The sequence below is a fragment of the Rhinolophus ferrumequinum genome, chromosome 10 (genome assembly GCF_004115265.2).
Source record: "Rhinolophus ferrumequinum isolate MPI-CBG mRhiFer1 chromosome 10, mRhiFer1_v1.p, whole genome shotgun sequence".
Taxonomy (NCBI): domain Eukaryota; kingdom Metazoa; phylum Chordata; class Mammalia; order Chiroptera; family Rhinolophidae; genus Rhinolophus; species Rhinolophus ferrumequinum.
Window position 1 is genome coordinate 8,044,912 of NC_046293.1, and position 54,876 is coordinate 8,099,787.

General features: G+C 51.3%; 1 protein-coding gene across 2 annotated transcripts; it reads right to left on the reverse strand.

Moving 5' to 3' along the window:
• Nucleotides 1–12,468: 12,468 nt before the first annotated feature.
• On the reverse strand, nt 12,469–36,122 carry TAB1 (TGF-beta activated kinase 1 (MAP3K7) binding protein 1). Of its 2 annotated transcripts, none has more exons than XM_033118029.1 (11): nt 36,034–36,122; nt 23,989–24,125; nt 23,458–23,611; nt 22,401–22,487; nt 21,790–21,928; nt 20,948–21,061; nt 20,209–20,320; nt 18,404–18,548; nt 16,683–16,905; nt 15,439–15,601; nt 12,469–13,867 (listed from the first exon to the last, which is right to left on the reverse strand). In XM_033118029.1, exons 1-11 carry the CDS (start codon nt 36,064–36,066, stop codon nt 13,660–13,662), a joined length of 1,515 nt encoding a protein of 504 aa, XP_032973920.1. In that variant the 5' UTR covers nt 36,067–36,122; the 3' UTR covers nt 12,469–13,659. The 2 variants fall into 2 exon arrangements, with proteins under 2 accessions (XP_032973920.1, XP_032973921.1); XM_033118030.1 differs by lacking the exon at nt 36,034–36,122 and adding an exon at nt 30,236–30,361.
• Between the last annotated feature and the right edge of the window lie 18,754 nt (nt 36,123–54,876).

Genomic DNA, 54,876 nt, shown 5'->3' on the forward strand with positions numbered 1-54,876 from the left:
GGCCTGGAAGGCGCTCTTTGGAACATCCAGTCTGTTTTCACCTGTCTGAGCGTTAAAATCATGGGCCCAGAGGCAGCCCGGTAGAGTTATCTGAGGTCCTCTGGGTCAGCAGGTTCTCTGGTCTTTGGATGACCAGAAATTTAATTAATAGGGCTGGGAACCCTGGCCAGGGGGCCAGGCTGTCTAGCTGGAGCCAGGCTAATGGATGGAACTGGAAGACAGTCACCCACGAAATGTGGGGTCAGCCACAGAAAAAGGCCACAGGCCTGGATGTCTGCATGGGGCCTGAGCTGGCAGCAGGAGCCTCAGCCACTGACCTTTAACCCATGGACACCCTGAGGCGACTGAACCTCACACCAGCGAACTGAAAGAGGGGGCTCAAGGTCATCTCTTTCGCCCCCACCCGACCATCCCATGCAGCTCTGATTACACACCTCTTGTGAAATGACAGTCTCTCCCACGGCAGCTCTTTATCATGGGACAGCTCTGGATGTTAGCAGTCCTAGCCCCCGCTGCCTGGAACTGGTCAAAGCAGGTCAGTTTCTGCACTGGCACCATGGTCCTTCAGAAATTTGGCAAGAGTCCCTCTACCACTTCTCCTTCCAGTTTCTTTAGTGGCTCCTCCTATGACAGGGTTTCTAGACCTTTCCATCCCAGCCACTGTCCCATGTGTCACCACCGTCCCCCAGACACAGCCTGAAAAGCACAGACACACGCACAGGGGCCCTTACTTCCCCTGACTGGCCCATCCTCCAATTCACGCAGCTTGCTTTTGCTGGAAGGTTTCTAGTCGCTATTGTATACTTCCAGCAAGCTGCTACATGAAGTACAGGGACTTGGCACTTGGAAAGGCTCAGGGGCTCAAACGAATTCTGGTTTCAAAAACCCTCAGCCATATTAGGGTATAGGATTGTGTATTAGAACAGGGGTTATGAAAGCAGTGTTTGACTTCTACCATCGTTGCGGTTTTGGGCCAGTCGTTTAACTTCTTTGTGCCTCAGTTTCCTCTTTAGTAAGATGGGAATAAGAACTGTACCTACTGCATTGAGTTGTTGCAAGAATTAAATAAGTCTGTACATCTTAAGAGCTTAGAACACAGGAGTGCTATTAGTGCTGCAACTTCTAGGTGGTTGTTGCCCAGAAACTCTGGCTACTCAGGAGTGACTTCTCTTCGCCTTCTGGAAGGTTAGGTTCATGGAATCTTCTAGTTGGGAGGGACTTTGAAGGCCATTGAATTCTAGCCTACCCCCATGATACCAGTGAGGAAGCTGGGCTCCGAGGGAAGCTGGGGCCTGCCCAGGACCACAGGACGCTGCTAGGATAAGCCCCCATAAACATGGCCTGTAACTCAGTCCTGAGGCCCAAACCATTTGCCCAGGTTCTGCACCACCACTCTTCCGGTTTGACCCCTGCCTCCAGCCAGGACTGGGGCTGGAGAGGTCAGGCCTTAGGATCTGAAGACCTAGTGAGTTGCAGGGCTGGCACTGAGCTCTAAGGCTTGTGCTGGATGGCCACCATGGCTGGATGGTTCCTGAGGTTTTCCGGGGGGTGGAGGTGGGGTGGGGGAAGGATTTGCCCTGTCTCCTCCTCTCCAATCCCGTGAAAGTCATCATCTGAGGACATTTTCTCAGAAGCTGGCGTGGAGCTAGGGTAACACTGCTAGGAGGAAGTTTCTCACTATCTGGGAGGCGCAGGGCAGGGCAGGGCAGGGCAGGGCAGGTAGGGCGCAACGGCCACAGCAGCGCTCCCTGCCAATGTGGCATCCTCAGCAAAGCCGAGGCAGGGCCCATAGAATTGTCACCAACAAGATGAGCAGGCCCGGTCTCATTCCCCACTGCTGCTCGGCCATCTTACCCTCAGAGGGCAGGGGGCTGGGTGGATGGGGACTAGGGCGGGAAAGACTGAGGCCTGATGAGAGAGGGCTCTGAGCCCTTTGGTGCCCCTGGGTTTGGCCAGAGCCAGCCTGTCCTTCTCATTCCACTGTAGCTGGGCTCCAGAGCTTCCTGGGCCCTCCCTCCTCCACATTTTCATGGGTCACCATCCACTCTTTCACCCCTTATCACATAGGAGCCTGTCAGCAGGCAATGGTTTACTCTAAGGGCAGGGATTTATGGGTAGAAGAGTGCCTGCCAAGATGGCTGCCAGTAATTCCTCCCCTCTGTCACTTGGGCCACACAGCCCACGATCTCCCCTCCCCTGGAGTCTGGGTGGCCGGTGTGTGACTTGCTTTGAGCAATAGGATGAGGTGGAAGTGACTAAGAGACTCCAGGCCTAGACCTAAAGAGGTCTTCCAGAGTCCATATTCTCTAGCTTGGAAGCTGGCAGCCATGAGAGGACATCAAATTACCTTGCTAGAGAGAAGCCACCCAGGAGAGAAGCCCTAGAGACCACGAAGAGAAGAGAGAGGCCCAGCCCCCAGCCACTGAACCACTCCCCCTAGAGCACCAGACATGTGAGGGAGGCCAGTCGGTCCACCCCAGCCAACATGGCACCAGCAGACGAGCGGTCCAGCGGTCCCTACCAGCTCTGCCTGAACTGCAGAACTGTGAGCAAATCCACGCTGGGGGTTGCTTGTTACTCAGCAATAGATAACTGATACACTTCAAGTCCTGAAATCTTCAGTCCTGAAATCTCAGACTCACAGCAGCATGACAAACCACTGGTGGCTTGGGCAAGTGACACCACCTCTCTGGGACTCGGTTTCCCCCAAACGGAGATCAGAACAGCACTGCGTGGCTTGGGGTGAGGGTGCAGAGTGAATAGTGTGGTCGCAGAGCACAGGCTGGCCCAGAGGTTGTGTTTAATAAATGTGATCAAGGTGTGGAGGCCCAGTTGCTCCGGCTCCCTGGAGGGTCCTTGGGTCACAGCCCTGCCCAACAGGACTATGGTCTCTCTCTTCCTGACAGACAGAACCAGCTGGGACTGCTCTTCCACCCAACCTGCTGAGGCGGAAGGAACGGGAGGCAAAGAGGGTCATTCTGCTCTCCCCTCTCAGGGGAGTCATCAGACTCCTGGAATTTGGGGTTTTTGAGTTAAAAAGTTCTCCGGGACTGAGTCAGGTGGACTCCTGCCCAGCTGGCCAAGGTCTCCAGGAACTTGGAAATACCAGTATCCTCTCAAGGGCGATTGCTTCAGGGACCTACCAGGCATCGTGTCTGCACAGCAATGACCTCACTTCTGAGCCTCTCTCCTTCCCTTGGCTATACCACGTAGTCCCAATCTACAGAAGAATAGGTTGAGGCTGAGAGACCAAGTGACTGACTTCTCTAGGGTCAGTGAGTTTGTGACACAACCCAGACTGTACTGGCAGCTCCACTCGTGTCTTCTGCCCCACCTGGTCCTTTCCTGGTCTGGGAAAGAGAGGGGTGACTCAGTGGCCACCAGTCAATTTGAGGGGTGGCAGAGGTCTTTGAGCACCCACCATACCTCTACCAGCCCACCAAGCCCTGCTGCCCACATGTCCCCACTGGAGCCACTTTTGTGAGGCAAAGTGTGGAAGGGCTCAGCTGAACCGGCCCTGGGAAAGGCCTGAGTCGCAGAATCCAGAGAAGCTAGCTGCTCTGGCCACACAGCTGGAGAGCCCGCTGCTGTCCCCTCTCACTGCATTCCTTCCCTTCTTTCCCCAGCTGGGGGTAGGGGTGGGGAATGTGGGGGCGGGGGCAGGCGGGGTGCAGCCTCCCCTCTCACATCAGGTCTGGGCCCGCCCTCCAGAAGCTGGCATGCATGGGGAGGCCTGGAGTTGATCTGAGAGTCCAGGGGTGTCACAAGGACACCTCCCTCTGATTCCTTTTGTTTTCCTCCTGGCTCGCTGCTGCTTGCTGTCAGATGATATTTGTATCATTTCCTTGTTTGTTGTAGGTCTCTCCACTGAATAGGGCTTTTGCTTTGTTCCTAATCAGTCCGATCCTAATCACGCATGCACTAGGCACTCAGCGCATACTTACTGAGCGAATGAGTGCCTGCTGGATGGAGTAGGTCAGATAGGGCCAGATAGCAGCAGGGTGGCCAGCCAGGCAGGCTCGTGATGTAGGGGAGAGGTGATGGTGGCTGGGCCAGCTAGGGTGGGGCTGGAGAACAGAGGTGAGACCAACAGGATTGGGTGCTGTCTGGGGTGTGAGGGAGGAAAAGGGGCTGTGGGGCTGACTCCCCAGTGGGGTATCTGATGGGGAAGCCTGACCCCTTGGTTGCCCGACCCCACAGCTGGGCTCAGGCTGGGTCCCAGGTGTGACATAGCAGGGCAGAGCCAGGCTCCATCTCTTTGTCCTCGACCCTCCCTGGGCAGGGGCTGGAGCCTCGCCCTAATAGACACCCCCGCACCCCATCTCCTGCTCCTCAGACTCCCTCTTCCAGGCCCAGGATGCACATCCCTCCCCCAAAGCCTTCCCTGATTCTCCTCCTCCACACCAACTCCCACAGTGAATGCCTCCTTGCTGTTCACTCATATTCATGTATTCACTCACTGGCACACTCAGGAAACAATTGTGAGACTGGCCCTAGTGCCAGCCCTGCGGGGACACAGAGATGACCGTGCCTTACGGGAGACAGTCCCAGAAGCCAAACCACAGCATTACTCAAAACCAACAACGCACGAGGAAGGGACCTCACCAGCTCTCACCACAGACAGGCGGTTGGTCGGCAATCAAGGGGCTCAGAGAGGGTCTGGCTCTCAAGGGCCGGGTGGCCTTGGCCAAGGGTGTGGGCCTCACTCCTTCCTCCGCTGTTCGCCTCCCACCTGCCCTGCGAGGCCCTGGCTGGGTCAGCACCTGGACTGCACATGGCCATCCTGGGCACCCTGGCCTCGGTGGGCACTCAGTATCCCCCATCTTCTCATTAGGCACCAGTGACTACAAAGTCTCGACAGCCCTGGTCAACACGAACCCAAACGCACTGGTGGCAGGACTTTCTTTTTTTTTTCCAATTGTAAAATATACAAAACATGAAATTTACCATTTTAACCATTTTTAAGTGTGCAGTGCAGTAGCGTTAAGTACATTTATGCTGTTGTGCAGCCATCGTCACCGTGCATCTCCTGAACTTTTCCATCTTTCCAAACTGAAACGCTGTCCCCACTAAACAACAAGTCCCTATTCCTCTCCCCCAGCCCCAGCAACCTCCATTCTACTTTCCATCTCTATGAATTTGACATCCTCAGGTACTGCACTCAAGTGAATCACACAGTATTTGTCTCTCTGTGACTGGCTTAGTTCACTTCGTATAATGTCCTCAAGGTTCACATGTTGTAGCGTGTGTCAGAATTTCCTTCCTCTTTAAGGCTGAGTAATAACCCAGTGTATACAGTATAGATCACATTTTCCTTCTCCATTCATGCATGATGGGCATTTCGTCCACCAATGGGTTGTTTCTGCCTTTTGGCTGTTGTGAATAGTGCTGCTATGAACATGTACAAATATCTGTTTGAGTCCCTGCTTTCAATTTTTGTGGGTATATGCTCAAAAGTGGAATTGCTGGATCCTGTAGCAACTCTACGTTTAATTTAGGACTTAATTTTAAGATGATTGTTCTGATGATCCTAAATAGGATGATAATTTGTTTTTAATTCAAAGACTCAAAACCCACTAAATTTTAAAGCCCTCACACTCTGCAGATTATGTCCTGAGATTCCAGTTTGAGACCCTCTAGAGCTGCACTGTCCAGTGTGGTGGCCACGAGCCACGAGTGGCTCTGAAGCGCAGGAAAGCGTCCAGCCCACGTGGAAGCGTCCTGGACAGGTAAAATACACCCATGGGGGGCCGGCCTGGTGGCTCAGGCGGTTGGAGCTCCATGCTCCTAATCCCGAAGGCTGCCGAGCGCGTCCTCTCAACCACAAGGTTGCCGGTTCAACTCCCGCAAGGGATGGTGGGCTGTGCCCCCTGCAACTAGCAATGGCAACTGGACCTGGAGCTGAGCTGCGCCCTCCACAACTAAGATTGAAAGGACAACAACTTGACTTGGAAAAAAGTCCTGGAAGTACACACTGTTCCCCAATAAAGTCCTGTTCCCCTTCCCCAATAAAATCTTAAAAAAAAAAAAATGCACCCGTGGTTCAAAGATTTAGTATCAAAGAGAGCTCATTGGTAGTTTTTATACTGATTACATGTTGAAATGATATTTTGGCTATACAGAGTTGAAGAAACTCTAGCATTAAAATCAATTTCACTTGCTGCTTTTTACTTTTTAAAATGTGACAACTGGAGAACCTAACATGGCACTTGTGGCTCACGTTACCTTCCCATTGAAGCTTAACCTGGGGGTTTCGTCCAGGTGCTCTCGGAGTGTAGAGGAGCCACCTGGACACCTCGGCAGGTGCTTTTACGTACTTGTTTTTAACAGAGGTGAAGTTCACATAACATACAATTAACCATTGTGAAGTGTACAATTCTAAGTGGTATTTAGGGCACTCACACTATTACACTGTGCATTCACGCTCTCTCTAGTTTCAGACTTTCTCATCACCCCAGAAAAACACCCCATAGCCATGAAGTAACCACTCCCCATTTTCTCCTGCCCTGACCCCTGACAAATGCTATTCTGCTTTCTATCTCAATGGATTTGCCTATTTGGGACATTTCATTGGAAAGAAACAATACAGCACGTGATCTTTTGTGTCTGGCTTCTTTCCCTGAGCAGAATGTCCTCGAGGCTCATCCCCGTTGTAGCAAATGTCAGAACTTCATCCCTCTTTCTGGCTGACTAATATTCCATTGTGTGGACGTACCACCGTTAGTTTACCCATTCATTCACTGATGGACATTTGGGTTGTCTCAGCCTTTTGGCTCTTCTTAGCAATGCTGCTATGAACATTTATGTATAATTTCTGTACAGACGTATCTTCAGTTCCTGGGAGTAGAACTGCTGAGTCCAAAGGTAGTGGCTGGTTCTCTTTGTCTTTTAAACATTTACCTTACTTATTTATCAAAGTTCAAGATAAACACTGTTACCGAGTCAACTGGTTCCTTGGAGTGTGTTAGGGCAGACCCTTGACCGCCACTGAAGGGAGGTTCTGGGGGTGCTGGTTGGGGATCCCCCATGTGAGCATTTTTAGGACTTTGTTCTTGGGAGGACCAGATTCTCCAGAGAGGATGCTTCAGTGTCCTGCCTGTGGGGTAAAGTCCCCACTGCTGGGAAGAACAGGGCAGGGGACAGGGCAGGGACCCCAGCACTCAGAAGTCTCAGGTACTCGGCTTCATTTTCAGTGTGATTCCCCTCTCCCTAGGCCAGGGACCCCTGGTTTACTATCACCGGAGAGTGACTCCTGTTTCCTGCCAGGGAGGGTGACTGCCTAGCAGTTCTGGGTCTGACTGATGGTTATTTTGTCCCCACCCATTACTCCCGCCTGGGGTTGCCAGCTCAGGCTGGTCCCTTGGTGCTTCTGCAGGGTAAATCACACTGGTGCTCAGCCACCACCCCTGCTCACTTGGCATGTGGCTTTTCTGAGATGTAGGGTGGCCAATTGCCACCCTACATCTACTTTCTAGATTCAAAAATGGTGCAGATGTGGTCTCCTGTTGTGCTTGCCCACCCTTGTGTGCTTATACCTTAAAAAAAAAAAAAAGGAAAAACCCCCTTTCTGTAGTCTTCATGGGGTTTTAGAAGGGGGAGAAATTTGGTGTGTGGGTTTAATCTGCCATCTTTTGCAAAGTTGTCAGGCAGTCCCAGGATGCCCCTACGCTTCAGAAATATTCTCGGGCCCAGAGCCAAGCCACCAGGCCTGCCCCCACTGCTCTGGGAAGCTTCCCAGAGCCCATTAGCCGGAAGGGCGACCCCTAGGCCTGGGTCTTAGGGCCCATTCTGGCTGGAACTCCAGGTGCTGATTCAACACCCGGGAGACTGGGAGCCCCTCCAGGGCAGGAGTCTTAATGATGCATTTCTGACGCCCTCCTCTCCCTTCACCCTCCTAACCACAGCCCCTAGCGGGGGCTGCACACAGGCGGGGCTCAGCCTGGCTTTGTTGCTAGACAGAGAAAAAAAGGGAAGGGCGCACCGAGAAGATACAACTTGGGCAAAGAACATTATCTCCGGATGTTCTTTTACCTGTTCTTAAAACTTTCTCGGATCGCGGCGCTCAGAAGTTCAGAAAGGCTGGGATGGGGACCTCAGTTGCAGGCCACCCCACTAAGGGACCTGGCTGAGGACCTGCTGGTCCCCACATGGCAGGCACAGCAGACGTGGAGCCTCGGACCCACCGGTCTTTTATGGATCCACAGAAATAGTTTACTCTCTTTTCAATCAGAAGGAAAAAATTAACTTCTAGCTCAAAGAAAATGTTTTAATATAAAATCATCAATATATTTATCTTTATACGAATTGTGAAATATGAGTTTTCATACCATTTTTGTGGAAGAAGAGGCCCTCGAAGGTCACTGTCATGCGGGGTCTCATGTGGGGTCTCTAGTCCCACTCCCCACACAAGAACGCAGGATATGGTGAGGCCGAAAAGGAACACCCACGGAGCCATAGGTAGGGGAGTCATACCACTGTATTCTCGCTGGCGGCTGGTTGGAGACACAAGAAGCAGGAGCCACATGATCTGCAACCTGCCGTCCGCTTCTCTGCCAACCAACCCTACTTGCTAACTGCATTCAGTGCTTGCTAGCTCAGCCATGGCAGTTATATCAGTGGCTAATGGCTAACCAGTAACAGCTGACGGCCAACTAGTCACAGCTGACAGCCATCTACTACCTGAGCCAGCACCTTTCCAGGTGAGGTCGAGAGCCTGGAAACTGCTCTCTGGGGCTCCGTCCCCACAGTCACACTGTGTCCTTGCCCCCTGCCCAGGGTCCAAGCGGGGTCATACTCCTTACCTCAGCACCGCTGGGCCCAGCTCAATTCAATGACACCAACACTGCCTGGGCTGGGCCCTGGGACCCAGAGACCAGATGTCCATGGGTCCTCACTTGGAGCTCCGAGCTCAGTGCAGCGCTGGGCCAGCAATGCCCTGTGCTCGGCGCCAAGGAGCCCAGGAGAAGGGTTGAGCAGGTAGTTAGGTCCTGAAGGATGAATAGTTCTCACCTGTGCAGAGGGAACGCCTCAGCAAAGACACAGCTGCACAGAAAGGGCTGGCCACTTCCCAGGAGGGTGGAGGGCCTGATCTGGCTCAAGGAGGGGGCGCACTGGGGGCTGGCAGGCTGCGGGCCGAAGGACCTGGTGATGAGCCCCACTGTGTAAAGGTGAAATTCGGCAAATCAATAACGTAACTAGACTTAACTAGTTCACAGTTTAACTCAACGCCTAGCTCGCTATCTAGCCACCTGTGATTAAACTTGGTTTGTGGTTAGATCCGCCCTGATATTCAGCTGTTTCCTCTTTGTGATCCCCTCACCGGTTAACTTAAGAACCCTGTTTTGTTCCCTTTCTCAAGGATACCCATACCTCCTTAATCCATTTAATTTGCTGAATCCTATGTAACCGGGAAAGGGCAACTTCTTAATCCTCAGACAATCGGACACTGGATCAGTTTTGCAATCCCTTTGCAGTTTTTTCTGGTGACACACCAAGCCCCAGCCGAAGTGGCCAGTCCGAGTTGAGAGAGGTGAGATGACCGAGGAGAGGGTCTCGGGTGGAAGGGGCTCGAAGGGGTGGTTCTCAGGGCTGGGGAAGAGGAATGAGCATGCATGCAAATGACTCCAGCACAGAGGTGCTGGGAGGGAGGCGGGAGGCTGGAGATGTGGAAGGTTCTTGAGCTTAGCACTGCCTTTGCTGAAGTGACAAATGTGGGAGCTTGATCATGGAGGATGTGGAAACAGCCAGGGGGCTCTTGTCTTGAGGCAATGGGGGGCTCTGAGGCCCACCCTGTCCCTGCCCTGACCCACTCTGTGATCTGGGAGAGCAAGGGGAAGAGGGGCTGCACTAGACAACTGGTCCACACAGCCTGGGGTCCTCTGACCCCTCTGGGGGGTCTCAAAGGCTGGAATAGAGTTTGTGAACTGGTGTCAATATCCCTCCAAGCTGGCTGCCAGACACTGTCTGTCCTCGAGGAGGCCGCCCAGGCTCATGGAAATGTCAAGTGCCTGTCTTTGCTCTGGGCTGACATCACCTCTGCTCCGCACGGGAACAAAGCGCGCGCTCATGCCGAGCCCGCTGGGAATGGCAGTGATCTGTGTTCTTGTTTGGTTTCAAAACAGGGGGCCCAGAGGGAAGAACCATGAAAGATGCCCTTGTTGGAAGAAATGTTCGGGGGCCCATTTGATAGCCTCCCTCTGGGCTTTGGCTGACGAGGCAAGAGCCACAACTCTTCAATGTCTGGGTTTCCAGGGGAAGCTGCAAGTAGCACCTGCTAGTGCGAAGCCCCAAGTGGAGCCTTCATTATACATTATAGTGTGTGTGTGTGTGCGTGCACGCGCAGTGGTGGGGGAGGGGCGGAGATCTCAGCTCATGCTTTTGTAACGTGTCCCAGTCAGTTTCCACATCTGTAGGGACAAGGCAATTCTTACCTCCGGCAGCTCAGACACGTCAGGCCATCTCATTAAAAAGTAGGTTGGGTCCTCATTTTACAAATGAAGAAACCGAGGCTCAGCATGGTCAAGTCACTTGCCCAAGGTCACACAGCTATTTACTTATTCATTCATTCCACACATATGTGAAGGGCAACTAGGTAGCTGGTACTGACCGTGGGGCCGGCCCAATGGATTAAGGTAGACAAAGTCCAGCTGTCATGGTGAGACAAACACAAATAAATGAGCAAGGAATGTCAGACAGCGAGTTTCTGTGAAGCAGATTAAAGGGAGATGGGGCAGTATGGCCGGGGTGGAACCAAGGAAGGACTCTCTCAGGAGGTGCCGAAGCCTAAGTGACAGGAGCCATCCAAGTAAAGAGCAAGATCAGGTGGTTTTCCCTATGACGTCAATGTCTCATTGCCAAAGCACTAATGATGGGGACGCCCCCCCAAAAGTGCAAGCGCTGGGTCATGAGAATTAGAGAACCAGACGAAGGCTGGGTCATGAGAATTAGAGAACCAGACGAAGGCTGGGTCGTGAGAATTAGAGAACCAGATGAGGGCTGGAAACACCAGCACAAACCCTAGTGAAGATGGCCCAAGGGTGTCCATGGAGCTCCTGGACTGCCAGGTGTCGCCACTCCTGCCCACCTGCCTCTGCCTGGGGACAAGCAGTGGCAACCGAAGGCCGGGCCCCATCTACTCTGACTCAGGCCAGGGCCTCAATCAAGCCTGTGACTGAGTCCTGTTCTGTGAGGGAAGCAAATGTCTTCAGGGGACAAGCGGACACTGCAGCAGGCAGGTGGCTTCTCAGTTCTATTTGATCCAGCCTCAGGGAAACTGGGCGCCCTCCCCACTGACACCGTGGGGCAGGGACCAAAGGCTGGAAAGGGGCTGCATCTGGCTCCTGGCTGGGTGGTGGCAATCTGCCACCTTGTGTGTCACAGAGGGGCGGTGACTGGCCCGCAGCTGTGCAGCTTTGCCTGGTTGCTTTGGTTCTTTTCCTTGTCCTGACCCTTTTCACTTAAATCCTAAAACAGATTCCTAAGCTCCCTCTCTGTTCCACATCTTACTCCGCGGGCCACAGGGAACCTGGAGGCTGAAACAGTGCCCCTCTCACCTCCAGGAGGCAGGCTCAAATGGAGCTGAATAACACGAAGGTCGGGGACAGGGGACACAGGGCAAGCAGGGCAGTGCTCTGCCCCCACACCTAGGGTAACACGGGTGCTGGGAGAGGTCCTTGGGCCTAGGGGTGAGGGCCATTTGTGCCGGGGACGACACCCCCCCACGCATCTGTGCTTCAGTCACTCATCTGAGCTATGGTACATGCACCACCTCCCTCTGGGGTGCTGGGCGGACACCGTGATTCCAGAAGGGCTCAGGCTAGCAGTGGTCATCCGGACTTTGTGGGAGGACAGACCCTGAAAGGCAGTTCTGCCGGGGGAGCCCCCTTAGAGGTCCTTCCCAGCAGAGGGCAGGGAGGTGTCTCGGAGCCCACCACCCAAATGCTGAGCTTGGCTTTGTTCCTAAGCCATGGGGAGTTTCCGCTTTAGTCGCTCTCTGCTCTCTCGGGAGAGGACAAGTTAAATCCCAAAGAGCAGGAAGCGGCACTTTATGGACTGCTATTTATAGAATATACTCCACCCAAACAAAACCCAAATAAAGCAAAGAGCCCCCTGAATGGCCGCTAACTAGGGAGAGCTCTGTCCTGGTGACCAGAAGCTCTGATGGCCCCACCACGTCATTACTCGCAGTCAGGAAAAGTAGGGGCGGCACCACAGCCCCGCCACTGCCCAAGGGGCCTGGACAACCTGGCCTGCACCGGGAATTGTCACGTCTCCACACGTGTGGGGACCTGGAGGGAAGCCAGATGACGTAGGACTCTCCCGTGGGCTGAGGGCGGAATCCCCGGGGGGCCAGTCAGGAGGCGGGTTCACATCCCAGCCTGGGGAGCTGGAGGGCAGGAGGCGCATCCACCGATATGGGCCTCCTCGTGTTACTGAGACATGAATAAAAGCGCTATTAACACCTTCACATTTAATACCACCACTTATTGTTTATTTATTGCGGTAAAAAAGTGATTCTATTTCTAGAGATGAAACAGCATCACTGAGACATTCTTAGAAGAGAATTCCCTTTGTTCCCTAGCCTTTGTGACTAATTTTAAATCCATCACCTGAAGAACAGACATGGCTTCGTAGTGCAGGGGGAGTGAGGGCTCTGCTGAGACTCGCATTTCTGCTGCTTGTGCCGCACGTGCACTTCCGTAGGGAACTGTGTTCTGGGGCCACAGAGCGAGCAGGGCCTTGGAACCCGCCTTGACTTTTCGGACGGAGTCCAAGCACAGCGGAGGCTGCCTCGTGGGGCAGGAGGCGGGGAACTGGGGAGGGGCCCGCAGAATCCGGGAGGCCTTGGGGCCTAACAGGAGGTCTGTTCTGCTCCACCACGGACCGACCGTGGGACTTGGGCAAGCTGTGTCTCCTGGGCCTGCTTCTCCTCTGAAAATAGGAACACAAGCCTACCGACCGACGGCAGCCCGGCCCATGGAAGGCAGAGAACACGTGTAAGACGTTCTAGCTCAGGGCCCAGGCCAGCCTGGCCCTCTGCAGCCCTCCCAGGCCAACACCTCCCTGGTCTTCCTGACCATTTACCGCTGACAAGTGGGCGGACCCAGGAACGGGCCCAGGGGCGGCTACAGGCTTCGAAGGGTCACACACCAGCCCGGAGTCCACTCTGGAGGCTGGAGAAGGGGAATCACTGCCTGGTGGGGAGGGGGCACTAACAGTGGCCACAGGCTCTTCCAGGGGAGGTTGGCTAGAGGGGCGTGGCGTGGAGAAAGCAGTGGCTGCTTGGCCTGTGGCATGAGGGTCACAGGAGAACCTCCTCCCTTTCTGCCCCACACGTGGGCTTCAGGGCCAGCTCAGCTTCCACACCTGCGCCTATGTTCTGAGAAACGGAGACGGTCCTGGCTGCCTGAGGGGTGGCCTCCAGCCCCTGTGCAGCGACAAGGTATACCCAAGGGGTCCAGTCTGCACTGGCGCTCTCTGAGAGGATATTCGTACAGCACCAAGAGCTGGGGGCTGAGAGTTTGGTGCCAACAGAGGGCCGACTGGCACCCACTGGCCCCCACGGCACAGGTAACGGGCAGGACAAAAGCCGTCCTGCCCCAGAGGTGAGCCCCTCGTCCCCATGCAGGATCCTGTGCAGGCTGCACTCCCTGGCCCGGGCTACGGTGCTGTCATCACGCTCTGCTCCCCATGGTCCACGCTCCAGAGGCGGTAAAACTCAGCAAAGTCCACGTAGGGCTCCACACGGCCGTCCTCTCCCGGCGGCAGCGAATGGGCGGGCCGGGAGCGGAACAGCCCCCCGTCGGAGCTGGAGCTGCTGCTCTGGGTGTGCGTGTTGGTGGACTGCAAGGTCAGGGTCGGGCTCTGGCTGCGGAGGACAGGGGACAGAGTCAGTCGGGGGTCCTGCCTTCTAGCCTGGGGACAGAGCGGCCCCTGCCTCAGGCCATAGGCCTCTCTGACAAAGGAGCCAGCCCAGCCACACGTCCTTCCTTCGGAAGAGATGAAAAGCTATATGTGGCTATTTACACGAACCAGAATTAAAATGGGTCACTCAGCTCCAGCGCTCAACCACCCTGTGTGGCTGGTGGCTACTGCACAGGACCCAGAACAGCTCCCCGTCGGAGCAGCGCTGCGAGCACTCGCGTATTCCAACCTCCGGATCCAAACCCCATGGATCACAGGTGGCAAGAGCTCTTCTCCCAGAAAACCCTCCTTGCTCCATCCTTCTCATTCCCCCTTGACCAGCTGGGTGGGGACGGGTCCCCCATGTTCCCAGAGCTCCCTGGGCACCCACCCTGTGTCACAGAACACGGAACAGCTGGGAATTAGCGGCTGGCCCACCATCCTGCAACTCCCAGCACTGCCAGCACCCAGCACCAGGCCCGCCCACAGCGGGGCCCGTCCTGCTCAGACGCGGGACGGGGGGCAGGGCGTTAGAGGCGCAGGAGGATGGCGGGTTCTCCCGCTTGGCCTGGACCACGGCTAGCACCTCTGCCTCTGTGGACACAGCTGGTGGCTCCCTCTGGCAGCCCTGCAGGCATGGGAGGACCACCCTACTGCTCTCACTAGGGATGCCCATCACTCAACGGCCTGGCAGGTCCCTCCAGCCCACGGTGGTGGTGGCAGCAGCAGCAGCATGGGGGCAGGGAGAAGGGATGGCCCCCCCTCTAGGCGGAAGGAAACAGAGCCACTCCCTTCCTGATGACCTTTCCAATCGGCCACTTCTTCTGAGTGGGCTGGGTGTGGCATCTCTACTATTCCTGCAGGGCTGGAATGTGGAAACCAGACCCTGATCTCCTGGTGTGGTGGGGAGGTGGGGGACACATTCCACAGGAGTGAAGGGGGTGGGGTGGACAGCAGACCTGCAGCAGGTCTCAGTGAGGAGGGAGCCTGCCTGCCCCCTCCAGGCTCCAGACCCCCTGCCGCTCACCGACCCCCCCCCCCAGCCTTAAACTAGAGAACTCACTTCAAAGCTAAAATTGGCTCTGACGAGCCAATACAGGCCGAACAACGTCCCCTAAGACTGGATGCCATTGGGGAGGCCACCCTACATCACACACTTCAAGACAGGAGAGGAGAACCTTCCCATTCAACGAAAACTAACACATGAGACCTGACAGTAAATGGTCCGGAAGGCTGTCAGCACCAGCGGCCTGTCCCCTCTCTTCCTGCCTCACCACGCGGCCTCAGGAAACCTGCACCTCTCCTAGGTTCAGCTTCAGTGAGCTGCTGGAACCTGCAGTGCCGCCCTTTCCTGTCCCAGCCTCTAGGGAGGCTTCCCCAGGGAGGGATGGGGGGGATCTAGGGGTCCAGGACCCCAGGGCATCTCATCCACGATCTCTCAGCCACAGGACTTGGCCCCATGGCATTCCTGTTCAGTAAAAGGGCCGTCCCCAGGTAGCAGGCCCGGGAGTGGCTGGGCTGGGGGTGAGGGCTCACTTGGTGAGGGTGGGGGTGGCTTCGTCCAGGGTGGAAGCGCTGTGGGCTCCATTGACCAGCTGGCCCTGCGAGGGCATGACGAGGGAGAGGGTCACGCTGGTCTTGCTGGTGCTCTGGCTGCTCGAGTAAGGCACGGACACGGGGTACACACGTCCTCCTGCGGCTTTGGGAAGAAGAGAGTGGTGGGCCACAGCAAGTGGCGGCGGTGGGGGGACAGGGCTGCTGCAGGGCCTGATGGGGGCACTGTCAGAGGGCTGTGAGGGGAGGCGGTGGCCTAGCCTGGCTCCCCAAGCTGCAGCCTGGCCCTCTGCCCCTTGGGACAGATAAGGAGGGTCCCATGGCAGAGACTCTTCCAGGCCCGGCAGCATAGCACCACAGGTGCTCAAAGCAGGAGGAGAATCCAGTGCTGAGCTGTGGGGACAAAAGGGTTACTGCCTGGCTTCCCGTAACAAAGCTTTAATCCGAGGGGATGAGCGTGCTCCTAGGTGAGGCTGGCCCAACAAAAATATGGCTGCACGAACAATAAGCTAGAGCACTTCCTAACCTGGCCCGCGGGCGAACAAAGCCATCTGGGCATGCCTGAGTGCTAAGGCTTGTTTGAAAACAGAAGGAAGAAATGCAGCCCCAGGAACGGAGGGTCTGGACGCTGAGCGGCGCGGGGAGGGAGTGCAGACAGAGTGACTGTGTCGCTTCCCGAGCAACTTGATCCAGAACTAAAACAGCAGAAGTAAAGCATCTCGCGCTTGCCCTGACATGGCCCAGGGACAGAACCAGGCTTTGGGGACCTTTTGTCCACATGCCTAGCCTCGTGTAGGTAGGTCTCTTCCCTCTAGAGTCTCGGTTTCCTGTTCTGTAGAAAGGGGTGCCATCTTCTTCAGGGTAGTTAATAAGGACTACAGGAAACGTGTGGCCGAGTGCCGGGCACAGAGTGGGCCCTCAGCCAGTGGGAGCCACGGTCCCTATCGTGTGGCCTGCGGCTCTGCAAGCACTTTGCACTGAGGTCCTTCGGGACGTAGCCAGGGCAGATGGCATTTCCTCATTTCACAGACAAAAGGGAAAAGAAACAAAGGCAGCTCAGAGACCTTGAAAGTCAGAGCTCAGATCAGCACTTGCAAACCAGGCCTCTGACTCACCTCCATTCCAGGCGGCACGGCCCCCGGCACGGCCCCCGGCCTCATCCGCTGCGCACCCACCTCTGCCCCAGTGGCCTCCCAGGCGGCTTCCGGTCCGCACTGCACACTCACCTGAGGCCTGGGATGCTGTGGGCTGGCTCATTTCACCCAGCGGGTAGCCGAAGTTCCTGACCAGGAGGGTCATGTCCTCGTGCCGCGGGCAGAACTTGGCACGCTCCCCGCCACTGGCGAAGGTGTCACCGTGGATACGCTTTACCCGGTCCACCACAGCCTGGGCCACTGCATCCAGGGAAGTCTGCTTGGCAAACTCAGTGTCAATCATGGCAGCGATCTCCTGGGAGGGGGGCAAAAACCTGGTGAGAAACAAGGGGTCCCAGGACGGTGCCAGCAGCCTAATCAGGACGCTTAGGAGTCACCGGCCAAGAAGGTGAGGGAAGGCCCCACCAGCCACGCCTACAATCTGAGCTTTTCAAGGTAATCCTTCTGGAACGTTCTCATTAGAATACGTGTGATCTTGTGACCTCTCTGATTGTTGGCTTCCACACCAATAAAACGGGGATAACATCCACCTACCACAAAGGATATGAAGGCACTTTGGGGACCAGCATAAATGATCACTATTACTAAGTTTTCTTTTCTAGAGCCAACTTATCGTAGGCTATGATAGGCCAATTTTGTCAGAAAATGAGAATACAAAATGAGGGCAGGGTCCCTTCCCTCAGAGAAGTCCACTGTCCAGTGCATTCTAGAACCCAGCGGAAGTCAGTATATAATTCTATCGTAAAGACCAAAGAAAAGAAAAGAAAAAACAAATCACACTGACAATAAGATCAAAAACACAAACACAAAATTCTCCACGTGCTGGCTGACTGGAGTCCCTTGGAGGTGGGGGCGCAGGCGCAGGCAACAGGAAATGGCCTGGGCCCGTCACAGTGGGCTCAGCTCCCTCACTGACCCGCTTTGTCACCTCAGACATGACCCCGAACTCGGAGAGGCCCAGCTCTAATTGCTGCCCCGTCTAGGAGGTTACAAAGCTACTGGAAGGAATGATAAGACAAAATAGGCGAAAACCCTTGAACACAGGTATCAGGAGATAGTTAGGCACAGAAAACTTTTTCCTCGTAATTTTTCATTAGGAGGACAAAGCAGAAAAGGTTACCTTCTTACAAGAATCACACATGTAAAGAGAGACATGACCTGAACTTTTCTGACGAACCAAGCAATCAGGGTCAGGGGAAGGCAACTTCCCTTGAAAACCCTCCCTGAAGTGACCGCGTTAGTGACGACTGTCTGACATGTCCTCCACGGAGGCTGAGGACCTACGTCTATCACACAGAGCCCTCACCACAATCCCACAAAGGCAGATGATATCCTCCTCATCTTGGAGACGAGAACAGACTGCAAACTATCCACAGCTGAGAGGGCCGAGAAGGACCGTGGCTGGCGCGACTGCTTGGCCAGTGTCCTGCGTGGCGCCACAACATTCCTGCACCCCTTCCACAGCCCAGGGCACCTCAACAAGTCTCCCAAGCAACGCGGCCCGTGGGAATTCACGTCCATCTCACCCTCTTCCCTTCAGGCTTTGCTCAGGGCCCTGGGGACCGACACTGCCTCAAGGCCAGGAGCAAAGCTTTGGGGGGGGGTGTTCTTGGAGCTCTGGGCTTTCACTTCCCCAGCTTTGAACCCGGAGAAGATGTCTGGAGATGGCATTTCAGAATCAAAGCTCTGGGTCCCTGAGCACTCGGGCGCTGAGCGGAAGGGCTGGCTGGGTTCCCAGGGGAGCACAACACCCTGCAGTCTGGCCAGCCACGCTCTGCCAGGGCCCGACTCACCTGGTTGGCCTGCCCAGGCCCATGGGCTGCCTCCAGGGCCTTGTACAGCCCCTCAGACATCAGCACCAGGAAGCCAGTCACCCCGTCCAGGGGCTGTGCACCGTGGATTTCGGGCTCTGCGATGATTGGCTTGGACTTGGCGGCGCTGGGGGAAGAGAGTGGGGGGGAGAGCTGTGCTTGGAATGGCCCCTGGGGACATTTATTCTGCTAAGGGGCAGAATCTATCCCAGAATGTAAAATAAAACACATCTGACAAGAGAAAAAGAGAGCAAAGAGAAAACCAGAAAAACAGACCTATCTTCTGAGGGCAGCTACTAAAATCAAGCCCTCAGGGCCAGAAAAGCCAGAGGGCAGCTGGGGTCAGCAGGGCAAAGGTCAAGTGCCCAAGTGGGCCCCACACCGCATCTCCTGTCCACAGAGCCTGGGCAGTGGCAGGGAGGGGGGACAGCGAGAGAGTAGGGTTCTCTTTTAAAAGCCCACTCCTCGTGGGCTCCCCCAAAACAAAGGTCAGTCCAACGCAGACCCCACCTACATGTTCTACCTGCACTGAGGTCATTTTCTGATGCCCTGTCAGGGCTACAAGTGTCAAAAAGTTCCCGCAGGTGTGGGCACACAGGCAAAAGGATCAGACGATACTGGCAACGGTATTTGGAAGAGCCAGGTCTGGAAACAGCCTGATGGTCCATCAGTAGGGCCCTGTGAGTGCTGACACAGCCACAACTGGACTGCTAGCAGCCGTTACCAGGAATGCCCCAGCCTGCATGGGAGTATGCAGAAATGGAGGAATGGGCACCTCGTGGAGAAAGAGTGGGCAGGACACTGGGAGGGGAAGGCCAGCGCCTGTGTGTTTTGAAAAGGATGCCCACCCCCGCCCCACCAAACACACACACTGGTGCAAGCGCACCGAGACTCTGCACAGCTTCTGGGGAAGGTGTCCCGGCTTGGGGTGGGGAGAAGATGGACTTTGCATGGTACATCCTTGGCAATGTTTGCATTGTTTTAAACCACATGTGCACTTTCCAATAAGGCAACAGTACCCCACACATGAGAGACAAAAGTTTCCAAACTCAACTGCAACTCCTGTGAGTGAGGAGTTCTTCCTAAGGCATGACGGTCTGGCATCTACTGCAGGGGTCTTTGGCACGATTTCTGCACAGCTCTGGCTGTGACACTAAATGTCCTGGTGGGTCTCTCGGTCTCTCTCTCTCTCTCTCTCTCTCTCTCTCTCTCTCTCTCTCTCTCTCTCGTGCTCAGAATTCAGGCTGCCTGGGTTTAAGTGCTGCCGCAGTGCACAGCTAGCCCTGTGACCAGGCAGGCTACCTGATGTCACCATGTCTCAGTTTCTCATATGAAAATACCTTGAGGCAATACCACCACCTACCTCCTAGGGCCGAGTGCAGACTGAACAAGAGAACGCAGGTACAGAGCTGTGCATGGGCTGGCACAACACACCCTCCCAGTTATTATCGCTGCCCATGTGCTGCTTTGAGCACAGGGTGGCAGCCGGAAGGGCAGTGTCCTTGGAGGGAAACGCACAATTCGTCTCGCGCCTCCGCCCTGGCTCCAGCCATGGACAGCACGGACCAACAGGCCTTTGGTCTGTCCCTATCCACGCCAGGCAGCTCAGGCCCTCACTGCCCTCTCCCGCCAGGCCCTATGGCACAGTTGCTGCCCTTGGCTAGACCCCCTGCCCGCCTAGCTCTACTAACCTGGACTCCCAGCCTGCTGGTCTAGATCCCACACCCACCCATTCTGCCCCTAGCGCCGCCTGCTCTGCCCAGACGGGGGCAGCGGCCCGGCCCCACCTGAGCAGGTCGATGTCAGTGTAGCCGTACTTGACCTTGTAGTCCCCAATGCGCCTGGTGCTCTCCTGCCCGCAGAGGATCCCCACTTGCTTGATCTTTCCTGCGTCCAAACCTACCAGGGGGAGAATGACGACAACTCCAGACCTTGTTTATACTATAGGACAAAAGAAAGGGGCCACAGACACGTCCACGAAACGAGGCACCGAGGACCCACTGAACAGGAAATGAAGTCACACCAGGTGCCTTGGAGAGAGGCTAAACCAACGTCCCCGTGTCTTGGGGCCTCATCCCATCAGGATGCCCCCTCACTTGGAGCCCCTCCTCCATGCTCAGTCAGAGCCCATCTGGCACTGCCCCGCACAGATGCCCGGACAGGGACGGAGTGACTATGGCAGCGGCCGATCTCAGGACTTCTTTGGTCCCTCAGTCTCCACCAACACCAAGTACCCTTGGAAGCATTTTACACGCTTTAACTCTTTTAGTCCTCACCCACCCTGAGGTCGGTGTTACTATTATCTCATTACAGAGATGGGGAAACTGAGGCACAGAAAACTTGAGTCAGTCCCAAACATCACCAAGTAGTAAGCGACAGAGCTGGGGCTCAACCCCGGCAGGCTGGTCCCAAGCCCAGAGTCACAGCCCATCCACTTCATGCCTTTGTACATGACTGCCAAGAGGGAAAGGGTGAGCCACGGAGGTCCCCTCCCACCGCTGACCCTTGCCCGTGTCCCCCAGTCACCCAGCTGTGAGAGGCGGAAGAGCTCATCCTCGTTCTCCGTGGTGTGGTCCACGTTCAGCTGTGTCACCTGTAGCCCGTCCACCGTGGATTTGCATAAAAGTGCACGGTTTGTACCTGCAGCAGAATTTGAGCAGCTGAGCAAAGACTGAGCACAGGAAGAAAAGGCCATGATTTGAAGACAGAGAGAGAAGGCAAGCACCTCACATGTGGGACTCCTTGAAACAAGCAAAGAAAATGGGCTCAGCCCCCTGGTGAGTCAGCAGCCAAGGAGCGCGGACGATATTAAGGAATTAGGTTAAACGTTCCCAGTGCCGTCCTAGGATGACTGTGAAGTTAGTAGGAGGCCTCTTCTCTAGGGGGACGCACTGAAATATTTACAGATACCAGGCCACGATGTCTGGGGTTTGCTTCACAGCAATGTGGGGACAAAGGGCTACAGACTAAACGAGCCTGGCCACGAGGAGAGAGCTCCCTGTTGGGGTGGGGGCCAGGCACGCGACGGTTCACTGAATCTAGTCACTCTATTTTTTCACATTTTTGAATTTTTTCCATAATGAAATCTTAAGGAGAGGAAGAAGAGAAGAGGGAAATTATCAGTGGGGTCTCTACAGAGCTCCTACAGTAATCTGTGCCCTGGGGGTGCGGCTTTCTCGGGTTCCCAGAGGGCCCCTTCTTTGCCCACAAATCCCCCAAAATGTCCCGGTGGCCCCTCACCTGTGGCCCCCACCCAGCCCATCTCACAGCCCTTCCTGGGATGCCGCGCGGGTATCTCTTCTGAAAGAGGAAGCCACTGAGGAGACCCAGACAGGCCCTCCCTACCCCGGAAGAGACAAGCGGCTCACCGACATTGGCGACGTAAAGCTTGTTGTTGAGAAGGACCGCCACCACGGCCATGGCCCCGCCGGAAATCTCCCTCTCCAACACCTTGAGTCTTTCGAGGATCTTCTGATATTGAGGAGGCAGCTGGTGCTGGGGGACCCCCTATAAGCCATCACTGGGGGTGAGAGCAGGCCGGGACTTCAGAGACCACCTCACCAACCCGCCCCTCCCTCAGAGCAGGGGTGTGAGGGCCTGGCCAGGACGGGAGCTGCTCTGCAGCTCCAGGCAGGCTTCTCCAGGAAAGCCAGAGATGACCCAACGTATCCCATCGGCTCTGAAAGTGCTGGTGGGTGACGTGTGACAAGGCTGTGGCCAGCTTCAGGGCAAGGACTGACCTGAAGGGCCTCTCCTCACACCCTTCACGGCCCACCCCATGGTGAGCCTGAGTAAAGCTGCCGACAGCAGGCCAGGGAGGCCCCTTGGAGGGGACCCCACTGTCAAGAACTGTCCCCCTAACTCCTGCTGCTCTGGCCCAACAGTATCCATGGCCTGAGAAGGACATGGCAGATGAATCCTTGCTCCTAGAAAAGCTGGCTTTGAGGTGCTTCTCCCCGGGTGCAGGCTGGGAGGTCACCTCTGGCAGCTGGGACTGGAGGCTGGCCTTCTCAGCTAAAGCATCATCAATGGACTCCAGGAAGCTCCTCTCCACCACGTCGAAGGCCTGGAGGCACAGAGAGGACAGGGGCAAGGGCGGGGCCAAGGCCGGCTCAAAACACCACCGCCACCTGATGCCGAAACACCCCTCAGTAGCCGAACGGGATCACGTGCAGGCCACCATGTGACGGGGCTTTGCACGCAGCCCTGCGGAGCAACCGAGAGCTTAAGGTTACGAGCGTGCAGTCAGGCCACCTGAGGGTGAGTTCCAGCTCTGCCACTTGCCAGGTGGCAGTCTCGGTCTCTTCAGCTATGAACAGAGACAGAGGTACGTGCTGTTCTGAGGGTGACCGAGCACTCAGTACCTGGCTCAGAGTAAGCCTAGGTCAGTGACAGCTGGTGTCATGACTACAGCCTGTGGGCCTCCCGACACTGGGCACGCTGCTGCCTTTCCTGGGGAACCAGCTGAGAGTCCCTGGCACAGGGCCCTGCGGCCGGGCAGGCTGCTCTGGCCCTCGGTGCTGAGGCAGGAAAACGGCTGAGAACAGTCTTCAAGGCATAGGAATCCATCCTCCTCATCCTAAGTGCCTCCCGACATGCTTCCAAAAGGAGGTGCAGGGGAGAAAATCTCCCAACAGCAGCGAGCAAAAAGGCAGAGCTGGCGAAGGAGCACCAGCCGACCGGAAGTGAGCAGGTAAGGCCCAGGGTGCCGCAGCGGCTGGAGGCGAGCACCTGAGCCAGGCCTGAAGGAAAGGGACCATCCTGAGCCACCCTCAACCAGCCCCCCAGTACACCCTTTGTCCCTAATTCCTCGTTGCCCGGGACTATCTCCTCCGGAGCCAAGCAAGTTGTGAGGAAAGGTCGCTGCTGACTGCCTGCTCCTGGACTTCAGGAAGTGGGGCGCCCCTGCCGCGGGGCGAGGCTCCCAGAGCTGGGTCCTCAAAGCAGCCCTGGCTAACCCCACACTTTACAGGTGCAGGGCCCAGTTCTGGGAACATGACCCACCGGGGCTGGGTCTGCCGGCCCAGCACCAGTACCTGCAGCAGCACACGCCGCACGTCGGCCTCTGTGTGCTCAGCATTGAGCTGGCCCAGCAGGAGCTCCGCGGACAGACGCTGGGCCACGAAGTTGGTCACCCGGTTGCCATCGTAGCCGTTGAAGACCCCATACAGGAAGCAGTTGTTCTCACTCCTGACAGAAAGAGGCAGGAGGCAGCCTGAGACCAGGCACTCAGAGAAGAGTGACACCAGTTCCAGAGAGGATGGGGAGAAGGGAAAGGAATTAGGGGAGAGCAAAGATACAGCAGCTGTGGCTTCAGGTGCCCACGTGGGTGCCCTCACTTTGACCATCATTTCACTCTGGCCATGACCTTTGGGGATGCTCCCCATCCCACTGTCGCAGGCCCTAAACTGGCTGAGGTCTACATGTGGAAGGGACAGCAGCGGATATCACCTCCCACGGGCCACACCTCACTGGCAAGCCCCATGCAAAACAGTTGCAGAACTGCTGCCTTTTCTTGCTTGCAAACCTACTGCCAACGCCCAGGACAGCACCCCTGGCACTCTCACCTGAACTTGAGCCAGTTGTCCTCCAGCGGGTGGCTCTCAGTGCCCTTGCCATCGGCAGAGTAGCTGCGGTTGGAGGCTGAGCCCACTCCAGAGAGGTGGCAGAGCGGCAGGTCATCTGTCCAGCTTGGCTGCTGCTCCTGGGGAAGACACCAGAAAATCATGAAGTGTCACCTCCTCCTCCAGGGCAGAGCCCACCTCACCCTCCTTTTCTTCCCCAACAAGAACCCAGCATGCCCAGAGCACCCCTCAGAGGGTTCTGCGTCCTTCTGGAAAACAATTGACACTTGTATGAACAGACATCTGCCGAGGGTTTGCAAAGCAAATGAGACACACACACAATGAAGCAAACTCTTGGCCGAAAACTCTTTGGTGGCTCTGACTCCAATCCTTTGGGCACTGGTTAAAAGTGCAGATTTCCAGGCCCCACCCCCAGAATGCCTGATCCTGGCGGGGCTCAGGGTATCTGCACTGGAGGCCGCTCCTCCCAGGTGACACTGACTCGGGCAGCCCAGGAGCTGAGAAACGAATTTATAAGCTGCTATCAGTCACAGTCACTCCCCCTGGCACTGGGGGCCCCTGGCCCCCACTCCACCAGCTCCCTGCCACAACTTCTCCAGCAGTGCCAAATGCTGGCGGTGCCCTGCTCACACCCCCCTCTTTCCCTATACGTGGAACACCCTCCTTGTCAAGCAATTCTCCACGTCCTTCGGGACTCTGGCACCGAGTCACCACCTCCAGGAAGTCTTCCTTCAGGAAGATGCTCCCCAGGCTTGGTGGGCAGCCTTCTTGTGTACGCCCCCTCCCCTGGCTCCCTCACTCCTGCCTGTCTGTGTCGGACTCCTATCTGACCCCACGGATCTCAAACGAGGCCACTCAGTACAATTACGACAACAGACCTCTACACACACACCCCCCACCCCCACCTCCGTCCAGGCCCCAGCCCAGATTCTGAATTTCCTAAATCTCCTTAGGGTGCACTCTGAGCACCTGCACTTTTTGAAGCCCCAGAAACGACCGTGACGCAAGGCCCAGGTACGACCGACCCACTGCCTTAGTGAAAGCCTCCCACACCTGGCCGCCACACGACGCCCACCTGAGGACTGGGCTTGGCTCGCAAGGGCGTTCCCTGGACCACCATGCTGAACCGGGGTTAATGAAAACAACTGGGAGAATCAGAGTTCAATTGCAAGAATAAAATGTGGATTGAAAGCTTTATTGAAATATTAAATACGCACGAGTGCTGTGCACAACTTCTTACAAATTACTAGTAAGTCTTCAAAAAGGATGTGAAAACCACTTCACCGGGCTTCTGCAATCACATATGTAAAAAGCCTGTGGTTAGCTTTCGTGGCAAATTTCCTCTTGTGTTTATTTACATACTGACGGGGAGTGACTTTATGGCTGTCCTTTTTTTCCCAATTGCTTCAACACTGCATCTCTTCTAGCACTTCAGTTCTGTGCTTTGCACCTTGGTGCATCTTCACGGGGCGTGGGAGTTGGTTTTTATTTTTAAATTCACATACATAGTAGCAAAATGGACGTTTTTTAGCGTGCAGGTCTATGAATTTTAAACACACAGAGGTTTCTGTAACTACCACCACAATCAAGATACAGGGCAGCCCCAACACCCCAAACACACCTGCCTGTTGTCCCTTTGCAGCCACGCCCTCTGGATCCCTGGCAACAACCGACCTGCCCTCCGTCACCATACTCTTTATAAGAATGTCATAAATGAATTAGGCAGTGCAGAACCTTGCTTTTTTCTTTTTATTGGGATAAAACACACCTGACATTTACCACCTTAAGTGTACAGTTCCATGGTATTGAATACATTCATTTACATTGGTGGGCAACCATCACCATCTATCCCGTCACTCTTTTCATCATCCCAAACTGAAATTCGGTCCCCATTAAACCCTGCCTCCCCGTGCCCTCGCCCCAGCCCCTGGCAACCACCACCACACTCTCCGCATCCACAGCCTGTCCCTCTCCACCGCAGAGCAGTATTCCACCGGATGGATACAGCACACCTTATCCATTCCTCCACAGAAGGACATCTGGACTTTCCAGGTGGGGGCAATTATGAAGAGAGCCGCTACCGAGATTCACGGGCAGGTTTTTGTGTGAACAGTTTTCATTTCTCTAAGGTAAATACCTAGGAGTGACGCTGCTGTGTAAACTTTGTTAGAAGCTGCCAAACTGAGTGGTGCACCATTTGCGTTCCCACCAGCAATGCACAAGAATTCCAGTTGCTCCATCTCCTGACCACACGGTTTCTTTCTTATTTTTTATTTCGTTTAGACATTCTAAAAGGTATCTGGTGTCTCACTGTGGCTTTCATTTGTACTTCCCCAATGACAAATATAGATGTGCTTATCAGCCATCCACATACCTTCTTTGATGAAGTGTCTAAGTCTTATGCCCATTTTTAAATTGGGTTGTTTGTTTTCTTAACTGTTTTGAGAGTTCTTTATGTATTTTGGATAAAAGTCCTGTGTTGGAAATGTGATTTGCAAATATTTCCTCCAGTCTGCAGCTTGTCATTTCAGCCACTTAATAGTGTCCTCTGCAGAGTGAAAGAATTTAGTTTTAATGGACTTAGTTTTACCAATTTTCTTCTTTCCTGGTTCATGTGTTTGGTGCCATGTCCAAGAACTCTTTGCACAGCTCCAGGTCACAGAGATCTTCTCCTATGTTTCTTCTAAAAGTTTTAGAGTTTTACATTTCGTCCTGTGACACATTCTGAGTTAATTTCTCTATAAGGTAGGAGGTTTAGATCAATTATTATTATTTTTTGGCATATGGATGTCCAATTGTTCCAACACTATTTGTTGAAAAGACTATTTCTCCATTGAATTACCTTTGCACCTTTGTCAAAAACAAACTGGCCATACTTGTGTGGCTCTATTTCTGGTCTCTATTCTGTTCCGTTGACCCATGGATCCCATGCTCTTGATTATTGAGGCTGTATAGGGTAAGCCTGAAAATCGAGTAGTGTGATTCCTCTAACTTTATTCTTTTTCAAAATTGTTCTGGCCATTCTAGTTCCTTTGTTTTTCTGTATAAATTTAAAAATCAGTTTGTCTGTATCCACAAGAAAATCTTGCTGCGATTTTCATTGGAACTTTTAAATTTATAGATAAATTTGAGGAGAGTTCTGAGTTCTTTACTATGTTCAATCTTGCAATCCATCAACATGGTATGTCTCTAAACTTATTTATGTCTTCTTTACAGGACTTTTTTTTTTCAATTCTCACAAAGGCTAAAAGCTACTAATGCCTACTAGTAGCCACTGGAAAAAAAAAAAAAACAAGACTGAAGCATACTAAGGGAAAAGAAATGGCAAAAAGAGCTGAAATTCTGTTCGGCTCCTGAATGTTGGGCATTTAAACTTGCAGGTGAAGCTCCAGCAAAAGAAAAGCTGCCTCTCAGTAACACAAAATTGTCTCCAGCTCTAATCTTGACCTGTCTCATTTTAAAAGCAATATAAATGGCTCCCTTAATATAAGTGTGCATTTAAGCCTTTGGAACCCACATGTAACATTATGCAATTAGAGTACATTCAATTAAAACACACATTCATTCAACAAACAGTAACTCCACATTTACAAGAGGCTGGCATTATTCCAGGCACTGGGGACGGAGGAAACAAGAGTCCTTGTTTGAAGACTTCTTCCTAGGGAGAGACTTCACACATGTAATACAATAAACAAGGCAATTTTAGACAGCGATATGTGCTACGGAGGAACGACGTCAGGGTAATGGGACAGCGAGAGGCAGGGAGGGCTCTTTTAGATGAGGGGGTCAGAAGAGGCCTCTCTGGGGCGGTGGCCTCTGAGCCAGACCTGAATCATGATGGAGCAGTGGCCATTCCGGAAAGAGCCTTCCAGGCAGAGGGAACTGCATATGCAAAGACTCTGAGGTAGAAAATAAAGTGTGTCAGGGTTAAGAAAGTGCAAGAAGGCCGGCGTGGCCTCTGCAGCGAACTGAGTCTTGCTGTGTTCGTGGACATGTGTCTAGGTGGAGACAGTGTGAGACCTTCTGAGCCACGGAAGAAGTTCACTGCCAAGGAATTAATGATTTTTCAAGGAACTGGTTTGTTGCCGACCACGCCCTAGGTCTTAGAGCTCATTAGGACCTCACAGTCCATCACCAAGGACCTCACGATGTCTCAGACAACATGGCAAAATAAATTTCCCAAAGAAGCTCCTTTTTCTAGGACCTGTCTCCTGCTCCAACTGGAAGGAAATCAAGCATAAGACTCAGCAGAAGCACAAAAGCATCTCCCTAGTCAGACGCACCCTGTGTCCTCCTCCTGAAAACATGCGCCAAGAAACCAATACCGGCACCCCGAAGTGCCTCAGCTGTTTTAAAGCACGGGAGAAGACATTTCCACTTTCTAGACTCCTGTCTGAGATTAACACTGAGCTGCAGATGGACTGAACCCACCCTCTGCGCTGACTACCACAAACGTGTTGCCCAGGATGTAAACCCTGTCATCCGTGCAGCAGCCAGCGTGCCTCCTCTGCCATTATCTAACTCCCCCAAGCGTCACAGAAAGGCTTCCAGGGACTTGACTATTTCCAACCAAGTCATACCTTCCAGCAAAATATAAGTATTACCCGAGCAACGTACAGGCCCACTCAACATGAAGGGATACACATAAAAGCCTGTGAATTCGTCATTCACAAGGAAGGAAACAAACTCAGACAGATGGCTGAGGAACGTGCCACGTCATTGCGTGGGGGCACAGGAACAATTCATCGAAAAGCATTTCACGATGGGAGCCACAACTTTGCTGTCAGGAGTGGGCTGACGTACTGACTGCTGCTGCCATACTCAGGTGGCCTGAGAAGAACAAGCCCTCCCAAATCAGAAAAACTCTGTATATGGCAATGGCCAATCCCTTTCACAAGTGCCTTGTTCTTCAGAAGGTACTTATGGCTAGTGTCTGGATACTTCTACAATGTTAAGTGCTTTTTTTGACATCTGATTTTCACAATGTTGAGCTACCAAAATTTGGGAAATATGTTATTTTATTAACTGGCAATTGGTGTCCGGGTTAGTGTGTATGGACGGACTCCAGTGTCACTGTTTATTTAAGGACAGCCTTTGTCCATTCCTGATAAAAAAAAATACTCAAGAAAACAGTAATTGATGGATACTTCTTAACATGTCACTTGTATGTATACGTCAGTCAGTCCTAAAGCCAGCACCTTAGTTAGAGGGGAAGCACAGGAGGCATTCTCGTTAAGGTCAAGAACACGGCAAGAAGGCCCACTGTCTCCATTACGTAACATATGCTCTCCTTTTCCCTAATTGCTAGCCCATGCAATTAGACAGGAAAAAAGGAGAGCATATTGGGAAAGTACAGTTATCTCTATGTGTGGTTGATATGCTAGTACCTGGAAACCCTACAGAATTGATGATAAAATTAACTCAAATAAATCAGTAAGCTGGCGGGATAGGAAATTAATACACACAAATCAACAGCCTTCACATACTTAAAGAGAAGATGGGCATATAGCCTCCACGTGACAATTCCTCCTTGCTGTCAACTAAAACAACAAGGTCTTTTTCCTGTGAAGTTCTAGAGCGTTAGTCTCCCCCAGCCACACTCCTGTACAGGAGTTTTTAAAACCTGAATTTGTCTCGGTTGGATTATCTCTTCATTGCTTTCATCCCAATCCTCCGGCTTGTTGACTTGGTTTGGAATCTCACCCTTTGATAAATTAACAATCTCACTCAGCTGTCTATCTTGTATAGATAAGCACTTCCAGACAGTGTTCCAAATGCTTTCTAAAAAACTGTGACCAGAACAAAAAGCTTTACACTTCTCTGGCAGGAAGGTGTAAACACAGGATGGAAGTAACACCTCCACCAAAGGTTTGCTCTGCTTGAAAGGCCAGATGTATTTTGGGGCTGCAAATGAAGAGGCCACTGACCCTGGAGGTACAGTCACAGAAGCAAGCACACACTTTAAAAAAACCCAACTATTTATATACATGAATCTTGCTGAGCAAAGCTCTACTTATTTCACATTGGCACTCTTTAAACATTAAGCTCCTAACCAAGTTGACGTGGTGTGCTATCAAAATAAAGAAAATTTGTTTTAAAAGTACCCAAAGAACATATTAAAAAGTATCCATGGTGAGGCAAGGCTTCTCCCTTTTCTGTCTTTCCAAGTCCTATCCATCCCCAAAGGCCCTGCTCAAATCTGACTGAGGCCAGAGGCCTGTCCACTCACCATCTTCAAGAAATTATCCACTTCGCATTTTCCTTTTAGACAGCCACATTTTCTTTTACTCAAATGACTTCATTTTGAATGTAAATCTTTTCCGTATTATAAGTGGAAAAGCAATATTTGTCACATCTTGAAGATAATAAAAAACAAAAACAAAACAAGTTTATTAAATTCTAGTTGAACCTATGGCCTGCTGTAGACTTTGAGCTGGAGCCTGGTTCTCTCTGTCAACAAAAAGGAGATTAGCAAGAATCAGAAAGGCGTTACGGACATACTAGCACCAAACCAGTTCTTTCTCTTGATATCAGAGAGTTTGAAAGAGAACTGAAAAGCAAGTGACCTCCTCCATATGTCATGATGCGTTTTATACCATCACACACCAAACCACCTCACTGGATGTGGCCCAGACTCTGGGCAAATACTGCCGGAGGCCGTGGAGCCCCTCCCAGAAACCCATCCCTGGGGCCTCGCCGTGGCACTGGCCCTTCCTACTGGCCTCTGGCAGCTCTCACATACAGCCCGATGCTAATTAGCTGCCTTCTTTCACTGGTCCAAACACGCGTACTTTTAACCTTTTAATATCTCTGACGTTGGTGTGTTGCAAGTTATTTAGCCTGTGTTTTCGTAGTACGTAAAATAATGATGTGTCCTTACTATTCATGGTGTCTTAGATCCGACGACATATGGGCAACGTCTCAGCTACGTACTTACCAGTACTCTTTCAGTGCAAGGCCCTGCCTAGAATGCGGTCCCAACGCCCCTCAAACAGTCAGTAACGGGTCAGAGAATTCCAGGAGGTTCTTCTACCCGTGTGGGAATGGGAGTATGTGGTCCTCCCCGGTGTCAGCGGGGCCCCGATGTTACTGTTGAAGCAGGGCCCAGTTAGGACCCCATAGTAGAGGCCTGACCACACCCCCGGCTTCACCTTTCCCTGACCTGCAGCTTAGTAATAGATTGTTGCCCTGCGGCTTGAGCTCGGAATGTCCCCTGTCCCAGTTCCCTGCTTTAGAAAATGACCCTGAAACTTTTGATTAATATCCTTACACTTATTATCACAATCTCTGTAGCCGCGCTTTACAGGCTGCTCCCGTTGTTGTTCCTGGGTTGCTGATGCCACCGGAGAACCACGGTGCCAGAGGGAGGGCTCCGTGCACCCCTGAAACCATCACGTAGCCTCTGGAGGAACGCCCAGGTTTTCCCTTAAATACCCCCAGCCGGGCTGAGAATGTGAGGCGGTTTTGGAGGTGTTCACCCGCTGCCTTGTCAGGCCACCGGTGCTCTGATGATAAACGCTTATTCTACGACCCACTCCTGGGCCGGTCTGTTGGCTGAGCGGGGCAGGCCCCCGGGACTCGGCCGCCCTGTGGCTTCCCTCTCACACTGCTGCGACCACGCTCCCCCACTTCTCCACCTCCATGGGGACTATCCACACCAAGCAGCCCCTGCTGATTCTATTATAACCCACCAGACTGCCACGCCTCTTGCTTCCTTCCCCCGTATTTCTGAACAATTTTCAGAAAGGTCATGGATTTTCTGTTCACACAAACCACCCACCCCTCCACCCCTGCACACACTGATGCATACTTTCTCCCACGCCCCAAATGCCAGCCTGCCAGCACCAACCAGCAGCAAGTGGCGCTTCAACACCCAGGACGTGAGTCGGCCAGGAAGCTGAGAAGGGGGCGTCTCACGCTCACACAGGCTCGTCACCAGCCGAGTCTACGCGTACAATACTGAGCACGGCCCACCTTCACTCCTGGATGGCTTACAAATTAGTTGTGTCAAAAAGCCTAATTCCTACTTGACTGTGTGACAGAGTTCCAAACGTCGTATTTTGCTATGAAAAGTTTCTAGAGTGATCTAACTGCATCGAGCCTGTCAAGGGCGCCACAAACACCTCGTGCACATACATTGAAGCATTAGCCCCTCATACACATATGTGATCACGTCACATAAAAATAGTCCAGTCAAGTCCCCACAGAGACTCACCTCAAACCCCTGGGCAGCAGAAGTAGACAAAGCCTGGTTCCAAGTTCAGGGCACAGCTTGAATATCAAATTATAGTATGAAAAGGCTGAGTGTTTTGTGGTGAAAGCACCCAAATTCCTTAGAGGCAAAAAGGAAGCTCAGAAAGGGAGAATAATGCCCCCAGGAAGGTGGCTGAGGGTGGGGGCTGCAGTTCTGGCTCCCCAAAAAGCTTAACACATCCCCTGACTGCTGCCTTCTCTCTCTCTCTGAATGACCCCCTTTTCCTTCCGTGCTTCTCCGGGACAGACTCCACTCTAGGGCCCCTACCTCTCTCACTAGGGTTGTCATCAAAGGTTCTCTATGTTTTCATGACAAATATAGTCCAAATACATTCTTAAAGGGGCGACGAATGATTGCGGAGCGCTGTGTGCTAGAGCAGCTGGACCACATTCTGCCAACATATGAGACAGATGTAGGTGATGGATGGCCCAATGGGTGTTTACATTTTAACGGGTAACATTTACTTTAATGTACATTAGAAAAAATATATAGCCAGCACCTGTAATTTTATAGACAGAATTGCTCAGGATACGTCTAAGTTAAAAAAATTTGATTTCAAGTTTATTATTTTTTAAAAATAATTAAGTAAATAATAGGACAGGCAAAATCAAACTCTTGTTTCTCCCTGCCCTCAGTGCACCCCTCTTCCAGGATGCCCCACCTCAGTAAAGGGCGCGGCTGTTGCTCCAACTGAAACCTTGTAGTCCTTCTTGACTCTTCTTCCTCTGTCACGCACCCCACATCGGAGCCGCCAGCAAATCATATCAGTTCTCCCTCCGAAATACAGCCAGAAGCCAGTACTTCTCACCACTCCCCTGCCACTGCTCTGGCCCAGCCTGTCAGCTCACATCCGGACAAGCGTGAGTGCCACTCAGAAGGTTCCAGGCTTCTACTCTTGCCACGCAAGCGCTTTTCCACGAAGGGCTTTCTCCGATCACAAATCAGATCACATCAGGCCTCTACTCAAAACCAGCCGAGAGGCTCACATCGCACTCAGAACGGAATCCACATGGCGCCCTCGGACCTGGGTGACACGCACTTCTTCCCAGCAATCCACTCCAGCCACACGGGTCCCCTCCATGCTTCCTAAGGCAGGCCTTAGCATCCCTGTTCCCTCGGGCAGGAACACTCCCTCCCGAACCCCACTGCACCGCATCAAACGTTGGGGTCTTCCCCTGCCATGCGGCCTGAAATGGCTCCTCGACCACTGTGTGTGCCGACGATTCCCCACCGCACCACCTGACGTGATGTGATAATCATCACATAGCATCTGTATTTCTGCATTGTTTACTCCTGTCTCCCTTCCTAGAGTGAGGGTCGTGTCCCCTGAACCTTCCCGGCACCTGCCACACAGTGAGTGCTCAGTGCCATTTGACATTTGAGAGAATGAACCATAGGTAGCAGAACTGAAGGTGGAACTTCACAACTGGAGTGTGACCGTGCCAGGCTAGGAGCGTGGCATGTCAGTTCATTTACTACTAACAACACTTCTGGAAGTCTTCTCGGTTGGGGAAACCAAGGTTCAGGAATGTTGCGTGACTTACCCAAGGCCATACAAGCAAGATTCATACTCTGTTTTATCTGGCTGCAAAGGGCCTAGGTTCTTTTGAACACATCAAACTATCTTCAAAAGCTCTTCTTTTCTTCAAAAGATCTTTTAAAGTACCACACTGCCTGGGGACGAAAGTTGCAACTTCTCAGGATGTCATCCCACGAAGCGCGCTGCCCGCTGGCCCCAGCACTCCCTTCCAGCACCACGTCAGCGAGTCCCAGCGCTTCCTGCAAGCCTCCACTGGCCCAGTCAAAGCGAGCCATCCACAGCCCCTCTACGCACTGCCACCAGAGGCCTCACACATTGTGTTAGCGGTATGTGGCTCCTCCTCCCAAGCTCAACTGCAAATGGAGCAAGAGTGTGTACATGCCTTATTCACTTTCACATCCCCAGGTCCAGTAACCACAGACTAGCAGTCCTCAAAGCCATCTGCTGAATGAGTGTCTGCGCTGCTCTCCCCAGACTCAGAACAGCACAGGGCAGGACAGCAAGCCCCACACACTGACACCCTCTGAGCAGAAATGTCCTGAGCATCATTAGGGTGGGAGGGGCCTTGTGTAGACATCCGTCATCCCTTTGCTTTCGTCAAGATGCTACATGCTTAAAGCTAACTAACCTGTATTTCAAAGATTCCCCCACCACCCAGGAACACATTCTGGAGCTAGTAAAGCTCACCTTCTGTCTAACCCAAGTTCCTTGGGCTCCATCGCACCTACAGGGGAGGGAAGCTGGCAGCCAGTCTCCAAGCCAAGCTAGCCGACAGCAGTTATCACTTTTATCATTTGCCACACATTGCAGCCAGTGTTTCTGGAATGTTTACAATGGGGACATTTACACAGGGGCCCTGACGTCTGGGAGCTTACAAAGCAAGAGGCCAGGTCTACCTAACCAACCCAATGACAAGGCCGACCTATCAAGTAGTTAAATAAAGGGGGGCAGCCAAAGGTGTAGGAAGAGAGCTACTCCCTCCCTCCCACTGGGAGTTGCTGTCCTGGAAGAGCAATTTCAGAGTCTACACAAAGCCTGTCATTCATACGCAGCAGTGAAGGTCATCCCACACACACACATTCTGTTGCTTCAAGACCCTCAAGGGCAGGACGGCCACTGTTGAGCACTAGACCTGGCTACAAATGCTTTCCTCATTATTTTACAAATATTTACTGAATGCCTGGCACCTAGTGGTGGTAGGTGCTGATGGCACTATTCATTGTACAGGTAGATCACAAGTCCCTGTCTTAAAGGACTTCACCTTCCAGTACAGGAGGCAGACATGTCCACAGGCAATTACAACAGACTGTGTCTGTTGTGTGCCTGCTGTGTCTGGGGAGGACCCATGGGACCGGCACCCAATCCTGGCAGGTCAGAATAGGCCCACGGTGCCAACGTGTGTGCATCTATGTACATGTGTCAGGAGGACCCAGGGGCTGGAAGACATCAGCTACCAGCCCATGAGAGTCCAGACTGGGAGTCGGGGTGGGTCTCATGACAATCCTCCCACTGCCTGCGCTCACCTTACAGATAAGGAAATGGAGGCAGAGGCGGATGGAGGCATAGTGAGATACAGCCAGGACCAGAAGCCAGGCTGCCTGACTGCGGTCATTCCTTTGGTATAGGTTACAGGTTAAGAGGGTTTCTGGAATGACTGCCTGATTTTCATTCTGCCTCTGCCACTTACCAGCTCTGTGGCCTTGGGCAAATGACACCGCTCTGTGCCTCAGTTTCCTCATCTGTAAAACAGGAATCACAGTACCTATCTCATAACGCTGTTAGGAAAATGAAACTTACAATGTAAAGCCACTGGCACAAAGCCTGGGATAAAAGTGGCTGAGGCCGCTACGATTATCATCCCACGACTGCCTGCTCAGTGCCGGGTGGGCTCACCACCCTTGCTCCCTCCGCTGCCGCGAGGCCATACTCCCTTCTGGCTCCAAAATGCTTCCACCCTCGACGCGCCCTGGACGCTACAGGGGACTCCAGGACCGGAATCCGAGCCCCCGACGGCCGGGCACACCGCGCTCCTGCGCAGGGCTCGCGGGGCCGCGCGCGCCCAGACCTAGGGAACGAGGGGGGCCGGCCCTGGAGAGGGGAGGGCGGCGGTCACATCCCGCCAGGGACAGGTAGGCGGCCCACGGCAAAGTGGCAGCGGCGCCTGCACCCGACAGGCCTCCCCGCTCCCTCCCGGTTCCCAAACCCCAGCCCGGAGAGCGGGTCTCTTCCTCACACTCTGTAGCAGGCTCCTCCTCTGCGCCGCCATCTTGAAGGGACCCGGCGGGCGCGCCCGCCTCCCGGCAGAGCAGACGAGAAGGGCGGCTAGAGCGGCCTGATGCCGGCCCGGAGGCCGGCGCTACCGGGGAGCAGGCGCCCAGCGCCACCCCATGGCCGAGTGGGATGGGGCCGCACCGGGGCGTGGACGCGGTCGCGCTCTTCCACCTTTTTCTCTAGTGGGAGATAAAGGGAAGGCTTCCGTAGGTTTGCCCCTCGCCCATTTTTATTTGCACACTTTCCCCAGGATGCCTTTCAGGTGAGGCTCCCAAACCCGGGGTTAGGTTCTGCAGGAACACGATGGGGAAGGCGGAAGGTGGGTTATTCGTTCACGCAACACATATTCATTGGGTGACCGTGCCTGGGCCTTTAGGGGTGAAGCAGCAAGCAAAACAGGCCTTCAAAAAGCTAACGTTTTAATTGGGGAGGACGTTTATATACATACGTCTTTCACGTGGTGATACTGGGTTTTCTGGAAAATAAGACCTACCCTGAAAATAAGCCCCAGTTAGGATCAGCCAGACGGCCGCATTTTGGTACGTTATGATGATGTTCCAGAAGAAAATGACATGACTGTACTTGAATAAATGTAGATTGTGGTACGTGAAAAAATAAGACATCCCCTGAAAATACGCCCTAATGCGTCTTTTGGAGCAAAAATTAATCTGAGACCCGGTCTTATTTTCGGGGAAACACGGTAAATGCTAGGAAGAGAAGTTTATGGATGAAGCATGGTAGTGCAGTGTTAACTGGTAACAGGGAAGGGAAGGGCCAGCGAGTGCAGGAAGCCTGAGGGAAGGGAGCATGTGGGTTCAAGAAGCACGCGTGTTACAGAAGGCTGATGTGGTTGGAAAAAAGATGGAGGGGGAGTGAGATGAAGGGCGCGTAGGGCAGACTCTGACCTTGTGAGCCCCAGGCAGGAGTTGGGCTATTCACCTGGAGGACAAAGGGAAGCTGTGCACATCCCAGCAAGTCACTGACACGATCTCAGGTAGAAAGATCCCTGTGACTACTGTGTACAAAACAGATTTTTAAGGGGATTGGAGTGGAGACAGGAAGACCGATTAGGGGACTGTTGTACTAGTTCTAGGTGAGAGATGATAGTGGTTTGATTTGGCTGATGGCAGTGAGTGGACTTTATTTAGGAGATGAAATCTGCGATGCTGGAGCAAGGATTGGTTGTGGGTGGTGATGTGTCAACGATTCTTCCAGATTTCTGGCAAGAACGGCTAGGTTTGGGAGAGGGAGAAGGTAATGACCAGGAGTTCAGTCTGGCCGTGTTGAGTTTGAGGGCTTTTGAAACATTCAAGAAAAGAAATCAAGTCAGTCTTTAGATGGAGAAGGCTGGAGCTCAGAGCAGAGGCTAAACTGGCAAAGATGACAGAATGAGCAGCTGGAAAGGCAAGGGGAGCAGAGGCAGCACAACCCAAGGTGAGGAGTGTCTAAGGAGGGCTGGGGCAACAATGTGAGATGCTTTTGAGAGGTCTAGTTAGAAGGTAACTCTCTGGAGAAAGTCTATTAGATGTAGCCATCTTTAATTGCGCAGGCAGTTCAGGTAGAATGGTAGGACCAAACTCCATTTGCAGTGAATTGAAGAATAGCTGGGAAATGGAGACCTTGAGAATAGGCGGACTTCCCAATTGGTGGACTGGGAAGAGGAAGAGAAGGGAACGTGGGGTTGAGAGAGGGTTTTTCCTGTTAGGCTGGGGAAACTTGAGCCTGTTTAAATGCCAAAGGAAAGGTTTAATAGAGAAGAGCTGATGATTTAGAAGGGGGAAGTGGGTGTCAGTCTAGGATGGTGACTCACCATCTTGCTCTCCTCTCAACACAGCTCCACATGACTCAAGATGACTGCTTGAGCTCCAGCCATTTGTCTGAGTTCAGCCAGCTGGAAGGCAAGAGGAAGATAGGAAGATGATACCTCTTTCTTTCTTTCTTTCTTCTTTCTTTCTTTCTTTCTTGTTTCTTTCTTTGTTTCTTTCTTTCTTTCTTCTTTCTTTCTTTCTTTTCTTTCTTTCTTTCTTCTTTCTTTGTTTCTTTCTTTCTTTGTTTCTTTCTTTCTTTGTTTCTTTCTTTCTTTGTTTCTTTGTTCTTTCTTTCTTTCTTTGTTCTTTCTTTCTTTCTTTCTTTATTTGTTTCTTTCTTTCTTTCTTTGTTTCTTTCTTTCTTTCTTTGTTCTTTCTTCTTCTTTCTTTCTTTCTTTCTTCTTTCTTTCTTTCTTTCTTTCTTTCTTCTTCTTTCTTTCTTTCTTTCTTTCTTTCTTTCTTTCTTTTTACATTATTAATAACAAAATTTACTCGCAGGCAATCTCCCTTCCCTTTTAAGGGACCTCAGAGGTTCCGCATGATGCTTCCCCTACATCTCTTTGGCTGTCACTTAACTCATGCCACATGGAGCTAAAAGAGAGGTGAGGAAATGTAAGCTTTGGACTGAGCTACAATGTGCCCAAGTACAGTTCCTGTACTAAAGAAGGATTGGATAACGGACACCAGGAGGCTATGAGCAGTCTTCTCTGCCAGGAAGGGGTTTGGGAGGGGCCAGGTGGTTTTTCCTGTTGAAGAAGAGTCTGGAAAGAATCAGGATTTGGAGCCCAACCCACTCCATTCTAATCGCTGCCCCATATCCTGTCACCTGTGTGACCCTGAATAAGTCACCTCCCCTGTCTGAGCCTCAGGACCCTTCTTATAATGGGAGTAAGGCTACCTGGCCGAATGACTGCGAGGATTAGATGAGGTGCCATGGAAAGACCTGGCTTGTGGTAGGCCCTGATTACAATTTAATGTTTTTAAAGATAATAAACACACATTGAGCACCTACTGTATGCCAAAGCACTTGCTGGATGCTTTCTCATCATACACTTATTCATTCTCACACCTGCCTTGTGAGATAAAGATTGTAGTCATCTTTAGTTTATAATGTAGGAAACTCCAGTTCAGCAAGTTACCCAATAAATAAATGTCGGGATTTGAACCTAGGTCTTCTGACTCTGTGATGTGATGTAATAAGAAATACATATTTTGGACTGGGTCCCACAGTCCTGGCACAGAGCTTCTTTTTTTTTCTTTCCCCTTTCTTCTGCCTCCCCCCACCCCCCCCCAATTCCAGTTCAAGCCGTTGTTTCTTAGTCTAGTTGTGTAGGACACAGCTCCCTGGCTCATGCTGGTATTATGAGCCTTGTGCTCCCCGGCTGAGGCAGTCGGTTTGCTGGTCATCGGTCGGCCGCTCACAGCAGCTCTCGCCGGCTGCCGGCCACTCACGCTGGCTGGCGGCAGCACACAGCAGCACTCAGCAGCTCCTGACAACCTCCGGCTGCTCACAGCAGCCCAGCTCCAGGAAGACGCGTTGTTCAACCAATCTTAGCTATAGAGGGCGCAGCTCACTGGCCCATGTGGGAATCAAACCGGCAACCTCAGCATTAGGAGACAGCGCTCCAACCACCTGAGCCACCAGGCTGGTCCCCACAGAGCTTCTAAAAGGGTTTTGAAATTTCCCTGAGTGATAGAGATGGTAGGAGCATCATTTGTTACTGATAACAAGCACTTTCAACTATCTTGCAGGTTTATGTAATGAGATGACAGGTGGCTGGAAGCCCCTGGATGACTTTAGGCTGGAGCTGGTTGCCAGAGCAACCACCCACGTGATTAGAGGTTTGGAGCTTTGAGCCCTGCCACTCCCATCTCAGGAGGGGAGAGGAGCTAAGAATTGAGTAAGCACTAGCGGCCAGTGATTTAAGCAACCGTCCTATGTAATGGAACCTCCATAAAAATCCTAAAGGAAGGAGTTTGGAGAACTTCTGCGTTGGTGAACCCACATCTGCGTGCTGGGAGTGTGGCACAACCCAACTCCAGGGGGACCAGAAACTCCTGCACGCTGTGGACCTTTCCAGATCTTACCCTATCACCTCTTCACTTGTATCCTTTGTTAATAACTCGGCAACAGCAAGTCACGTGTTTCCCTGAGTTCTTGAGCTGTCATAGCATTTTATGGAATTTGAGGAGGGGGTCATGGGAACCTCCGATTTGTAGCCAAATTGGACATTAGTGTAGATAACCTGAGGACCCACTACTTGGGACTCATGTCTGAGGAGGGGGCAGTCTGTGGGAATCCACCCTTAACCTGTGGGGTCTGTACTAACTCTGGGTAGTTAGTGTTAGACTGACTTAGATTACAGGACACCCAGTTGGTGTCTGCAGAGAGCTGGAGAATTGCTTACTGTGGGAAACCCACACATCTGACGTCAGAAGTGTTCTGCTGTTGTAGGTAAAAACCCCTCGGTCGAAGACTCCAGGGCCTTTCCCTGCAACCCTGTGAGAGAAGCAGACCCTCCAAGGCCCTTCACAGCTCAGCCTCACTGTAATTGCTGGAAGTTTTCCACACAACCACACTGTTTCCGGCCTCCATCTTTGTACCTGTTGTTCCCACATTTGACTACCTGGTGGACTTTTATTCAATTGTCCAGGCTCTTAGCAAATGAAAGCCCCTCCTCAGAAATTTCTCTTGATTCCCACCCTAAGGATACTCCCTCGGTCATTTTCGATCATGGAAAACTCTAGTTATTGGTTGCAGTGACCTTCCAGAGGGCAAGAACTCTGGCCGTTCAGCTCTGGGTCTCCTCACAGGCTCCAGGAAAGCTGCTCAGCAAATGTGTGTTCGCAAATTGGTTGAAGAGTCCGGGGGACAGGCAGTCCCAAGGTCTCCAAGTGTCTTAGAGGAGAACTGGGACTATAACTTGGGGCTTCCAGGCCCCCCAACCCTCTTCCATACCTCAGCCCCTAAACAGTACACTATGGCAAGTCCTCCTTCCAAAATGTCTCGGATCTGGTTTTCGAGGGAGAAAGGAGGCACTGGGCTCAACACAGCACTTGGAAGAACAAGCATTAAAGTTGGCACCTGCTGTTTGCAGGGCGCTGAGCTCCCAGGGGGTGGGGGTGGATACAAGAAACTCCTTCTCCTCTGGGAATCGCATGCCTGGAAACCAAGCTGTGACGTGGGTCCTGTTTTCCCCAGGACAGCCCTGGTGGTCACACGGGTTTGCCATCAATCCAAGACAGGCTTCTGCCAGCGGAACAAAGATACCACAACTGCTGACCTTGGAAAAACCGTTTCAACAGCCTGAGCGAGCTCGGGCCCTATCATGGGCGCCCAGGTGGGTGGGCCATCTGGCGGGGACAAGGGCCCCAACACACTATGACGTGCACACGTGGGCCCAAACATCAGATAACTTTGTGCCACCATCCCGTGATCTTTCCAAACTCCAGACCCCAGAAGAATAAACAGCCACACAGTGTGTTAGCCACCTTTGGGAACTGAGGAGGGCTGTGCACGGGGGTTGGAACCGCCCCCTTATCATAAGGTCTGCCGCCAGGCTTTCCATGCCTCCAGCCAGCTCGCCCCAGAGCCAGCAGATTCCATCGATCCTTTGTTCGGCCTCGCAGACAGGCTGCTGCAGCAATGCTGGTCGGCAGATAACAGCTTGGGAAGATGACATAAAGAACACTGAAGAGTATTTTGAAGGGAAAATAACACATTTGCCCATCACCCACCATCGTCATCCCACCTTCCTTTTCGTCTTCTCCATTCTGGCTGGAAACCCAGGCAGGTCTTTTGGCTGGCTGCCAAATGAAAGTGCAGAGGCCACTTGGACCAGGCCCTTTGCCTTTCTGGATTTTTCTTGGTCACACGTGGTTTCCGACATGGCTGTGTGGTCTTCGTATTGATCGTCATAATGCCTGCAGGATAGTCCTTTGACTGATACACCCTCACTTTCAAATTTTGGCTACTAAGCTTGTTTTCAGTTGGGGCTATTATACACAGCCCTGCAACGAACAGTCATTCATGGGTATAAAAACCATTTATTGAATTTCTTCAATAAGCAGCAAATGAAATAGATAGGGGAAATGACGTGCCTTACAGTACTTTAGCAAAGGAAGAAATAAAAGGGAGAGATGGAACCAATGGGACAAATTCTGTATAATCTGGGGTGGTGGACATATGGCGTCTCATGGTGCGTTTCTCTCCCTATTTCTGTATATGTTTGAAATGTTTTATAATAGAAAATAAAAAATTGAAATGTAAACACAGTCCCTGCCCTCAGGAAGCTCACAGTCCAGCAGGAAAACAGAACAGACAGGCACTTAGCGCAGGCAGAGCAGTGTGACAAGTACTGGGTTGGGGCTAAGTGCATAAAAGTGTATATAACAATAGACACCAATTATATTGAAACACATTCATCGAAACATATTTTTAAATTGGGCTATCGTGGTCCAAAGAAGGTGTGAGACGTGGAGCAGAGCAGCCCCAACCTTGGGGACTACAGCCCCCAGCCCCACTCAGCCACAGTCAGCTGAACCTCACAACACCCACAGATGTGTGATCGTTGCTTTAAGCTCCTGAGTTTTGGAATAGCCTGCTTCGTGGGAAAGGCTCTCTGATGCAATAGGGGAGGGGAGTGTGTCTGCCTACAGAAAACATCATCTAAGCTAGTAGTTAAACCTGGAGCAGAAATGGCTAATAAGCCAAAAGATGTCCCATGTCCTATGTCATTAGGGAATTGCCAATTTAACAAAAATGAGATACTTACACTACACACTTACTAGAATGGCTAAAATCCCAAACACTGACAACACCAAATGCGGGCAAGGATGTGGAGCTACAGGCATTTTCCTTCATTGCTGGTGGGAACGCAAAATGGTACGGCCACTTTGGAAGACAGTGTGCCGGTTTTTTTAAAAAGCTAAACATAGTCTTACTGTATGATCCAGCAACTGTGCTTCTTAATATTTATCCAAACGAGTTGAAAATTACACCCACACAAAAACCTGCACACACATGTCTATAGCAACTTTATTCATCATTGCCGACCCTGAAGCAACCAAGGTGTCCTTCAATAGGTGAGTGGATAAACAACTGGGGTCCATCCAGACACCGGAATATTATCAGAGATAAAAAGAAATGAGCTGTCAAGCCATGAAAAGACATGAGGGAAACTTAAATGCGTATTGCTAAGTAAAGATGATCTGAAAAGTCTACATACTGTATGATTCCAACTAAATGACATTCTGGAAAAGGCAAAACTAGAGACGGTAAAAAGTCAGTGGTTCCAGGGGTTCAGGAAGAGAGGGGAAAGGATGAACAGGTGGAATATGGGGGATTTTTAGGGCAGTGTAAATACTCTGTATATGTATAGTGCTGTACGTAATTGTAGATACATGACATTATGCATTTGTCCAGATCCGTAGACAACAATATAAAGAGTGGACCCTGGACTTTAGTTAAGAACGTATTGTTATTGGTTTATCCATGGGAACAAATGTACCACATTACCATTGGGTTTTAATAATAAAGTAAACTCTGGGGACAGAGAGATAGGAAGTATATGGAACTCTCTGTATTTCCTGCTTAATTTTTATGTAAACCTAAAACTATTCTAAAAAATAAAGTCTATTTCAAAACAAAATAAAATTGGGCTATAGTTACAGATGCATTTCTTCTTAATGCATTTAATAACGAGGTCTCCTAGCAGGGCTAATAAGCACAGAACTTGGACGTGGTGATGAGTGTTCCAGAGCTCAGCTATGCCACGGGTACTGCTAATTCTACTGTGGTGTGCTGCCCTCATTCATAAGTGAAGGAAGTGCTACATTTCATGTAGAGGTCCCCGAAAATAAAGGTGTAATATTTGTGTCCCCCATGCAGGTTCACAGATCCTTGTTATACAGTAAACTTTCTTTGACCGTAGGATACACTCCTAGAAATGGTTTTGTTGGGTCATAGAGTATGCACACTTTTAAGGGTTTTGTTAGCAGTTGGAAGGTTGTCTAGTTTGAAGTTGTCATTTCCACTCACCCAGCACACAAAAGGGCATGTTTTCCTGCCTCCTGCCTGTACCCAGGAGTCCTCAAATTTCTCCATCCCCTGGACCCTTCGGCTTTTTCTTTAATACAGAAATGAAAACAGCCTGAGTGTCAGCCCATGAGACTAAGCCTTTGCAGGTTTGCTCCTCCAGGTGACTTCCAAGAAATGCTTCCTCTGCCCTGCTCTGACCTGATGTCACTCATTACCTCAGCCACCTCCTTTCCTCTGGACCACTGCCTTACGCCTCACAAATGAGTCACCTCCTGCCATCTGGTGACATCTCCAGGCTTCAGCTCCCCGGATGGCTTCTCTGGGCTCAGCGCCTTCCCTAAAACATGGCTACCACTAGCCTGACCAAACTTTACACAGGTTTGGGGAGAACAGAAGGTAAATGTGAAACTGGGCACTGCTGCCAGAGTCCGCAGTCTGAGATTCTCCATTGGGCCCATGCTGGCTGCTTTCTACTTAGGTCTCATTGGCCTCAGTGCAGCGAGTGCCCAGAGTCCCCACCCCGTGGGGAGAAGAAATCCTGGCCTCCTGTCCAAAGCCTGCTTCAGCTTCTGCTCCTGCAGCATTGACAGTGGGAATATTCCTTCTCTTGGGGGAACCTCTACTCTCATTATGGGGCCTGGTCAGGCCAGACCATCACAACATCTGGCTACATATCCCAAGGTCAGACTGGCTCACTGCCTACAGCCCAGGCCAACAGCCCAGGCCAGTGGTTCCTGGTTAAAGCTGGGCAGCCTCCCTCTGGTGGCCTGCCTCCCTCAGCCATCCTCCTTTGCAGATAGTGGGACCAACTCACTCGCGTGCGATTTTCTTGCATAGAGCGGTCCAAGCTCCAGATTAGGAAAAAAAGTTCTTTAACAGATCCAATTTGTATAACTGAATAGAATACTTGACATCTTAGTCTAAAGCAGTTGGCTTTAGGCTTCCGGAAGAGCAACAGGAGGCTTTTACTTCACAGCTGCCTAACCATGAGGTCCTTGAAGGTGGTCTTTCCAGAACAATCCAGAGCAAGAGAATGGTCTTTGTAAACAGATTCTCTCTCCTGCCCAAGAATGCAAAAGCTGTTTATAACCTTTACAATGGCAGTTTCTAGCAGGGGCAGTTTTAAGATATATTTTCCCATGGCACCCTATGACACTATCATTTTATTAAAACAAATGTGTGATAACTTGGCAGATGAAAAATGATACCTCAATTTGATTTAATTTGTATTTCTAGGATTACTAGGAAAATCGCAATTTCTTTCTATGTGAATTGTCTATTTAGATCACAAACCTATATTTCTGCCTGCTAACATGTAAGAAATATCTTTCCTAGTTTTTCATTTTACTTATTTACTTATTTTTGACATGCTAAACATTCACATTTTTACAAAGCCAAATCTCTCAGTATTTTCCTTTATAGTCTCCGCTTTCTGTGTTATGCAGAGAAAGACCTTCCCAACCCCAAATCCTTATAAATATTCACCTTCAGGTTTACTCCATTTGGAGTTTTAACACACTATAAGGGATCCGTCTTGACTGTTTTCATATACATAGCCAAGTTCGTATTAAAGTCTTTTATTGAATAATCTCTTCTTTCCCCTACTGCTTTGAAATGCTACCTTTATTAGTTTTGTAAATCTGATACACCGGGTCCTTTGTTTTTAAAATCCTTAGTTCCCAGGCTGTTCTGACGATTAAATAAAGTTAGTATCTTTAAAGCTGGGAATAGCACGAGAATATAGAATCTGCTGCAGACATGTTGGTTCTCTCCCCTTCTCCTTCTCTTTTCCAGACCCATTTGCACCTCCTCATGCCATATGCGTCTACCATTGACCTTGGAATTCTGGGAACAGATCCAGATACACAGAAGGTGCTTACTAAGGCTGTACTTTTGGGCCCTCAAACGGCTTTTTTATCTGTTGTTGCCACAGCCAAGGTGAGCCCCCCTCCACCCCCTGCAAAATGGTAATTACACGGTGCTGGGGAAAGGGGGTAGGGAGGTGTTCAGGGAAGACTTCACAGGGGAGGTGTCCTTGGCGCTCATCTAGGAGGGAAGAGGAATTGGGAAGGCAGAAAGGGGAGAAAGGACACCCCAGGCCAAGGGAACAGCATGATTAGAGTGTGCCTATGTGTTTGGGGGCGGGGGGCTGTTGAGCAATAGCAGAAATGGAGTGTGGCAGGCAGCTGGGGATGACACACCAGACAGGGTGTGGGTGTAGGAAAAAGGATAGAGATTCATTTAAGTGGGAGAGTCGTGATCATACTTAAGTTTTAGGAAGATCACCCAGGGCGAGGCAGCAGGCAGGGAGACTAGTACAAGGGGGCTGCAGAAATAGCCCAGATAAGATGGGTGGTAGCCTGGACTAGGGTGGTGGCCACGAGGATGAAAAGGATGAAAGGTAATGGGCCATTTTCAGGAATAACCAGGTAGGTAATATAGGAAGACCGGCTGGATTGGAGATAGAAGAAAGGGGAGTTGAGAATGACTCCCAAGTGCCTGGCTTAGGCAGCCAGGTTGATATGGGTGGAATTACAGAAACGCGAGCACTAGAGAAGAAGCAGATTTGGACCTGGTCTGGGAGGACTTGGGATTAATGGAGTGGGGTGGGGCTGGAGAGAACATTTAAAACTTCAAAATGTGCAAACTCTGTATTATTGTATGCAGTTGAGACATCTGTTATAGAAGGGCAGAACCAAGGAAATGGCAGAGGGGTGACGGGAAGTGGATGGTTTGAAAAATATTTAGGAAGTTGAGTCAACAAGATCTGGCAATGCTTGGATTTTTGAAGAGAGGGACAAATCTCGGATAATACCCCCACGGGGTAACTCGGGGATGCTGGTACCTTTTTCTGAGATGATGAACCCAGGGAAGGGAGGAGGTTTGGCGGGGAGATTAACTCATTAACTCAACAATTCTAGATTAAGTACCTACTATGTATATGCAAGGTACTTTTGTATTTTGGATAGGGCAATGACAAAATCCTTGCCCTCATGATACTTACATTCAGTGAGGAGAGTCAGACAATAAAGAAATAAACACATGTCAAGTGGTAGAAGGTGGTATGGAGGAAAAGAAAGTGGGGATGAGGACTCATTTTTAAAAGGCATGACCTGGGATGGTCCATTGAAATGGTGTCATGTGGGCAGAAATCTGGAGGTGGGAAGAACATCACAGGCTGAGGAAACAGCTCATGCAAAGGCCCTGAGGCAGAAACATACTAGATGTGTTCTAGGAATAGCAGGGAGGCCAATGTGGCTGGAGCGAGGAGAGGGACAGAACATGGGATGGAGAAGTAGCAGAGGCACATCCTGTGGGGCCATGTAGGTCTTTGTAAAAACTGGAATTTATGCTGAGAAAGGAAAACTTTCTGGAGAGTTTTGAGCAGATGACTGTGATCTGAATTGTATTTTAAAAGCTCAGTGTCTAAGAATTCCTTAGTCTTTAGATCCCAATTCCACCACTTTCTAGCTTGATGACCTTGGATAAGTTATTTAATTTCTCTGTGCCTCAGTTTCATTATCTGTAAAGTGGGGATAATAATAGTACTCACTTTGTATGGTTATTGTGAGGATTAAATAAAGTTAATGTAAGGAAAGCACATACAACAGTATCTGGCACCTTCTAAGCACAGTACAGAGGGAGCAGTTATTGTGATAATAATGAATATCATGGCTGCTGGTGTCGAGGACACACTGGAGGGGGCCAGGGTGGACGCAGGGATGCCATCTGGGCAACTCCTGCGCTGGTCCAGGAGAACAAGGAGAGTTGCTGGGATGAGATTAGCCGCAGTGGGGGGAGAGAGAGAACTGGTCAGAATTAGGAAGAGCTGGCAGGAGTTGCCAATGGATCAGATGTAAAATAGGAGAGAGAGGAGCTGAGGCTGGCTCCAAGGATTTTGCCTGGAGCACTTGGCAGATGAAGTTGCCCTTTACTGAGATGGGGAGACTGGGAGGAGCAATTTGAACCTCGGGAGTCAGGCTTTGAGCATGTGAGTGGGAGACATCGACTAGGTATCTCAGTGTGAAGGCAGTTGGATATACAAGTGGCCCCACCTTGGGGTTGGACACTTGGGCGTGGTCAGTATGCAGTGGGTGTTTAAAGCCATGAGACCAGATGGACTCACCAAGATGGGCCTGGGCGTCTGCCACAGTGACAGTGAGATGCCAGTGGGATGCCACTGCCCAATGGATGTCACTTTTGAAAAGCCTGCAGACTTTTGAAAGAGCTTGAAGTAAAAAAGGCTTTTGGTTTTGTCAGAGCCCTCTCAAATGTTTGAAGTAGCATTTCTAGAACATGTAATTGGGACAGGCTCGGGACAACACAAAGATGGGTAAGCAGGGAGGATGGATAGGTAACCAAAGCTGAAGTCTTTTGCTGATCTAGAAACATGCAGAGCCAGGGGTATTTTTGCATAAAGCAGGCTTGAAGGATACGTGTGTTACTGAAAATGTATAGAGATAATTTCACCAAAGGCGGCGAAGTGGGTAAGAGCATGGGTTTTGAAGGTGGATGCACCAGGCTCTGCCTGGTGTGACCCTGGGGGTGCCACTCCTCGCTGGCCCAGCTCCTCATCTGTATAATGGGCTCAGCTTGGTGCCTCAGTCACAGGTGTTGAAAAAAGTGCAACAGATAATGCTAACAAAATGCTTAGCATATCCCTAGCCCGAAGAGAAAAACAGTTTTCTTCTCTACTTCTATTCCCGCCAACACTTCTAACATTGGATGTGTGACACCGATTCTGTGACACCAGCTGGGTGTCCTACAGTTCACTTCTGTTGACACTGTACCTGGAGTTAGTGGCTGATCCCACAGGTCAAGTCCCACCATAGTGCCCTCACCTCAGATGCTAATCGTAAGTCCTCATTGACCTACCAACTATAAATCAGGGGTTCCCACGGCCCCCTTCTCAGGCTCAATAACTTGCTAGAATGGGTCGCAGAACTCAGGAAAGTGCTTTACTTACTGCTACTTGTTTATTTTAAAAGGATGAAATGCATGGGGCAAGGTACGTGGAGAGGAATGCACAGCTCCCCTGCCCTCTCTGGTCACACACCTCACCCAGCACCTTGACGGGTTCACCAACCTAGCAGTTCTGTGAACCCCTTTGGTTAGGATTTTTATGGAGGGCCTCACTATGTAGGCATGATTGATAAATTGTTGGCTGTTGGCGACTGACCCATTTCCAGCCTCTCTCCCCTCCCCAGAGGCTGAAAGTTCCAAACCTCTAATCATAGGGTTGGTTCCCCTGGCAACCAACGCCCCCCCCGCCCCCATTCTTAGGGGTTTCCAAAAGTCACCTCATTAAAGTGCGGTCAGGTGTGGTTGAAAGGGGCTTGTAGAGAATAACAAAAGATGCTCCTCTTAACCCTCTCATTCAGAAATTCCGAGGATTTCAGGAGCTCTGTGTCAGGCACTGGGCTGGATGAAAATCAAATATGTTTCTTACTATAGCACAATACCAGCGGTGCCAAAAATATATATACAAGTGGACACCTTGGTCAACGTTGCTCAAGCAGTAGTTTGCTGTAATCAGAAGTGTCTGAACGCTGATGGGAACCACTCGAGCACCTCTTGTAATTTGCAGAAGTCAAATGTGACTTGTATATCATCTTTTGTTATTGGTATATGTTGAGAATTACAATTTTACTAGTTTTTTTCCTTTCTTAAAATGTGTATACATTTTTTGGCACACCTCCATATTGTAGGCCATTGTCCTGCAGGGTGTCATGCGGGGGTCTCCATTCTGGCTGCCCACATAAGAACACATGACATGGTGAGGCCAAAAAGGAACACCCACGGAGCCATATATAGGGGAGTCATACCACTGTAGTCTCGCTGGCGGCTGGGTTGGAGACACAGGAAGCAGGAGCCACATGATCCGCAACCGCCGCTGCTTCTCTGCAATCCACAACCCGCGCTTTTAGCTCAGCCACGGCAGTTATATCAGTGGCTAATAGCTAACCGGTAACAGCTGATGGCCAACTAGTCACAGCTGATGACCACCTACTACCCGAGCCAGCACCTGTCCACGTGAGGCCGAGAGCCTGGAAACTGCTCTCGGGGACTCTGTCCCCACACCCACAAACAAGTTAGCTGTTTAATTGACAAGGAGACTAAAAGAAGAAGAAAAAGAAGATTGATCAGGATAGGATAAAGGGGCAACAGAGGGGACTAGAATCAGTATTCTGGGCACGGCCGAACTCATGGGCCTGTGACCTGTGCCGTCACACACGGCACCACTCTCAGAATGGACTCAGTTCTGGGTTTCATGCTCTACTTTTGCCGTCTTGAAATTTTTAATATTTTCTCTTTGACCTTGCGTGTTTTAAGGGAAGCCCATGGCATAATGAAGCATATGTGTGAGCACAGAAGATACACCAGGTGGCAGCAAGCAGACTCCGGCCAGCAAGAACGGGGTGGGCAGTGGGCAGCATGGGTGCTTGAGCAGTTGGCCTGGCCACCTGGCATGCACCCACATGGCTGGACAGTCTGGGACACCGTGGGGCTGCAAAGGGGTGGCTGGGCCAGGATCTGTGCCCAGATCGGCAGCAGCAGAAGATGGCTGCAGTCCACCAAGGCTGTGGTGAGCGCAGGGACCCCACGTGGATAGCATCTACACAAATATAAGCTCTGCAGCCGACGTCTGCGGCAGAACTGCCAGCACTCATGCAGTAAACTGACAGTAAATGAGTATAAAACCATGGATGTTGCAATAAAGCATATCAGAGAGTTAGAATTCTTCAGAGTTTAATGTCTCTGGTTTTGCAAATAAGTATTCACAGGCTTCAAAACAAGTTACGTTTAAAGATCACATTCTACAGAAAATAATTCTATTTTCATGGGACATTTCATTGTCAATAAGGAAGGTAATTTTAAAATTAATTTTACCTTGTAATCGAAGATACTGTTAACAGTCAAATGCCTAGAGGTTATTAAAATTATATACAAACCATGAAGTCACTCTCAATTTCTTGTACAACCTCCACAGGTTACAGAAAATGTACTAAAATTTGTATTTTTAAATAATTTATGAGAAATTGCTCCTAATGTGAAAGCCTATTAAATGTTCTTAAGAACTTCAGTAACCGTTGCATCAGCAAAACGATCCTCCCCCAAATGAAAACGTATAAAAAATTATCTGTGATCTTGCATTTGTCAGGAATGATTGTTGTCACTTTCAAGTACAGGCAGACCTCGGACATATCGCGGGGTCCGTTCCAGACCACCGTCATAAAGTGAGTCTCACCATAAAGCAAGCGGTAATCTTTTCGTTGGTGGAGGGTCTTGCCTTCAGTTTGTAAAACAAATGCAACACCTGTGAAGCTGAATAAAGTGAAGTGCAATAAAACAAAGCATGCCTGTATGTCAATTGAAATGAAGCTGGCAAAAGTATGTATTTCGACGACCTAATAAATGAATTTGCAGAAAACTCTAAGGATCAATCAGAGATCAAATTAATAAGTTATTTATTGTATTGTATAAAATTATGACAAAATATTAAATTTGTGCAATTTTAAGTTTATGGTATTAATCATGTATCGTTACCCTATTACATCTTATAAGTAATCAAATATTTTGAAAGGAAAATTTTTGTATTTTAGTACCTTCTTTAACTGCACAATTATTTTTTTTACTGGTTTTTGAACAAGGGGCCCTGCATTTTTCTTTTGAACTAGGCCCTGCAAATTTTGTAAGGGCCCTGGTTCTGAAAACTAGTATTTCTTTGAAAGGATTTTCATATTTCCCCAAATTGTCCTGATTCTATTAAAACGTTTTTAGGCTTTTACTAACTGCCCAATGAATGGCCATCACATTATAACTTTTAAAACCCACATCACATTGTGGATGGCTGGTGTGGGGACAGCGTCCCAGAGAGCAGTTTCCAGGCTCTCGGCCTCACTTGGAAAGGTGCTGGCTCAGGTAATAAATGGCCATCAACTGTGATTGGATGGCCATCAGCTGTGGCTAGTTGGCCGTCAGCTGTAACCGGTGAGCCATTGGCCACTAATATAACTGCTGTGGCTACACTAGCAGCAAAAATGGGGGCTTAGCAAGAAGATGGTGGCTGAGCTAACAAGAGCGATTGCAGTTAGCACGGTGGATTGCAGCTAGCAAGTGAGGTTGGTTGGCAGAGAAGTGGATGGCAGGTTGCGGATAGTGTGGCTCCTGCTTCCTGTGTCTCCAACCCAGCCGCCAGCGAGAATATAGCGGTATGACTCCCCTACCTATGGCTCCGTGGGTGTTCCTTTTTGGCCTCACCATATCCTGGGTTCTTATGCGGGGAGCGGGACCAGAGACCCCGCCTGTCACCCTGCATGACAGCTGGTCATCTTAGAAGGCTGACACTCTCCGCTGTGATGCCCTTCTCATCCCTTTCTGGAAGCCATCTTCCTGATCTGAGATCCATTCTTCTGAATCGCTCCCCCACACACACCACAGGTGGCATGTCCAAGTCCTTCGGATGTGGGTCAATTTTTGAAGTCCGTTCGAGGTGACGTATGTAACAAGTGCTTTGGTAACTAAGGAGTGGACTAAACACCTGAATAATGATGAGGAGGGCAGAAACTGCAAAGGGAGGGCAGTGTGTTTGTTACGTGATCACGATTCCATCCACCGTCTTGAAAACTGGGAGGAAGGGCCGTTACAGGTGAGGCGAGGTTGTCGAGCAGGGTGTGAGGCTTGACCAGGAGTTAGAGCACCGCCCATGGTGTCCCAGGGGTCTGCTCCGGTGGGCAGCTGCCCCAAGGGTAGGTCTTCCAGAGGTGGTCGGGCTCTTTTGATTGCAAGCAGTTGCAGCTCTCAGACCTCCTTAAGGCTAAGCGGTTGTAGAACCTGGGTAGACTGGAACCTGCCACTCTCTCCACTTTCTCGGAACCCCCACCTCTTCCGGAGTCTCCTCCCACATCCCCAATTGACCAATCCCTCCGCATCATCGTGGAGGGAAACGATGTGTGATTGGCTTAATCATGGAGGGGGGGCCTTTATAAGGGTCTTGGCACCAAGACACTGGAACCCATCAGCCTATGAAGGGGCGGCCTGTGGATCAGGTATTCACCTCTGACCAATCAGAGTCATAGTGACGCTTACAGACCGGGGACTTGCAGATGAACAGGGGCATGGGCGTGGCCAGCACCCTGACTGACAGGACCATACAGAGGCCAGAGCGCACCTGCTCCTCCCTGCGGACACTGCTATATGAGGATCGTTCTGGTACCAACACACCCTCCTTTCCCCAAGCCAGCATTTACTGATTGGCTCCTTCCTCGAATATACCTTGACTTCTGCTCTTCCCATTACCATTGTTTGACCCTGATCAAACAATGGGCAGCAGCCACCTCTTGATTACAATCTGACCACCGGATTCGTCTTTCTAAAGCAAACACCAGGACGGTCACCCACCCTATGGGAGGTTCCACATCACTTAGTATGAACCAGACTCCTACGGCGGCCTCAAGTTCCTAGCCGTGGGTCCTGAGTACCCTCTGGCCTGTCCTTCCTCATTCTTTTCTTCTACGTGTCTGCCACTCCTAAGCTCTTCCCCAGCCAGGGACCTGGTGTTTCAGGTCATCTCTCCAGAGCACTCGCCAGCCCCTCTCCTTCCCAGCAAAGCCTGCTCATCCTAGAGAGCTCAGGTCCGGGTCCCCTGCTCAGAGGGGCTGCACTGTGCCCTGGTCTAGACTGCATCTGCTGACTGTCACTCAGCACTAAATGACAATTTACATCGTTGCTTGCATGTGGGATTAACGTCCATCTTCCTTGCTGGAAACATCTCTGTGAAGGCAGGGCCGTCTACCTTGTTCCACGTTGAACACCTAGGGCCCAGCACAGTATCTGGCACTTCATAGGGTCTGGATAAATATTGTGCCAGCTTGGGGCCACTAACTTTAAAAACAGCGTCCTGCAAACATACGCGTACGTAAAAGCATGAGAATGGTTCACAAGGAATGAGGCCAAGCTCCTAATCTTGGTCTCCCCTGGGAGCTGGGGAAGGATCAGGATAGGGGAAGGTGACGGGGTGTGTGCATACATGTGTGTGCACACATGTAAAGTTGGGGAGCACTGGCTTCAACTGTAATGATTTTATTTTTTGCTAAACGATGATGAACAAATAAAGCATGTCCCAGGTAAGGACAGAGGATGCGCAGTCCCACAACACTCACGAAGAGCAAAAACATACCATGACACACTGCAATCCGCTGGTGGGTTTTGAGTCTTCACTTTATTACTGTCACCAGAAGTCGCCACCTTCACTTGGTTCACCACAAATGGACGGATGTCATAAAAGAGGGTGCCACGGGGCCACTGGATTCACTATTGAGAGACTTAACCAGGTGGTGGGGGAGTCCAGAGTGGGGGTCCAGGATGGGGACCGCCATTCACTGCACACACGCACACACACGGAGATATATTTGTGGAGCCTTATATTATGCATCTTATATATAGAAAATATATATATTTATAGTATTCACAGGCAGTAACGCTGCAGGAGGGGCCGGGGCTCCCAGACAAGGGCTGTGGACACCAGGGGATGGGGACTGTCACATCAAGAGACAGTGCTGGGAGACGGCTGGACCAGCCCACCTTTTCACAAATTCCTGGGAGGGGTGCTCCTTAGAGAATCAAAGGGGTCTTGGGCCAAGGTTAGGGGTCCCCCAAAGGGTAATAAATGGAGGCTCTTGGTTACATGGTGGAAAGCCTGGGACCCCGCAAAAGTCTTTGAAGATCAAGAATCACCAGGGAAGGTTGGAGTGGGGAGCAGATGCCAGTCTCCTGGGAATTAGTCCCTCAATTGATACACCCCCAGGCGGACCAGGAGCCACACCCAGGTAGACAGCCTGTGACTGTGCAGGATGAGTGTCCACTCAGAGGCAGGAGACCTGGATCCTGAAGCTCTAGCTCTGTGCTTGACTTTGGACAAGTCACTGTTTTCCAGGCCCAGATTCTTGCAGCTCTA

Coding starts and splice junctions, on each gene's coding strand:
- TAB1 (XM_033118029.1), bottom strand. CDS start 36,066: ATGGCGGCGCAGAGGAGGAGCCTGCTACAGAGT. Junction 16,906..18,403: donor GGCCTGGGCAGGCCAACCAG/GTGAGTCGGGCC, acceptor CCCCCCTCCCAG/GAGATCGCTGCCATGATTGA. Junction 13,868..15,438: donor GCCACCCCCACCCTCACCAA/GTGAGCCCTCAC, acceptor TGTCCTCCGCAG/CCAGAGCCCGACCCTGACCT.